Genomic DNA, 72089 nt, shown 5'->3' with positions numbered 1-72089 from the left:
TTTCTAATAAAACGGTGGTGGAAAGAAGCTAAGCCATGGAAGCTTCTGACATCGTGCAAGGTCCTCGATTGAGGCTACTCCAGGATTGCATCTATCTTTGTTTGATCTGTATGTACACTATCAGTAGAAACAATAAAGTCGAGGAAAGTCACCGATGTAGTAAAGAAAGATCACTTCTTGTTTACAAATAAGCACTCCGTTTTCATCTTTTCAAAGATAATATGAAGATGATCGAAGTGTGATGCCCATGTCGGATTGTAAATGAGGATGTTGTCAAAGTTTACAACTACAAACTTTCCCATAAAGGGCCACAAGATCCGATGCACAAATCTCATAAAGGTACTAGGCGCATTGGACAGTCCAAAAGGCATGAACATCCACTCATATAGCTCATACTACATCTTGAATGTCGTCTACCATTCATCACTAGGTCTTATTCTAATCTAGTGGTATCTATTGGAACCCCAAGGTTGTTTTGGTGTGAACAATAAGTTAAGTTAGATCCTGTGTATTTTTAACCTTGTGTCTAAGTGTGCAAGAGCTTAGGAGCACAGGTAGTCGAGCGGAAGACGCAGCTAGCGAGAAGGATGGCACGCGGTGCGTCCGAGGGATGAGGCGCTGCAGAAGAGTACACCAGCGGACGAGAAGGAAGCGTGCGATGGTTCCGAGGGACGAGAAGTCGGAGCGGAAGACTGCACGAAAAGCAAGAGGCACAGCTAGCTAGAAGGTCGGCACGGGGTGCGACCGAGGGACGAAGACTGCGGATGAGTACGCTGGCGGATGAGAAGGAAGCACGTGGCAATTCCGAGGGACGAGAATTCTGAGCGGAAGGCTGCTCGAGAAGACCGGAAGTTGGGTTCTGGTGAGCCCTATTCCGGATGGCAGAAATCACCCAAGCAAGCGGAAGACTCGATCTGAGGCGAACAGAGCAGGAGCAGAAGACCCGGGCTAAAAAAAGTCAACGGGATTGACTTTCCCAACGGGGGTGCCCGGAGCAGTCCGGGGCGCCCGGAACCCTTCCGGGCACCCGAAGTTGACTTTTTGACCAGATCACGTCAATCGCGATCTGAACGTTGGGGATAAAGTTTTATCCTCCTAGGGCGCCCGGAACCCCTTCAGGGTGCCTCAACCAAAGCTATAAATACAGCCTTGGTCCAGAAGCTTTTCAACAACTCAAGCAATTCACTTCCAACATTGGTACGCTCAGCTTCTAATTAGCTTCTTTATTTCTGCGCTTCATTGTTGTAAGAGGTTTCTCCGCCTGAAGGAGGTTTTAGTGCGATCATCTTCCTTGGATTAACAACCTTCCCGGTTGTAACCAAGTTAAATCAGGTCCCTCTTCTTTTTGTTATTTTCTATTTAGCTAATTTATGCAAGTGTTAGTCTAAGAAAGTTCGAGAAAGGTTTTGCGTTTAATTTTTCAGGCTATTCAACCCCTCTTATAGCCGGCCACCGCGATCCAACAAGTGGTATCAGAGCCAAGGCGCTTCAGGAGGACTAACCGCCAATCGAAGTAAAGATAATGGCTGGACCAAGTATCTACCCGCCAAAATTCGAAGGGGATTTCGCTACCTGGAAAAATCGAATGCAGGTTTTTTTTACAACAAATTTTGAGTTAATTTTAATAATGGAATTTGGTTTTGTAACGCCAGAGGGCAAAGAAAAATATCAATGGATGAAAAAGGAGCAGGCCGACTACGGATGAACGGAAAACCAGAATACCATCTGCTAAGTGTTCTTCTGCCACAAGAAGTCAACCGAATCGGCAACTACAACTCCGCGAAGAAACTTTGGGAGAAGTTCCTCGAGCTGCACGAAGGGGCGTCCAAAGCCAAGCTCGCTAGACAAGATCTACTTCGCAATCAGCTCACCAGCCTGCGACTTGGGGAAGACGAGACAGTTGCACATCTGCACTCGAGAATTAAAGAAATCGTCACCGGACTTTCGAATCTCGGAGAAAAGGTAAGTAATCGAGATTCAATCAGGTACGCGTTAAATTCTTTTCCAAGAAATTCAAAATGGGTATCACAAGTAGATGTCTTTTATATTTCAAAAGACTTAGAAAAAATTTCATTAGAAGAATTCTTTTCTACATTTGAAGTGCACGAATCAAGATGTGCAGGTACCAAGAATCCCAAGAACAACGTCGCCCTCAAAGCATCGAGAGACGAACCTAAGTCGGAGTCTTCTCTCGACGACGAGGAAATGGTAATGATGGTAAGACGGTTTAAGAATCTTTGTAAATCTAGGAAATCTAACCATCCATAGGGGAAAAAGAAAAGGACCATCCGCTGCTACCACTGTGATGAAGAAGGGCACGTCAAGGACAACTGCCCCAAGCTAAAGAACAAGGATAAGGATAAAGGTAAGAAGCCTGTCCAAAAGTTCAAGGCCCTAAAGGCGACGTGCACTACAACAAAAACTGCAAACGACAACACCCCTACGACAACGGTTTTAAGAGAAAGTGTTGCATATTTGCTCAAAGACAACGGTTTTGGCCAAAACCGTTGTCTTTGAACTCCCCATTAAATATAAAAGACAACGGTTTTGGCAAAACTGTTGTCATTGAGAAATTTTTTTTTAAAACGACAACACTTTTTACAACGGTTTTATAAACCGTTGTCTTTATCCGCGTTTTTAGCGGCTACGACAACAGTTTTGAAAAAAACCGTTGTAATTTAATTTGGTAATTTTCCCCCTCGCTGTTTTCCTTTCCCTCGCTGTTTTCTTTTCGGCGCCGTGTTTTCCTTCGCGCTCCCGACCCTAAGGGAAGTTTCTTTCCCTCTCCTCATCCAATCTCTTCACGCCTCCCCTAGATCTTCCTCCACGACGGTGCGCTCCTCTCGTTCCCTGGTGAGCAGGTTTCTGAGTTCGACGAGGCCCTTTGACCTTCCATTGCTGCTTCTTTCGCTCGTGGAACCTTTTGATCGGACGAGGTGTATTTCTTCGGCAAAGGTTGCACTCCTAGTCCGTCGATTCATAACCTAGGTCTTGTCTTCTTTGGATTTGTGCTAGAGCCATAGTCAAGGTAGATTCATAACCTAGGTCTTGTCTTCGTTCATAAATGTTGTCTCAAAATTAAAACCTACTTTTGATTCCACTAAGCTTGTATCTGCAAGCTCAACATTCTCTTTTCTTCTTATTTTTAGCCTTTTGATTTGTTTCATCATGCCATTTGGCTGCTCATATGTCAAAGTTTGTGGTGTTTGATCTCTGAAGGTGTTGGTTTTAAGCATCGATTTCTGTTTGTTATTCACTTGTATTGGTCGAAATAGTGTGTTCGGATAGGTTTTCTAGGTCTTGCACGGCTTGCCACTTGATGGACGGAGATGGAATTTGGGGGAACAGAAAATTGGTAGAAGGGAAATGAAGAAAGTCCTTCCTTTTTGTTTTGATTACTGATTGAAGTTTATAGTTGTTTCGCACATTGCCCGTTTGATTGTTCTTCCCATTTCCATGAGCTTCTTGGCTTTTTGTTCTGTTCCATGTGAACGGAGTTGGTTTCTTGTGGTAATTGCTCAATGCACTTTTAATTTTGTTTCCTTTGACTCTTTAGACATATGTTGACACTTTTGTATGTTAATGCTCATTTTTAGGTTTTTTTTCTTATCTACTGCAAGTTTATGTTTTTTACATCCTTTACAACTGCACATTGAATTATAGCTTGTTCTCTTATTGAATTTAATAATCTGAAGTTCATTATTTTTTCCTCATTATTTTAATAATTAATTAATGTCATCTTTATTATTTATGCTCATTTAATTTTCTGCCGAAATATTTTTTTAAAAAATTAGATTAGATCAAGACACATGTATTTTTTAACATAAACGCAAACATTAGATTAGATCAAGAGTTGAGATAATAACATGACCAAATAAGTTGAGAGGCATTGTAACAACTAGGGTGAGGGTTTGTTAGCCAATAATCTTTCCAATTGATCCTCTTGTATATATGTACACCCAAGATTTGTTAATATCACCATTTATTTATTAATTAGTTCTCACAAAATCACACAGCACATTTCTGTCCGGTTGGTTTATGTCGTGTATTACTCTATTACCTTGAATGTTTTATTATAGTATTTGGTACTTGAGATTGTGTTTTGAACTTGTTGTATGATGTATAGTTGTTTGAAGGTAGGTTTTGACGCATTTCGGGCTGATAGTTATAAAAAATGGACAAAGATTGGATGTCAAAGAATAGGTTATCACATGAATATGAGGTTGGGGTAGAGTCTTTCTTGCAATTTGCATTACAAAATGCTACTGATCCGAATGAAATACCTTGCCCATGTTCAAGATGTGGTAATCTGCAGAAGAGAAATGTTGACATTATAAGGGCACATTTGTGTTATAATGGTATAGATTTAACATACCATAAATGGATTTGGCATGGTGAAAAGACTGAATACAATAACTCAATGAAAGATGAACAGAAATCTTTTGGCGATGAACCTATTGATATGGTGCATGCTGCATTTGATAGTTATGCAGAGAATCCAAACCAATTTCATAAGCTACTTGAAGATGCTGATAAACCTTTATATCCGGGGTGTGCCAAATTTACAAAGTTATCTGCACTTGTGAAATTGTATAACTTGAAGGCAAAATATAGTTGGAGTGACAAAAGTTTCACAGATTTACTAAGTTTGTTTGGAGAAATGCTTCCTGATGATAATGAATTGCCTTCATCATTGTATGATGCAAAGAAAAGCTTATGTGCATTAGGGATGCATTATATGAAAATTCATGCTTGCCCTAATGATTGTATCTTATACCAGAAAGAGCATGAGAATTTGACTAATTGTCATATATGTGGGATATCTAGGTGGAAGTTGGGTAAAAAAGGTATGATAAATGGAGTTCCGGCAAAGGTCCTCTGGTACTTCCCGCCTATTCCAAGATTTCAAAGATTATTTCGGAACAAGGAGATATGTAAGGATTTAACTTGGCATGCTGATAAAAGAGTACTTGACGGTTACTTGCGTCATCCGGCTGATGCGCCCGCTTGGAAAGTAGTGGATCACAAGTGGCCAGATTTTGCTGCTGAACCTAGAAATCTTAGATTGGCCTTATCAGCAGACGGGATCAATCCCCATAGTTTGATGAGTTCTGCATATAGTTGTTGGCCAGTTGTGATGATCACTTACAACCTTCCTCCATGGTTGTGTATGAAGAGAAAATTTATGATGCTGACTTTGTTGATTTAGGTCCCAAACAACCGGGAAATGATATTGACATTTACTTAGCACCTTTGATCGATGACTTAAAAAGATTATGGGATATAGGTGTTGATGCATATGATGGATGTTGAGAAGAGAATTTCTTACTTAGGGTTGTCTTACTATGGACAATCAATGATTTTCCTGCATATGGGAACATGTCAGGTTGTGTTGTGAAAGGATATTGTGCATGTCCTATTTGTGGTGAAGAAACATATTCGACAAGGTTGAAGCATAGTAGAAAAATGAGTTATACAGGCCATAGAAGATTTCTTCCTACAAATCATCCTTATCGAAGGCAAAAAAAAGCATTTAATGGGAACGCAGAGCTTAACCTTGCACCGAAACCATTAACTGGGCATGAAATTTTGGATCGAGTTGAAAGAATTAATTATCGTTCGGGAAAAGCAAATGGGAAGGTTCAGTTAAAGCAAGGTGAAACTGTATCATGCTGGAAAAAGAAATCTATATTCTTTGAACTTGATTATTGGAAACATCTACATGTTCGGCATGTTCTTGATGTAATGCATATTGAAAAAAATGTATGTGAAAGTCTGATCGGTACTTTGCTTGACATTCCTGGAAAATCAAAGGATGGAGTAGCTGCAAGACTAGACCTTGTGGAGATGAATTTGAGGATTGATTTGGCACCAAAGATGGGGGAGAAGAGAACCTTTTTGCCAGCGGCTTGTTATACACTAAGTAAGGATGAGAAAAGAAAACTTTGCAAATCTTTGTTTGGAATAAAGGTCCCCATAGGATATTCATCCAATGTTAAAAATCTGGTGTCGATGAAAGACTTGAAACTTATTGGCCTTAAGTCACATGACTATCACACTTTGATGCAACAATTACTTTCAGTCGCCATCCGTGATGTCTTGCCTAAACATGTTAGAGATACTATCACTAGATTTTGTGGCTTCTTCAACGTGCTATGTAATAAAGTGATAGATGTCTCGAAGTTGAATGATTTGCAAAGAGAGATTGTGACAGTGTTGTGTTTGCTTGAAAAATATTTTCCCCCATCTTTTTTTGATATAATGATTCATTTAACCGTTCATCTTGTACGGGAGGTCAAATTGTGTGGACCGGTTTGGTATAGGCAAATGTACCCATTTGAAAGATTCATGAAGATCTTGAAAGGGTATGTGCGAAATCACAATCGTCCAAGGGTGTATAGCCGAATGTTATATTGTCAAGAGGTGTGGAATTTTGCTCGGATTACATGTCTAGTGTGCATACAATTGGGATCCCATCAAGGTATCAGCAAATACAACTTACTAGGCCTCTATCTAGCTCAATATTACACTCAACTTGTCATGATGAGTTGCATCAAGCACATCGTTATGTCTTGGAAAATGATGTTGACGTTGATCCTTATATCGAGTAATTCTCTTACTTATTTATATTTATTGCACTGTTCTTACGTTCTACTAATTAACTTATTACTATTCCATTAGTTAACTTATCCCTAATATGTTCATTAGGGAGCACATGGAATTTTTGAACTCAAGCTTTCCTCATAAAGCCAAACCCCAAAAGTGGCTACAAGATGAGCATAACCAGACGCTTATTGGGTGGTTACGTGATCGTGTGAGAGAATTTGGCAATTCCAGCTCTCAAATATCAGAAAGATTGAAGTGGATAGCGCGTGGACCTAGCAATCAAGTGTTGAAGTACTCTAGTTATTTGATTGATGGAGTTACGTATCATACAAAAGAGCGCGATGATACACGAGCTGTTCAAAACTCCGGAGTAAGCTTAGTTACACAGACAATGCAAGTTGCTAGTGCGAAGGACAAAAATCCAATTATGTCGGACATGACTTTCTATGGAGTTATTCAAGAAATTTGGGAACTCGATTATCACAATTTTCAAGTTCCGATGTTTAAATGTAATTGGGTTGAGAATAATACTAGTATTAAAGTTGATGACCTTGGTTTCACGTTGGTAAACCTCAACAGAATTGGATTTAAATCTGACTCTTTTATCTTAGGGAGTCAAGCAAAGCAGATATTCTACATTGAAGATCCTCAAGATCCTGCCTGGCATGTTGTACTTGCCACTCCTACTAGGGATCACATGGAATACATAAATGGTGATGAGTTGGAAAATGCTACAATCCACTATCCAAGTTTCACAGGAGAGTTTATATCAATGGAATCAATGGGCGTTGACGCCATAGATGAAAATGAACCATCATGCGTTCGTGAAGACTGTGATGGGACATGGATTGACAATAATTAAGTGTAATCTATTGTTTAACCTGTGTGTAAATTTTATTTGTTGATCTATTTTGTTAACATATTTATTCTTATTGTAATATAATTATCATTTGTCTTCATTCTCGCTTTATTTTCTCTATAATTTAAATGCCTAACAGGTTGCTGCCTTTTGCAGGAAATAGGGTTCTCATCAGAATTTGGATGTGGACAATATGGCCGCTAATGCAAAGAGATTACTGAGGATTCAGAAGGCTAAAGAAAGTTCTTCTTATTCTGCCACTAACAATAGTTGCGAGGGTCAATCTTCAATGAAATCTACAGAAACGGAGTCAACTAGAACATCGAGGGGGCGTACACGTTTGGATAGGCTTGTTAGGCTAAGGGTCCAAGGAATTAAAAAGGATGTTAGCTTCAATAAAATTGGACAGCCAGTTGGAGAATTTGCGGGTGAAATGCAAAGCTACATTGGCGTTCTCGTGCGAGAAAAGATCTCAATAACTTACAAATCATGGAAGCAGGTGCCAAATGATGTTAAAGAGTTAATATGGGAATCGGTGAATGTAAGTTAGAATGCTTTGAGAACTTAAATGAGCAGTAGGTTGTGGTTATGCTATATTTAACGTTCTTGTTAAATTTTTTATGTGTTTTTACAGCTGACGTACAATATTGACCCAACTTGGAGGAAAGGATGTTTAAATTCAGCAAATAATAAATGGCGTCAATATAAAGCTTTTCTCACTCAAAAGTTTGTTTTCAACAAGCTAGATAAACCTGATGAGTTGAAAGATCCCCCGATTGGCTATGGTATTTCACAAGAAGATTGGAGTTCCTTTGTAATAACTCGCATGTCTCCCGACTTCAGGGTAAGATTCATAATTGATTTTAATTTTTAGAAGATAGTCCTAATGGTCCTTAACTGATGTTCTACAATAGGATCTTTATTTAACATAGTGTGATTCATTTATTCGCTGTCAGTTTTAAAATTTCCAGTTCTCCACCTTCTGAAAAAACCCATACTAGGGGGTTTTTATCTTATGCAAATCTACTCGATGCTAGGGTTCATACTTTTACTCCTTTCTGAAATCTTTACTTTTGTGATAACATAAAGTCGAAGAAACAAGCAATATGTTTTTGATAATGGCTTAGATAACATTATCTCTCTTTTATTTGCTTTGTTTCTTAATAGAAGAGAGAAGTATTGTTATAACAATACTTCTACCAGATAACATTAATTGTTTCCTTGTGTAATTCTAAGGGTAAGGGTTCTCTAACTGTTTGTTTCGTTGAACCTTCCATAGATTGCTATTTTTCCTCTACACCACAGACAATTTGCATTAAAGTTCACATATATATATTTTGAATGTTTATAGTGAACTTAATTGATTTTAATTTTTAAGTAGAGAGTAAGTGATGAATAAAAGAATAGAAGAAGGCAGAACGTATACCCTCATCGGCTGTCCCGTAAAGGATATGCACGTTTCGCTGACGAAATTGTGAGTATGTTGAAGCTGGTGGTTTATTTTTGAATCTGATTTTATAGGAACAGGGCATGATTCATTTTTTTGTAGGCATCTGATTTATGTAATGATGATGATATAAATCGAGCTATTGTTTGGAAGAGAGGACGAGCCAATAAGGAGGGTGAATTTGAAGGCGATGATCTCAAAATTACAGCAAAAAAAATTGTATGTGATACATGAAAAATAACTATTTTTTATTGATTAATTTTGTTGTTAGTAACTATTTTGTTTGTCTGGGCATGTTAGGATGATTATGTTCAACAAAAAAAGGAGGGGAAGCTGCGGTTTGAAGGGGCTAGGAAAGATATCCTCACAAACGCACTAGATTCTGAAGAACATGCTGGGCGTGTTAGGGGGATTGGAGGTCATATTACTCCAACAATCTATTTTAATGTTTCCAAAATCTGGAATACTACTCTGCAGGATGGTGACTTAATCCTTCATCATCAAAAGGAGTTGTTAGATGCAAAGAAGCTAATCTCAGAACAAAGTGCACGGATAGTAGAACAAGATACACGCATACAGAAACTTGAAGAAATGTTCAAAAAGGGTGGATGCGACTTTGAGTTTGAGGAGAAAGGTAGTTGCTCGGTGAAGTTGCCTACCACGAGTGAGGATAAGATCAAACCAGAGAAGAGTAAAATTTTGAATGATGAGGACATGCAAGTTTTAAGCAAGATTGAGTTTTTGCAGGTATATATGTATTTAATTGTGGATACTTAATATTATTTTCAATAATGAGTCCATCAATGTGTGACATGATTGATTGTCTTCTAGGGTATGCCAGTTGCACTGTCACTGGAATCAAAGTCCAATATTGTGGCCTATGGTACAGTTATTCATGCCAGTGGGGATGGAAAATTACTTCATGGTGTCCCGTTACCCATGAATTGCATGCGCGTCTCGATTGATGAGGTTGTGGAGAATTCAGCAAGGTTGCCCTTTCCCATTCCAAATGAATGTGACACCATTGGTGGTGCAATTGGGACCCATGTTGCTTGGCCTGTACGTTGGGTAGTGATGAAAAATGAGGTAACTTTCTGACTCATTCGGCCACCACATTGTGAGTACAAATTTAATTCTTCAGTGGGAATTTTTGAGGAATCGTTTCAGCAACCACAAATTTTCAGCTTCTGATTTGGTTACATGTATGGTTTTATGATATTTTACTCATTTGCTTGGCATAGTTGTTTAGCTGGATTTTTCCAACCAAACCTTCTTAGATTTTGATTGAAGGTTGTACGTATTTGTTGGATACAATTTAGTAATACAAGATATATAAGAGCTAGCACACACATGTAATCTGTACATTGAGGTTACATGCATGAACAAGAACATTGATGGTTTTTGAATCCCAATTAAAGGGTTGTTCAGAAAGATGCTGAACATAAGAGATAAAACATTCTACTAACATATTTACATTTGCAATTTGTAGAAGCCTCAAAGGAAGAAAAGTGTTGCAAAAAGAAGTAATCCTGTCTTGCCATCAAATGTGCCACGGTCCTTACATTTATTGTACTGTTACTCTATGCGTGTTTTGGACAGCCCCGAAAAAACTATATCAATTGTTTTTTATCATGATTTCTTTGACCATGAGTATGAACTGCTAGTGAACATTGAAGACATCACACCTATTTATGAGTTGGAGCCAATATCTGCTAATTGTCTGGTTGCTTACATGTGGTAAGTTTTCACATCACTCATTTTTTTCATTTTATTTGTATTAACAGGCTAACATTTTTTTGCTTGAATGGAAGGTTTCTCTTCAAAAAGATGAAAAAAGAAAACAAGGTCGATAAGTTCAGATTTGTGGATCCACAAACACTTCCAGTAATGCCATATGTATCTAAACTTGACAAAAATGAAAAGACTGAATACTTGAATAACTAGGCAAGTGTGTTGGATGATAGGCTGAGTGGTGCAACAAAAAATCAGCTAGTTTTGGCACCTCGCAATGTTGGGTAAATAAATATTACAATTTCATTTTTAATAGATTTATTTCAACAATTCTGTTAAATTTATGCATTGACTATCTGTTTTGTGCATAGTTGTCATTGGATTTTGACTGTCATCAACCCTTATGTGGAGATGGTTTATTTGTTCGATTCACTTAATCATCGCAATCGTTATGAGGATTGGAAATATGTAGTGGATATGTGAGTACATATTTGTTTTTTAATTAAGCATTTAATTTAATTTTGAGGAATTTGTCAACTCTTGTTGTACAAAGGAGCTTGAAATTGTTCAATTCGAACAAGCAAAGGAAAGGGAAAAAGAAGCCTATGTGGGAAGTCGTAAAGGTTTGTATATTTTATAGACACACATATGTTTACTTGTGATTAATTTAAAACTATTTAATTGTGCATTATTCGTTGATAACTTTTTGTTAACATAGGGTCCTCGACAACCTGATGTTAAACAATGTGGGTTTTATGTGATGAAATTTATGAGAGAAATTATTGAAGGAAATGCTACCGGCGAGATGGATTCACTTAGCTCAATGGTAATATTTGACATATTCTCAATTTTCTCGATCAATCCCCATATTTGAATTTGCTTCTTCATTACTGATTTTTTTATTAAATTAATCTGGGTTTGTTAACAGTTCAAGAAAACAATTTACTCCAACGAAGAAATTGACGAAGTGCGATCCGAATGGGCGGATTGCGTACTAGACTATATTCATTACTAGGTATAAATTTCTAGACTTCAAAAGATGGTTGAACACTTTATTTGTGACTCCATGACTTATTGATTGTCATTCCTTACTGCCAATAATTCTGCATTTCTACCATGAGCAGAATTAGTTGACATTTTCCTTATTTATTGCCTCTCTTTGTGGTCCAAAATTAATATGGCTGGGTTGTGTGAGTAGCTTATTTAGTTGTTAAAACAATTGCTTCTTGTTTGTATTCTCCTTATGGTTTTCTTCTATATGCCATGACTTCATCTTGTTTTTCCTCCTATAATTTATTATTGTTTCTTATTTACAAGCGCGAATGACAATTATGATGCTTCATCAAGCACAACTATGTTAACTTATATGCATGTTAGTGATTCCTTGAGAATAATGAAATGAAGATCTTGTAAAGGCATTTCGTGTATGATCCATAGTATATTGATATACAAAACATCTATATACTGTAGTTTGATTTCTTAATAGTTTGCTCTATATACTTTTGCTTGGACGAGCAGTGTAAATTACCTATGCATTGCACGTGCTTTGCAGCTATTTTTCCAGTTAGATTTTCTTGTTTTGCTCTTTATACTGCAGTTGCAGTTAGATTTTCTCTTTGTATTGATGAAATAGGAATGAAAAAACTATTTTTCCCAGCTGGAATGTAGTGAATATTATAGCTCTTAATCTACACTTATTTGATTGACACTTTGGTTCTTTTAGGTGTCCTATGTAATTATTAAAGCTGTGCGTATGTGATTTCTATTTTGAGGAATTTGTGGAATTGTTTTACCTCTACAAACAATTCACCCTACCATAACTCATCATGATGATCCAATTCTTTTGGTTCAAGTTTTAATTGGATAGGCTTTGAACCCATGTTTTTTACTTTCACTTATGTTTTTGTGATGGGTCTGTTTATTGCAGATCAATTTGCAGCTCCTGGCAACTTGTGACTTGCAAAATGGAAAAGCATATTGTGCCTACCAGGTCTCAAAGGTAATGCAGTTTGGAAAATGGCACAGAAAATTACATGAATATTTTGTTTCAAGATGTTAATGGATGTAATGCGCTTTGCATGGATTCTATTGATCTTGCATGATAGTTCACTTAAATAATGTTAGCTGCATGTAGTGCTAATTATTTAGTAAACTATGCTAAGCTAGATATCACTGCTCCTAGAAACTTTGGCAGAAATCAACTCCTATGCCACAACAACAATATCTTAGTTCAGTTTCTAAAGGTAATAATACCTTTTCACTATATACATTCTCTGGTACATTTTATGCTGGTTTTAAACTTGCACTATGTTTCATGAAATCATGACCACTATTATAAAGGGTAACTTAAATTTACTCTTTAATAAGGTGCATGGTTTTGATAGTTAGAAACGATGTTTGCCTCACTACTGCATTGCTATGATGTGGAAGTTTAATTCATAATTATAGACACAAAATAATGGTTATATCACATTTGCATACATCTATGGTTGCCTCTTTTTATTGTATTAATATTCCTCCAAGGGCAATACATGTTCAAGAGACGTTCTCCTTCCTCTTTACTTAAGACAACCTTGTTGTGGATAGTTCTGATTTCCATTGCTACAAGCTCACTATCTTCCTTCTTCATTCTACTACCACTGTTAGGAGTAATATCTTATTAATGCAGATGATATTTAGTGATCACCAACCAATGCCAAAATCCACTGTCAGTTAAATCTAGGCGTATGAGTGATACTAATCTTTTTTAGTTGCTAGTTAAATACAATAATAACTTTTTGTAAAATTTTTAAGAGAGACATAGATGACATCTTGATAGGTTCCTAAGGCATCAGAACTTCCCTAGCAAAAGTCTGAGTTCTCTATTTTTACTTATTAGCATTGTTCATTTTCTCTTGCAGGTCTGCCAATTCGTGAGGCGGCTTGAGTTTTTTTGATGCAAGATGTGAGCTTTGTTAGATGTAGTTTGCCTTGCTATTTTGTAAATTAAAATCCATATGGAGAACAGCAAAGGGGAAACATGTGATTTAGTGTATATGGAGAGTAATAGAAAACATGTGTATTTTGATGAGTAACAACTCATTTTGTATATTTTTGTATATGTGGCTACAAGATGAATTATATATGGATGTTTATTTTGGATTTAATGTAGTAAATATTTAGTTTTGTATTGGTGGTTTGCTTATAGTAAAATAAGATTGGTTGTTTGGTATTAATGAACATTAAAGACAACAGTTAAAAATGTTGTAAAAACTAGGTAAACCACAACGAATTGTTTTTCTAAAAAGTGCTAAAAGACAACGGTTTTATCCGTTGTAAAATATATTAAAATTGTTGTTAAAAAAAACATAACATGTCAAATATTATCTACCACAACAGTGTATATCTGTTGTAAAACGTATCTACCACAACGGTTTATTTCTGTTGTTGAAATAATCTACCACAACGGCTTTAAAACGTTGTCGTATCCTTTGTAGCCAAATTTTGGGCATATAAACAACAACGGATAAAAACCGTTGTCAAATGTGTACAAAGACAACGGATTCAAAACCGTTGTCGTAGGGTAATACATTCTACAACACCCTCAGTTACAACGGTTTTTTTACCCTACGACAACGGATAATATCCGTTGTCGTTTGCAGTTTTTGTTGTAGTGGTGGGACGAGACGTCGTCCGAATTGGAAGTCGAGACGTTCTCCAGACTTGCATTAATGGCGAGTCATCAAGACGACAACTGCGAGTCAAGCTCTTCCGAAATTAGCATCGATGAAGGGGGAGCCACGTCGGAAGATAGCAGCAGTTCAAGGGGAGACACGGTCAACGAGATCGACAAGGTAAGTCAAATACGATCTCTTCCTCCCGATAAACTTTTTAAATTCGTTAAATTATTAACAAAAGATTGCTGCAAATTAGAAAGAGAAAATAAAATTTTAAAAGTAATACTAGCTAAATCTTGCCCTCTAGAAGATTTAGACAAATCAAAACTAGAAAATGAAAAATTGAAATCAGAAAATAATAATTTGAAAATGCAAATAGATAGTCTAAAAAATCATACATGCTCAAATAAAACATATTTTAGAAAATACAACAATTTAAATTGGTATTTTCGATATCATAAGGGACAGATTAGAAATATTTCAAAGAAAAATATCCCTAAGAAATTCCTAGTCATTCTAGTAGGCTGGAACCTATATTGGGTTCCAAAACCTTATCTGACTTGAACTTCAACTAATTATATTTCGAGCTTTCAGTGAGAAAATTAGACATTAAAATTTCTTTATGAGGCTTTGTCTAAGGAAGTGGTTGTTGCTCCAATAACCAAGAAGGTCTAGTGCCTCACCACGACCTGGAAGCCAAAATATTGAAATAAAATATTTAATTAACTTTCTGATAAAAATATTAAGATGAAAATTTAATAATGCTTTGAAATGTTTTTTAAACATTTTTTTAAAAAAACTTTAAATTTTTTTTACTTAAGATTTTTTTTACGTAAAACTTACTTAAAAGTTAAAAGTTTTTTTTTTAAATTAGAAATTTCTGATTAAAATGGTCACTTAGAAAAATTTTCAAAAATATTTTTGTAAAATTTCCTAAGTCAGGATTTTCTTTTTAAATTTTTTTACTTACCTAAAAATTTTACTTAGAAATTGTTTAACTTAGAATATTTTTTGCCTAAGTTAAAATATTCTTCTGAAAATTATAAATTGTTTATAAATTTTTTTTTTCAAAAATATTTTTTAAAAATTCTCTAACTTAAAGTTTATTCAACTTAGAATTTTTTAAGAAAGTTAGAAATTTTTTGTAACCCTTAGATTCTTTTTTCGAAACCCTATTCTTTTATGTAATCAAAGGGGGAGAAGGAAAAGGAAAAGTATAAGTTTGGGGGGAAGTAGATAATTTTTTTTATCATTTTGCACCTAATTGCAAAATTAGTTAGTTTATTATTATGTCTATTTTTACTCTAGCTTAACTTGGGTTGCTCACATCAAAATGGGGGAGATTGTTGGAACCCCAAGATTGTTTTGATGTAAACAACAAGTTAAGTTAGGTCCTGTGTGTTTTTAACCTTGTGTCTAAGTGTGCAGGAGCTTAAGAGCGCAGGTAGTCGAGCGGAAGACGCAGCTAGCGAGAAAGACGGCACGCGGTGCGTCCGAGGGACGAGCCGCTACGGAAGAGTACACCGGCGGAAGAGAAGGAAGTGTGCGGTGTTTCTGAGGGACGAGAAGTCGGAGCGAAAGACTGCTCGAGGAGCAAGAGATGCAGCTAGCGAGAAGGTCGGCACGAGGTGCGACCGAGGGACGAAGACTGCGGATGAGTACGCAGGTGGATGAGAAGGAAGCATGCGGCGATTCCGAGGGATGAGAAGCCGGAGCGGAAGCCTGCTCAAGAAGACCGGAAGTTGGGTTCGGGTGAGCCTTATTCCGGATGGCAGAAATCACCCAAGTGACTGGAAGACTCGATCTGAGGCAAACGGAGCCAGAACAGACGACCCGGGCTGAAAAAAGTCAACAGGGTTGACTTTCCCAGCCGGGGCGCCCAAAACTGTCCGGGGCGCTCGGAACAGTCTGAGGCGCCTCGGAGAGTCCCGGACCCCTCCGAGACACCCGAAACCCTTCCGAGCGCCCGATTTGACTTTTTGAACAGATCACGTCAATCGCGATCTGAACGTTGGGGATAAAGTTTTATCCCCCCAGGACACCCGGAACCCCTTCGGGGCGCCCCGACCAAGGCTATAAATACAGCCTTGGTCCAAAAGCTTTTCAACAACTCAAGCAATTCACTTCCAATACTTGTACGCTCAGTTTCTAGTTAGCTTCTTTATTTCTGCGCTTCATCGTTGTAAGAGGCTTCTCCGCCTGAATGAGTTTTTAGTGTGATCATCTTCCTTGGATTAACAACCTTCCCAGTTGTAACCAAGTCAAATCCGGTGCCTCTTCTTTTTGTTATTTCTGTTTAGCTAATTTATGCAAGTGTTAGTCTAAGAAAGTTCGAGAAAGGTTTTGCGTTTAATTTTTCAGGCTATTCAACCCTCCTTCTAGCCAGCTGTCGCGATCCAACATGTGGTATCAGAGCCAAGGCTTTTCAGGAGGACTAACCGCCAATCGAAGCAAAGATAATGATCGGACCAAGTATCTACTCGCCACAATTCGAAGGGGATTTTGCTACCTGGAAAAAGCGAATGTGGGTATTTTTTTACAACAGATTTTGAGTTAATTTTAATAATGGAATTTTGGTTTTGTAGCTTCAGAGGGCAAAGAAAAATATCAATGGATGAAAAAGGAGTAGGCCGACTACGTGGCGAACGGAAAAGCAGAATACCATCTGCTAAGCGTTCTTCCGCCATAAGAAGTCAACCGAATCGGCAACTACAACTCCACGAAGGAACTTTGGGAGAAGTTCCTCGAGCTGCACGAAGGGGCATCCGAAGCCAAGCTCGCTAGACGAGATCTACTTCGCAATCAGCTCACCAGCCTACGACTTGGGGAAGACGAGACAGTTGCACATCTGCACTCGAGAATTAAAGAAATCGTCACCGGATTTTCGAATCTCAGAGAAAAGGTAAGTAACCGAGATTCACTTAGGTACGTATTAAATTCTTTTACGAGAAATTCAAAATGGACGTCACTAGTAGATGTCTTTTATATTTCAAAAGACTTAGAAAAAATTTCATTAGAAGAATTCTTTTCTACATTTGAAGTGCACAAATCAAGATGTGCAGGTACCAAGAATCCCAAGAACAACGTCGCCCTCAAAGCATCGAGAGACGAACCTGAGTCGGAGTCTTCTCTCGATGATGAGGAAATGGTAATGACAGTAAGTTACATTCTACAACGGTTAATACATTCTACAACACCCTCAGTTACAACGGTTTTTTTACCCTACGACAACGGATAATATCCGTTGTCGTTTGCAGTTTTTGTTATAGTGGTGGGACGAGACGTCGTCCGAATTGGAAGTCGAGATGTTCTCCAGACTTGCATTAATGGCGAGTCATCAAGACGACAACTGCGAGTCAAGCTCTTCCGAAATGAGCATCGATGAAGGGGGAGCCACGTCGGAAGATAGCAGCAGTTCAAGGGGAGACACGGACAACGAGATCGACAAGGTAAGTCAAATACGATCTCTTCCTCCCGATAAACTTTTTAAATTCGTTAAATTATTAACACAAGATTATTGCAAATTAGAAAGAGAAAATAAAATTTTAAAAGTAATACTAGCTAAATCTTGCCCTCTAGAAGATTTAGACAAATCAAAACTAAAAAATGAAAAATTGAAATCAGAAAATAATAATTTGAAAATGCAAATAGATAGTCTAAAAAATCATGCATGCTCAAATAAAACATATTTAGAAAATACAACAATTTAAATTGGTATTTTCGATATCATAAGGGATAGATTAGAAATATTTCAAAGAAAAATGTCCCTAAGAAATTCCTAGTCATTCCAGTAGGCTGGAACCTATATTGGGTTCCAAAGTTCATTCTGACTTGAACTTGAACTAATTAGATTTCAAGCTTTCAGCGAGAAAATTAGACATTAAAATTTCTTTATGAGGCTTTGTCTAAGGAAGTGGTTGTTGCTCCAATAACCAAGAATGTCTAATGCCTCGCCACGACCTGGAAGTCAAAATATTGAAATAAAATGTTTAATTAACTTTATGATAAAAACATTAAGATGAAAGTTTAATAATGCTTTGAAATGTTTTTTAAACATTTTTTTAAAAAAAACTTTAAATTTTTTTTACTTAAGATTTTTTTTACATAAAACTTACTTAAAAGTTAAAAGTTTTTTTTAAAATTAGAAATTTCTGATTAAAATAGTCACTTAGAAAAAATTTTAAAAATATTTTTGCAAAATTTCCTAAGTCAGGATTTTCTTTTTAAATTTTTTTACTTACCTAAAAATTTTACTTAGAAATTGTTTAACTTAGAATATTTTTTGCCTAAGTTAAAATATTCTTATGAAAATTATAAATTGTTTCGAATTTTTTTTTTCAGAAATATTTTTTGAAAATTCTCTAACTTAGAGTTTATTCAACTTAGAATTTTTTAAGAAAGTTAGAAAAAAAATTTTAACCCTTAGATACTTTTTTCGGAACCCCATTCTTTTATGTAATCAAAGGGGAAGAAGAAAAAGGAAAAGTATAAGTTTAGGGGGAGATAGACAACTTTTTTTTATTATTTTGCACCTAATTGCAAAATTAGTTAGTTTATTATTATGTCTATTTTTACCCTATTTTAACTTGGGTTGCTCACATCAAAATGGGGGAGATTGTTGGAACCCCAAGATTGTTTTAATGTGAACAACAAGTTAAGTTAGGTCTTGTGTGTTTTTAACCTTGTGTCTAAGTGTGCAGGAGCTTAGGAGCACAGATAGTCGAGCGAAAGACGCAGCTAGCGAGAAGGACGGCATGCAGTGCGTCCGAGGGACGAGGCGCTGCGGAAGAGTACACCAGCGGACGAGAAGGAAGCGTGCGGTGGTTCCGAGGGACGAGAAGCCGGAGCGGAAGACTGCTCGAGGAGCAAGAGACGTTGCTAGCGAGAAGGTCTGCACAGGGTGCGATCGAGGGACAACTGCGGATGAGTACACTGGCGGATGAGAAGGAAGCACGTGGCAATTCCGAGAGACGAGAAGCCGGAGCGGAAGCCTGCTCAAGAAGACCGGAAGTTGGGTTCAGGTGAGCCCTATTCCGGATGGCAGAAATCACCCAAGCGAGCGGAAGACTCGGTCTGAGGTAAACGGAGCCAGAGTAGAAGACTAGGGTTGAAAAAGTCAGTGGGGTTGATTTTCCCAGCCGGGGCGCCCAGAACTGTCCGGGGCGCCCGGAACCCTTCCAGGCTCTCGGAGTTGACTTTTTGACCAGATCGCGTCAATCGCGATCTGAACATTGGGGATAAAGTTTTATCCCCCCAGGGCGCTCGGAACCCCTTCAGGGCATCCCGACCAACGCTATAAATACAGCCTTGGTCAAGAAGCTTTTCAACAACTCAAGCAATTCACTTCCAACACTTGTACGCTCAGTTTCTAGCTAGCTTCTTTATTTTTGCGCTTCATCGTTGTAAGAGACTTCTCCGCCTGAAAGAGTTTTTAGTGCGATCATCTTCCTTGGATTAACAACCTTCCCGGTTGTAACCAAGTCAAATCCGGTGCCTCTTCTTTTTGTTATTTTCTGTTTAGCTAATTTATGCAAGTGTTAGTCTAAGAAAGTTAGAGAAAGGTTTTGCGTTTAATTTTTCAGGTTATTCAACCCCCCTTCTTTCCGACCGCCGCGTTCCAACAGTATCCACTTTTAAGGTCAATTTCTTATAAGACTTTAGAACTGGATAGCTAATCAACATGTCATCCAAGCGGGGAATTGAAAACATGTACTTCACTGTAATCTTGTTGATGACTCTGCTATCAACACACATATCAACACACTTATGCCATGAGTCATCCTTCTTCAGTATTAGTAAGGCAGGAACTACACAAGGGCTTATGCTCTCTCAGATGTGTCCCTTTCCCTTTTCCAGCAACCCCACCACCTGATATTGTAATTCCTCTTCTTCCTTAGGGCTAAGGCGATAAGCTGGCCGATTAGGTAAACTGGACCTAGGAATAAGGTCAATCTAATATTGGATATCTCACATCGGCGGTAGCCCAAAAGAAAGATCTTCCGGCAACAGCTCATCAAAATCTGCTAGCAGCTGTTATACTTCGGTTGATAACTTTGTGTCTATGGTCGAAGCAATGCTTTGGCATGGTAGCAAAGCATATACAACTCCTTGCTCTACTTTATCTAAAAACCTAGATATAGAAAGTAGATTAGTATTTTTAGTATCAGAATTGGAGTAGTTCCTTCCTGCCGCACCGCCGACATAATTTTTTTTTTCTTTAACATTAAGGGTATAGGTATTCTTCCGCCCATCATAAATAACACTGTGATCATACTGTCAAAGTCTCCCCGACAATATATGACATGCATTTATGACTACCACATCACACCAAGCACTATCAAAATATTTGACAATTGAAAAAGAAATGAGATATCGTCGATCTACTATTACCTCGCTTTCTTTATTCAGCCAAGATAACTTATAGGGTTTAGAATGACAATATATCTTCAATTGTAATTTTTGGATAGCCTCTACAGATATTGCATTCTCACAACTACCGCGATTAATAATCATTTTGCAAACTTTATCCACAATGGTGTAAGTAGTATGAAAAATATTAGTTTTCAACTAATCATCCCCCGAATCACCCTTGAGAGTCAGCAGACTCTTACAAATGACTAAAGTCTCATGACCATTGTCATAAATCACTTTGTCAGATGCTTCATACATTGGATCGTCAATTGTTGTTGTATCTTCTATCACTTCTTCCTCGATCAACAAGTTTTCGCCCTTCTAATCAATAGAAGAGGGATTCCTACATTGGTGCGTCATATATCCTTGTTCACTACATTAATAACATCTGACAGGGGCTTTAGAGTAAATCTGTGATGACCACTGTGGCGGTTGCTGCAATGGCTGCTGTTGTGAAGGATGAGAATTTTAAAGGTGATCTGGCCGATTGTTCTGATCCCCTCTCCCTGCTAGTTTTCTATTTTATTTCTTTTCAACAACCAGTGCATACTGAAAGGCCTCTGACACCGTCGAGAGTGAATGAAGACTGAGGGCATCTTACAAGGCCAAGCACAGACCCCCTAAGTAACGTGCCACCTACTGTTCCTCCATCTCAGATAGGTTATTTCGGGCCACCAGCTGAAAAAACTCTTCTGTATATTCGTCGACCGATCTCGCTCCCTGTCTTAATGAGTGAAGTGGATAGAATAGAGTTTGGGTGTAGGTGAAGGGAAGGAAGTGTTCCTTTATATTTTCCTTCATATCTTCCCAAATAGTTTTAGGGTTTACCTTATTTGTCCCGAGAGCGTCGTATCTATTTCTACCATGCTGATGCTCGCCCTTTGAGTCTGATGGCAATTTACTTCATTTTCATCCGATCTGAAACTCGCTTATAATTGAAGATCTACTCTATTTCGTTGATCCAGTCAATGAAGTCCCCTACTTGCAATGAATCAGAAAATTTGGGCAGATCCTGAAATCCAAAGTCTCCAGCAGGTTCCTCTCATCCACGGCGTTCCTGAGGTGAGTCTCGCTGGTGATATGGGTTCTTAAAGGAAAACTTAGATCCACGATCTAAAATCTCATGATCTTTGAGATCTCGCACTGTCATACGTTGGGCTAAATATGCAATTTACCTCCGTAAATCCTTACCCATCATTATGTCCTGGATGCTACTACCACGGTGCTCAGCTTCCTCCACTGAAGCCTGCTTGTTGTTGTGACAGCGACTGCCTCCACAACAACCCCATCATTAGATCTATTGATAACCTTCATGTGCTCTGATACCAACTGACGCTGGACAGGATAGCGATTATTTTGTAGGCTAACACGAAGAGGAAAATTGAGGGGAAGACAAGAAGAGAAACCTCCAAGAAGGAAATTTTTTATTAAAACTTGAGGGTTAATCCCTCAATATCTAAACATGACTTTTATATAAATCGCAACCTAAGATTCAAATAAGAAAAGAAATTACAATTAATAGATCTTAATTCTAATCTTGTAATAAAAGGAAATAGACTTTTACTCGAAAAAGAAAGTGATTAACTTAACAATCTTAACTCAAATCAAGACGTGGATCAAGACAAATAGTCTCTAAAAATACCAGAAATATAAAAATTACCCTAAATGTCCAAAAAATAAAAATTACTAAAAATATTAAAAATGCCCTAAAAAGGATTTAAATGGAGGAATTTGGCGCTGAAAATTTGATGGTTACAGTTTCACGGATAACAAATGTAGGTTTTTGAATTTTGCACGTGTGACAACAAACAAAGCTTAATTCCGAATCATGAATCAAAAGTTATACCCGTTTAAAATTTAAAAGTTTATATTGAACTTCAATATGGGGTGGGCTTGTATCACTTTGCCTGTCTTCTTCTGGTCAGGGGTGAGGGATCCTCCCTACTCCCTACATGCTGCATGCTAGTACAAGTTTGTATTATTTTCCTAAATCAAACATTTTAAAGTGAATTTAATGTTTAATTTGATAACAGCTTATTTATATTATGATATCAAGGGATGAGATGACTAGTAAAATAATCACGACCGAGTAATTTTAACTGACTAGTTACAAATCAGGTCGGTTTTATTTAGGTTGAGCTTCTAGATGCTGAGTGTCTCCAAGTCGGGCTTCTACAAAATGGCTGTCTTCATATCGGGCTCCAAATGTCGAGTGGCCAAGAGATCATTTAAGTAAGGGTCAGAAAAGATTTAAGAAAAATGTTAAGTGGATAGCAAGTCAGAATTTGGTTCGGCCACTTCGACTTTAAGTCAAACTTTTAAAAGAAGGTGAAGAAAAACGAAGAAAAGTAAGGTGAGTAGAAAGCTATTAAATTGCTTGTTTTGATATTACAATTGGTTATCTTGAAAGAGAAAATGAATAATAATTCTATTTCTCGAAGGGTGCACCTTTTCTTTTCATTACCGAGAGATGTATGCATTTTGAATTTGAATCCTTTGTCCTTAAATTTTTTTTAACTCCGTATTTTTTTATCGATTGGGCAGATTCAGATTATATTTTAAGGATATTTTACATATTACGAAGATATTGTACACATTTTAAAGATGTCATGATACCTTGAGATGTAATCTGATCCATCCGATCGATAAAGGACACGGGGATAAAAAAATTTGAAGACAGAAGATTCGAATTGATGCACTTTTGATGATTAATACTTCAATAACCACTGAGTTAATTCTCAATTTGGATGGATAATATTTGGATATGACTCGGACTGATTTAACTTGAGGTATTCTTTGACGTTGATTTGGTTGGAGCTTAGTTTGATCTAATATGGACTCAACTTAAACTGATATGAACTCAGTCTAACTCGACCTGAGCTCAATAAATTTTAACCTGCTGAGTCAATTTAACTTGACCTAATTCCTATTGACTTTGACTTCTCGCTCAATTTGATTTTTGACTTACCATATATATCACATGGTGCTAACTTTCCTCACCATATCATATTTATTTAAATTTAATAAAAAAATGTAAATCATATTCATTATAAAAAAAGTCTCAAAATAAATAAATAAATTTATAATATTGAGTATACTAACCAATCAAATAAAATTAAAATAATTAAATGTAAAATAAATAAGGATCATATACCCACAAAGGTTCATGCCTCGACTATCCTTTATCCATTTAGATTTTTTTTTTTCTTTTGCTTTCTTAGTGGAGTCTAAACTTCATAGTTTAAATTTCTAGCTTTTCTTTTTGTTCACATGTCAATTTAATACACATGTTGATCTATGATCTTTGAACCCCAATCAACTTGCTAATGATGATATTTAGATTGATGTAGCAATTGCAGATTTTGTATGATGCTAAGTAAAATAATAATAATAAAAATAAACAGATAAAGAAAGATGTGAAAAGTGTTGTGTGAGGGTGATGAATTTGGCAAGAAAGTCTACTTCGCTAGTCAAAGTTTGGCAAAGTAGAATGCTTGCTTGTCCTCCTCCTTTAGGTTTAGGTTATTCGCCATTATCGTGTCTATGTGTCTATGATATCGACTCTTTCTCTCGAACACTAACACTAATATGCACGTGTATATAACAATAACTAAGAATGCGAACGAGAGTGTTATTGTTTCGATTCTTCAAAGGAAACTCATCTCATTTATTTATCTTTTTTTTAAAAGATTTAAGAGAGAGAGAATAATCATTTAGAAATTATTTTTAGAATTTAATCATTTTGTTATTTTGATTATGAGTTTTGGTAAATATCTTCACAACTTACGTGGCTTTGCAATGAGTCGACACTTGGACGGCTGCGACGGGCGCAGTTGTTCGCGCCAAAAGGAGCTACACTGCCATCACTGTCCATCCATCACTCGCACGAATCTCAAGACAGATTTCTTCGTAGATTCTGGTCGCGCCGAGATCCATACGTCCTCTGCCCATTGGCGGACCCAGATACGGTTACCCGCATCGCTTGCACTCCCGCATCGAAGTGGGGTTCATTGTTTCCTCCAATTACAAGGCGGGTAATCAAATTGGTTAAATTTAGTAATATGAAAACAGTCGAATGTCGTATTGGGGACTCTTTTTAATGCTTCGTTTCGCTTCGTTGCATCGCAGCTTGGTTGCTCATTCATTGCACGCCACTCCGGGCCGTTGGCCCTCCAATGATTGCAATCATTCTTGCGATTATTGCTCTTCTCTCGATTTATTCCGTGTAATCTCTGCTCTCGATGCCCGCTTCGCTTGCTCCTTGGAGGTATCCTTCGAGGCCGGAGAACTTGGAATGCTTAGCCCTTGAGGAGAGCAAAAGCACAATGCAGCAGAGAAGCAGACAGCGCTGCCGGGAGGTGTCACCGGCTGCGGCGGAGTTCGGCCTGCGTCGGGCCTCCGTGATCCCAGCTCCACCTGAAGGTGCTCTTCTTTTAATTATTCCTTTTTGGAGCTCCAATTTGTCGCCAAGTTTTTATCTTTCTTTAGGTTTTTGAGTTTCTCTGTGTCGGATCCCTCTGTGCATGGAAAACAAGTGAGCTTCTTTTTCGTCTCCTTTTGTAATCGAGGTGTTCTGCTTTTTGGCGTGCCACTTGAGGAAGAGCCTTGAAGAAATTTCATACTTATGCAAGAATTTCTTGTTTCATTTAGTTCTTCTTTTCCTAGATCGATTGTTATCTTACTTCCTGCTGTCTGTAATTTTTTGGTAAGGGATTGATTCTTTAGTTCCATTGTCGTTCTCGGCTTGAAGTACGAGTACATTATTCGTACGACATGTTTTGCCATTTCTTTTTGCTTGAAAAAAAAAAAAACACTTTTTTGGCACCCTAGTTTGGTACACTGAACTTCCGGTTGATGCCGTATTTGCTTTCCCAGCTTTGAAGGTCATTTTCTCAATCCCCGTCATCTCATTTGTCACTATGAATTTTTTAGATCTTTATTATATTTACTCTTTGCCCCTTGAATTCGATATTACGTTTACCCGTTTCAACTCTAGCAAGATCAGATTCCAATAGGATATTAATTAATGTTATCAGAAAGGAAGAAAAAATTTCTCAACTGCAAAGATATTAAGGATGCGTAAAGTTTAGAATCATCTCGCACATTTGTTAAATCGTCATATTTGTATGTCCCAGCAACTAAATTTACTCTAATTTCTGTCTGATTATGGTAGCTTTCTTAATATCTATAGTTGTACAGCCAAATTCTTCTCAATGTTCTTCTGAGAAAATGGATGAGAAAGGAGATCTTAGCTGCCACGGCCTACCTCAATGTTGAAACTAACCAACTCATTAACGTCAAAAGACCAGAATCATAGGTTATGCTCCCCCTAAAGGGCCCAATGTTAGAGTTAAGTTTTCCTAGACTGCATGAATTCTAGAACATGTATGAACTCGTATAAAGGAAAAGAAAACAACATGGATTTAGTTACATCGAATCTACAACAGAAAAATAAATACCAAAGGGTGGCGATGAAACTTGATTAATGTAGTGGAAGAGTCATCATTTCATAAAGCGTCCATCCATGAAATTGTGAATCCTGCGGAAGAGTAAGAAGAACAAGAGGGCTGGTCTTTTGGAGGAGTTAGGTTGACGACGGCCTAATCTCTTCACCAATGGGGAGCGAAGGGATATGTCAGAATACCTAATCCAACGACGGTCATGCCTATATGACCAAATCCGTTATCAACCTATTAATGATAACAGTTCAGTTAGCAGTTTCTACATATATAAACCTCCACATCCAATAACTCAAATCCTCCATATTAGTTAGATCACTTAACGGGTTTGATTTTCTTAATGACACAAATCCGCATGCTTACAAATAACTTGTAAGCCCACCAAATAGAGATTAAATCCAACACCCAAGGCTTGTTCATTTTTATTAAATTGTGGTGCCATATTGGACCTCGCTTAAATTCTTATTCTCATCAATACAAATCATTAGTAGTGTGGACAAGGTATCCTCCAATTTCATAGCATGATAATTTACTCCATATATTTCTTAATTCTACATTCATCATCACAGGTGGTATTTCCCCATTGCATAAATTGATTAAGTCTAAAAGTAGGTTCATATTAATACAACTTCGCTTCCCGCTAACTTGAAAAATGAACTGTGGTTTGAAATTCTTCAGTCCGTGTTATATATATATATATATATATGCAATTCTCCTTGTAGGAACTTTGCTGATTTTCTTTGTGATGAATATGGTGAATGTATGTCTCTCTAACTGAAAGTCTTACTTTTCCTCCTGTTAATATTTTTCAGACAAATTTTCCTATATCAGATTTAATTCCCTTTTGACTTTTGTGTTAAAGGTCAATAAATTTCTTATAAATTTTCAATTTCTAAAACCTCTGTAAATTTTGAAGAAATGTTGTTTGTTTTTATGTAAAGAGTGCTGAAATGCTATTGTCTCATAATAGGGAAATTGTACTCTGATACTTACATTTACTTTTTCATCATTATTTCAGGCTATGCAAGCCTGAAATTTACAGTATCATACAATTTGAATGATCATTTTAAGATATGTTCTCATTTCAGGTCATTATAGCTTCAAAAAACAGTTAAATGAGACGTGCACAGCAAGTGGTTTTGGTCGCAACATAAGTTTTTTAGCAGAAGAGCATTCTGTGAGTGATCTCTCATGTTTTTGTAATAAATCTCATTGCCAAGTTCATATGGTTTTTAAGAGGGGAAGATTCTTTGAGTTTGGATTTCCTCTTTATGTTCTTATATTCCAAAGTTGTGATGATCAATTTCATTCAGTTAATTTTTCCTGCACTGCCGAAATATGGCTTGCCATTGTATTGCTATTTTTAATCGAAGTCCTTCAGTACAACTCTGCACTAACATGATCTATTGCTTTTATGTTTTCAGTTTGATAATAGGATAAAGAAAAGCCCATCCAAGAAAACCAGTGAAGTTCTGATAAAGGATTTTATAGAGGAAGAGTTGTCGAAAGGGAAAGAAACTAAGCATTCTTCACCCAGTTTAATTGCTAAGCTGATGGGTCTTGATTCATGCCCCCCTCTTGTCAAACAAAAGAGGAATACAAATATCCCAGGCCTTTTCGGAAATTATGTGGATGCTGAGGACTTGTTGGAATGGAAACATAAGGACAGTCATGAGCTCAAAGAGGTTTTTGAGATAAGCAATGCAAACACAAGGAGGAAGCAAGCAAGTCACTCTGATATGATGGCAAAACATAGACAAAGAGCATATGAAGATTATGTGAGGAATGAGAGGGAGGACTTTATGGATGTAAGTGGGCAATCACCTATTGAATTGTTTCACAAATATAAAGAATTCAGTGGTACATTTGGAATTTCAGATTCAAGCAAGGATCTTTTTTGGGAACTTCTCCAAGATTCCAACTCTTTATTTGCAAAGCATCTTCAAGATCTGAAACATGCACCCTCATCTCATCGAAGTAAGATCGCAATACTAAAACCATCTGAATGTAGGACCGAGAATGGGAGGGATAAAGTTCAGTGTAGGTCATCCAAAAAAGGAAAAAGTAATGATAGGTTTGCTCATATGCATCAGGAAATCACAGGCTCTTCTAAGACACATGCAGCAAGACTTAGAAAATGCCATGTCGAGGAAGACACAGGCTCTGTTCCATATAATTTATTGGCGCTGCAGAGGGGCAGATCCCGATCCCGAACTGCTGTTCGTCCTGCTGACATTGTTATCTTGAAACCAACCCTTGAGAAAGCACAAAAGGTTGCAGAGGCTAGTTTTTTAACCCATGGTGACCTCTGGTTTAATTCCAAGAAAGACAGAAAACTTGCAGCATTGAGAACTCAGGATTTTCATGATCAGAAACATATAGATATTTTTCCCCATGAAAAGGATGGCATGGATCACAAAGTAAATTATTCAGAAGAAAACTACAGAAAGATCACACCAAAGATGAGGCACAACAGGAATAGACTTAGCAAATTAAATTTTAGCCCTCGAGTCACTGTGTACACTGGAGACAGGTACTCAACAATGATGCCAGACATAGCAAATTTCACCCACTCAGATTCAGTTCCTCAGTCCCCTGACCCCTTTGGGGAGTGGGGTAATAGATTCATCCCATCGTCGATGTATTCAACTAAATCTCGTGTGAGCATGGAGGATCTGAACCACCACTATTTTGAGAGACGGAATGTGACTCATCAGCTTCAGAACATGGGGCTTATTTCTCGACGCTCAAGCACACCTGGTGAAACTCTTGAACTATCTGAGGAAGAGACTGGAAAATTTACTGTGGATTTTTTAAATAGTAAAAACATATCAACGGAATACTTATCTAGAGATGAAATTCTTGATAGTTGGAGTTGTCAGTTTGGTACTAGCTGCGAGGATGCCCCAAGAGATGGGTGCTCCAGATTTTCTTCAAGACCCAATTCACATCTAGCTTCAGTTAGTGCGAAATTTGGTGACAGAAAAAGAGTTGGTGGTAGCACCACTATAATCAAAGATGTAGCAGATGTAAAATCCTATGTTTCTTTAGGCTTACTGTCAGCTAAGCAATCTGAGCACCAAAACTATAATTATCAACTAGCTGACTATGTCGCAGTGAAAAATATGGTACCTGAACGGGAGATTCATATTAACTCAGAGGGACTTAGAAAAAGAGTTCATGAGGAAGATCTTATCACCAAGACTGAGTTAAACACTGCAACTAAAGTTTTGACCACTTGGGAAGAGCAAGCGACGAAGTCTGCATTTCATGTTCCACCAGACAACGGATATGGTTATCATAAGGATATAGTACTTCAGGTGCTCTTCTGTTATTTTAGTTCTTTGGTAAAGTTTTCTATAGTAGATAATAGATATGATTGCTAAGAAACATTATAATTCTATAGCGATTGAAGATCTAGTCCTTTCACGTTATCAAATAGATCTGTAGCAAGCATGTTAGAGATATATATATATATAGACGTATGGGGAGTAATATCATGTATCTTGCCACTGGCACAGCCATCAGTTGATACTTGTGGGGTGTTATAGACTGACACGACCAAACAGCTCTCTCCTTTTGTATTCTTTTGGTTTCATCATCTTATCATTGTCTAATAAACCATCACTTATATATTCAACTAATTCAAGAAAAAGATTTATTGTTTGTTGTTTCATGCATGAATCAGTTTCATACATTTATGCTACTATAGCATATGTAAGAATATCAATTTCTAAAATGCAAATTCATCCCTCCAGGAAAAATCAAGTGACCATATTGCCAAATTACAACCTCTAAGCTTCAATGACCTTGAACAGCCTAGTCCAGTCTCTGTTCTAGAGACTCCGTATGAAGATGAAACTTACAGCTCAGGTTGCTTTGGAAGATTGAGTGCAGATCTTAAAGGCAAGCCACCAGAACTGCCATTGATTTTCTCCTCCTCAATTTTTTATATTGTTTATGCTTACTTTGGCTAAATTGCAGAGCTACGAATGCAACTTGAGCATCTAAAAATGGACTCGGCCGCTATATGTACAGAGGAGAGTCAGGTTCTCTTGCTAAGCGATGAATATTGCAAAGAAGATGATTGTGTGTTTCTACCTTTAGTAGATCTACATGAAGCAAGATTCAGAGATATTGATGATAGAGACTTCACATACCTACTTGACATACTTTTGGAGTCAGGAACCAAAAGTATTCACGACAATAAGCTCTTAAAAGAGCACTGCTTGTTCGGGTTTGCTCTAGACCAAAGTGTTTTTGTTGATCTCGAGAAGAAGTATGGTGGAATTTCTTCATGGTCAAGATCAGAGCGAAGATTGTTATTCGATCTTGTAAATTACAGTCTAGCAGATTTAGTTACCTCATACTTGGATGTCCACCCTGGGATGACTATATCAAAGCTACGTCTACCAACATATGACAGTGAAAGTCTTGTTGAAGCTGTGTGGCAAATGGTGGTGAAGCAAAGGAAAGAGCTACAATGCAGTCAGGAAAACAAGATCCTTGAGACAGCATGGTTGGGCTGGAGATATGATGTCGATGTGATCGCTATAGATATTGAGGAGATGCTAAATGCCTATCTTTTGCAGGAACTCGTCAGTGAGCTTCTATGACAGTTTGGTGGAGGCATCATTTTCTTCAAGCTACTTTGGTGGTAACAACCCATCCCAATTATCTCACCTCTCCAATTTAGCAACTAGCAGATGTTTAAGAGCTGATTTCTCGAAAATCTACAACAGTTTTTTGCCTCAAAATTCATGTGATGTACCTTCTAACCGAGAAATTTATGCAGTTATCATAATTAGACTTGACTAGAATATAAATATATAAACTTAGATTAATTAAGTGGCTTGCAATCTAATTAAGCAGCTCTTCTTGAAGGCACTAAATTTCAAAAATTTAAGTTTCTCAGTCTGTCAGATTATTTTTCATTTGATGCATGAGTGACATTACTAATCCTTCTTTATATGGATTCAAACCTCTGAAAGTGATTGTGTATTATTGATGTATTGAGACTTTGGCCAGAGGTAGAGAATGCTCTACGCTGTTGACAAAAAACTCTGTATTTTTCTTTGTTTGACTTGATCTTGTAATGAGGAAGAACACCCAAGTCATGTGGGAGATGAAGGTTCTACAATTAGTTTATACATATTTTCACGTGCATTCAAACTTCTGTGGCTCTGTGTGGATGTGCTCTTTGTAAGACTGATGACTTTGAGGTTGTTACTTGGGGAGTTGTATATTTGTGAATTCTTTCTTCAGTTGCAACTGATCTTGATTGGAAAAAAGAAGGTTTGACCTTTGAAGTCAAGAACAGGCCACTAGTGTCTAAGAATAAAGAAAAATATAAGAGAATTGTACATGACAATTCTAATTTTTTTTAAAATGGTCAACATTCTTCTTCCACCCCACTTGTATTTATGTATAATTGTCAATTTAAGTGTGCTTTCCTATAAACTAAGATGAATTGTTTTTTCATGTATACTTTAAATTTGAGAATTAAAATTCATAATAAACTTTGATAGTAATGATAATATCTTCCTTCTAGACAACTTATGTAAATCTGTAAATAATCTTTGATTCCTAGCAAATTAAAGTCCCATGTTTTTTTTTTCAAATAAATGTTACATAAAAGTTTAAACACTATATCATTTCAGCGACAAAGGTGATAACATTAACTTCGGGGAACTGTCCCATGCGATTTGGAGTATATCATTGTATTTGTATTTTGCAAAAGGAAAAAGATTGTCATATTATTAACTTTAAAAAATTAATTTTAAAAATATAAAGTATAAATCTTTAGGTAGCCAAGTTAAGAAATTATAAATCATAAATAGAAAAAAAAAATCAAATTTACTAAAAACTATAAACAAATAAATAGGTATAATCTAACATCCCCTGAAATTCACTATGTTACAGTTAGAAGCATTGAGAGTTTGTCAGACAAGAAACAAAAGTGCGAAGCGAAATGTGCTTTGGTAAATATATCAGCAATCTGTAGATTTGAAAGAACAAAAGGCAATGTGATGGTGTCAATTTGAAGATGATGACGAGTAATATGACAATCAATTTTAATATGTTTCATCTGCTCATGAAAAACTGAATTGCGTGTAATTTGAATAACACTCTTATTACCATAATATAACGGAGTAGGTTGATGAAGAGAGATACTCATATCCGCAAGCAATCAATGCAACCAAACTATCTCACAAGTAGTTGAGGGTATGACACGATATTCAGCTTCTATGAAAGATCTAGAAATAACATCTTGTTTCTTACTCTTCTAAAAAATAAGGGAATCGCCAAGAAAAACGTAAAAGCCAGTGGTACATTTGCGATTTGTAGGATCACCAGCCCAATCAACATCATAGTATGCACGTAACTCCAGAAATGAAGTAGAAGGAAACAAAAGGTTTTGAAATTGAGTGCCCCAAAGATACTTGAGAATACAAAGCACAACAGCCCAATGAATTGTAATTAGTGCAGTAATAAATTGACTAATCACATGAACAACATATATAATATCTAGACAAGTCACGATGAGATAAACTAAGCTTCCAACAATAGGTCTGTACAAATTAGGATCCGACAAAAGTGAGTCATCAAATGGAGAATATCGAGCATTAGTCCCAATAGGAGTATCAACGACTCTATTATCGTAAGACGAGTATGCTCAAACAAATCAGATATATATACTTTGATTGGGATAAAAGATAACTTTTCGAGGAATAAGAGACCTCAATGCCTAGAAAGTAGCGTAGTATACTGAAGTCTTTCATAGTAAAACAACAAGTCAACTTAGACTTTAAGGAAGCAATTTCATCAAAATCATCACTAGTAATAATCATGTCATCAACATATATAATGATAAAAGAATATGACCTGTACTCGTATATCTGACAAATAATGTTGAATCATGATTACTAGGATGAAAACCAAGCGAAGTAATCACTCTAGAGAATTTCTCAAACCAAGCACGAGATACTTGTTTGAGACCATAAAGCGCTTTATGAAGCCTGCAAACTTCACCAAGTTAGTGTGAAATACCAGGAGGAGATGTCATATAAACTTCTTCATGAAGATCACCATTTAGAAATGTATTCTTAACATCCATTTGAGATATTCTCCATCGACAAATAAAAACAACAACAATCAGAATATGAACAGTCATCATTTTTATAACAGGAGTAAATGTTTCCTTATAATCCATGCAATAATTTTGAGAATAACCTTTAATAACAAGATGAACTTTGTATCATTCGATAGATCTATCAGATTTAATTATGATCTTATATACCCAACGAGAACCAATGATATGTTTTTCTGATGACAATGCTACCAAATCTCATGTATAAGTTTGATATAAAGTAGTCAGCTCCTCAGCTATAGCACTCTGCCAAACTGAGTTACGAACAACTTCTTTATAGGATACAAACACAGAAAGACAATGAACATATATAACAAATGAAGCAAAAGAACAAGAATAACAAAAGTAAGCAAAATCTAGTAGTTTAGTAGACTTAGGAACATGAATGGATTAACAATGGTGGAGAGAAGGATTATCCATAACCTTAGGAGATGGTTGGGTAATGGAAGAAGGAAGAGCACGTGGAATGGATATCTCAAGAACCAAAGTACCAAATTTAGTTGAGCTACCAGTACTAGATGTAAGTGAAGCTTCCTCGGTGTCAGTATTAAAAGCATCAATGCAAAGCAGATTTGACTTCGTCATATTATGCGAACTAGCCAGAATAGAAAAAAAATAGAATATGCTCAAGAAACACAACATGATAAGATACATACAATTTTTGACTAACGGGATTAAAATAATGATATCTTTTCTGACTAACACTATAATCCAAAAGACATAGAGCAGACCGAGAGGCTAACTTATTACGCTCGATATATAGACGAAGGACGAAGCAAGTATAACCAAAAACACACAAAGGAATAGAGAAGAGCATGCCCATACAAGTTTTCAAAAGATGATAAGCCTAAATTATATGATATTGGAATTTTATTAATTATGTGAGCAGCGTTAAGGATTGCTTCCCCCCAAAAGGCACTAGGAACACTGATAGACAATAAAAATGAATGGGATGTTTTAACAAGATGTCTATGTTTCCGTTCAGTCATACTATTCTGTTCAGGAGTATCTATACACGAAGTTTAATGAATAATACCATCAGAAGCAAGTAAATGTGAAAAATGATTCAAAGTGTATTCACCCCTCAAAAAACAACGAAAACACCATATGACACTAGAATGTTGAGTTTCACAAAAACTCTAAAATTGTTGAAAATGGTAAGATAATCAGACTTGTATTTCATAAGATAGACCCAAAGTAACGAATGCAATCATCAATAAATGAAATATAATACCTTGACCCCTCCCCTTTTGCAGGAATATGAGAGGGTCCTCATATATTAGAATGGATAAGATCAAATAGAGCAAAATAAAAAGAAAAGACTTTTAAAAAATAATAAGGCAGAAAATTTGATCAGTTTACAATCACTATAATCAGAAATATCAAAACTTTTTAAAGGTTTTAAATACTCCTGTAGAAGTTAAAAACTACAAGCAAGACGCTGAAACATGACCTAAATGAGAGTGCCACAAATAAAAATAAAAAGATGAACAACTCAACCGAAAAGAAGATAAATCTACACTCAAAGCTAAAATTTTCGTTACTTTGAGTTGATCTAAAACATAGAGTCCTTCTTGCCTACAGTTTGTACCAATCAGCCTCTAAGATCGCGGATCCTGAACATAACAATTAAATAGAGAAAAAGAGACTATGTATCCAGACTCACATAATTAACTAGCAAATATAAGATTTAAAGTAAGACTCGGAATATAATAAACATCAGTAAGAGATAAACAAGATGTAACAATTGAACCAACACATACTAATGACATAGGAGTACCATCAGCAGTCACAACAGATATAGATAAATTGGGAGAAAAATAAACAAAAGATGATAAATTAGATGATATATGATGGGAGGAACTAGAGTCTAAAATCCACAAGGATGAAGATATACATGAAATACCAGATAATGACAAACCTATATGAGAGGAAGCTGACATGGCAGAGCGCTGTGAAGCAAGGAACTGTTGAAACTGCTCCAACATATACGGATCAATTTTCATAAAGCATATGCATGACCAGACATGATGACAGACGAATAATACTCAAAATAACCAAATTGTACGGATACACATCTGTACGATCCGTAAAAACTGGTGTCAGGACAACCCGTGGTCACATGAAGAATTTGAAATAGAAAAGGATGTTAGCGTAGAAATCTATAGCACAAGGTGTCGGTGCCGAAATTAACAGAAAATGATATTGGTGCCGAAATTGACAGCATAGGGCATCGGCATCAAAATCGGAAAAAAAGAGCGTTGGTGTCGAAATCAATAGAAAATGACGTCGATGCCAAAATTGATAGAAAAGGACGTCAACACCGGAATCGACAACAAAGGACGTCGGCACTGAAATCGATAGCAGCGGTGGGAGACAACAGCGACGACATGAAGCAATAACAAGGACGGTAGAAAAAATTAGGTCAGAGAAAGAGAACTGCTCTGATATCATGTAAAAATTAATAAGAGGAAAAAGCTACTCATATTATATATTAACTCTAAAAAATCAATCTTAGAAATATAGAGTATAAATCTTATATAGTTTAAGAAACTCTAAATACTAGAAAAGGAAAAAAGATTAAATTATTCTAAAAATAATAAATAAATATATATATATAAACAATCTAATCGTATTCATGCGTGCATATAACTAAGGGAGTAAAATATCAATTAAATTGAAATAATCAATAGGATTGATCAAAGTCATATGTTCAATTTGGTTAATTTAGATTTTTTTTATTATTATTTCAATTTATTCCGTTCGAATTTGATTTTAAAATTTAGAAATTGATTAAATCGAATTAGTATCACACGATTATTATGTTGTAAAGAGTTGATTGATGTACCTAAATCAATATCAATCAATTCTTAAATCTTAACTCAACTCTCAATTATCGATGGATGGATTGGGTTATCTAATATCAATCGACTAACAATAATAGCAATCAACTAATAAAGAAATGCTCCCTTAATTTGATAACGACAAAATAATTAATTTTATGTTTGTTCGATTTATTTAATTTTAATAATAAATTAAAGTTTGATTTGTTCAAAACAAATAATTTTTTATTCGATTTTGAATTATTGCTCAGTCTTACATACAACATTTGGATAATTGTCTATTTTTTAAACACTATATCATTTCAAGCGACAACCATCTCTTCAAGATCTCTGTAGGATTACCCTATGTGATTCGGGATATCTTTAGGATTGTTCTATATGATATTCAGGATCAACATGAAGGAGGTAAATCACGGACGGCTACTAGTCTTTGAAATAACAACTAGCACATAAGGAAAGATTTTACTGAGATTCGAACCCCAGACCTCATGATGATAATACCTTATGTGTTAATCATTAGATCGTCCTAAAAACACCAATTAATTGATATACTTGACTTGACTCTTAATTATCAATGGGTGGATTCAATTATCCAATATAAATCTAATAATATATAATAACAATCGAGTTTAGTTAATTTGGTAACTAGCAAAATTAACTGATTTTATATTTAATCGATATTAATAATAAAATTTGATTGATTCAATTTGTCAACAAAAAATTTATTATATTCTACTTTGAACTGATTTCTCATCTTATATGTAACATTTAGATAATTTATTCTTGCAAAGTTGTTAAGTAAATATATTCATACAAAAGAAGTTATTTAAGAGAAATGAGCACTCCATAAATTAGTAAATAGAGAGTATTTATTATTCTTAAAGATGATTTATAAGCAAAAAAAAAAAAAGATATTTTTGAGTAACTATCCATTTTTTTAATTCATTATTAAAATACAAGGACCACTTCCAACAAAAGTGATGTCCAATTGGCCGTGAACAAGTTTGAAGCATATCATGATCAATTGAATAATCTCAATTTTCCACAAAGAAAAAAAATACGTTGATGTATTACTTTTAGTAGTTTTTACCTGTAGAGCGTTCCCAAATAATCCAACTGTGAACAAGAAGGTATACCTTCACTAGTTAAGTCACATTTGACCTCATTTTCATTTATGCTCGATTCTTGACTTAGTCGATGAAAAAAAGATGAAAAATAATATTTTTCCATTTTTTTCATTATCTTTTAATACTATAATTTGTAGTTTTGTCGTCTATTTGTTTGTTTATTAACAACGCAAATATCGAAAGTTCTATAATAATTAAAATAATATATTGATGGAAGATAATTTATCAACTGCCCATTAAACAATAGATCAAAATTATTGATTTTATTTAGTTTATCAATTTAATATGAGAAAAATATTTATATTATCATTTTGCAAAAATAATATATTGATTGACGATAATTCACATTTTAAAAATATTTATATTAAAAAGCCTACTGACCATAATTTTTTATCATTTAAAATGTTAAAAACACTAAAAAAAATGTTTTTCTTAAAAGAATCTGTTTCAAAAGAAACAAAAGTAAAAAAAAAAAAATCTTAGAAATTAAACGTACAATCTCCTTTCCTTCTTCCATTTTCACACGTGGTGCGAATCATTAAATGCCCGTGACCGTTCGCACACCAAACTCGCCAATTAAACACAATCCAGCAAAATATAATTTTTTAAAACAATATTTTAAAAAAAAACATACCACTATATTTTCAATCTTAAAATATTTTTATCAGAGTAATTTTTATTTGAGTTGATTTTTTTTTTCAAAATAAAATGTTAGCATTAATATATATTACATCTTTAAAAAGGAGAGATTTAGTGAAAAAAAAATTGAATTATAAAAAATAGTTCTCATAATTTAGTAGACTTACGAATACGAGTGAATTAATGACAATAGATAAAAAGATCATCCGTAATATCAGAAGATGATTGGTAGTTGTGAATGAAGCTTCCTCAGCGTCAGTGTTAAAAGCATCAATGTAAAGCATATTTGACTTTATCATATTATGCGAATTAGTCAAAATAGAAAAAAATAAAATATGCTCAAGAACACACAACATAACAAAATACATATAATTTTTTACTAACAAAATCAAAATAACAATATCCTTTTTGACTAACACCATAATACAAAAGACACAAAGAGTAGACCGAGAGGCTAGCTTATTACGCTCGACATGTGGATGAAGGACGAAGCAAGTACGACAAAAAAGCATACAAAAAGGAATAGATATGAGTATGCCCATACAATTTTTCAAAAAAATGACAAGCCTGAATTATGTGAAATTAGAATTCTATTAATCATGTGAGCAGCATTAAGTATTGCTTCCCCCAAAAGGTACTAGGAACACTAGCAAATAATAAAAATAAATGGATTGTTTCAACAAGATGTCTATGTTTCCGTTTAGTTATATCATTCTGTTCAGGAATATCTATACACGAAGTTTGATAAATAGTACCACCAGTAGTAAGTAAATGTGAAAAATGATTCGAAATGTATGCACCCCAAATTATAACGAAAACACTTTATGATACTAGAATTTTAAATTTTCACAAAAAACTTTAAAGTTATTAAAAATGATAAAATAATCAGACATATGTTTCATAAAATAGAAACACAAGTAACGAGTGCAATCATCAATAAATAAAATATGATACCGTAACCCTCCCCCTGTAAGAATAGGAGAGGCTCCCCATACATCAGAATAAATAAGATCAAATGGAGCAAAAGAAAAAGAAAAGGCTTTTAGAAAATGGTAAAGTAGAAAATTTGACCAATTTACAACTACTACAATCAAAAATATTAAAAATTTTTAAAGGTCTTAATATTCCTGTAGAATATAAAAATTACAAATAAAATGCTGAAACATTGTCTAAATGAGAGTGTCACAAATAAAAATAAAAAGATGAACAACTTAGACAAAAAGAAGATAAATCCACACTCAAAGCTAAAACTTCTGGTACTTTAAGTTGATCTAAAATATAGAGTCCTCCTTGCTTATGGTTTATCCCAATCAGCCTATAAGATCGCGGGTCCTGAACATAACAATTAGATAGAAAAAGAGACTAGGTATTCAGACTCACATAATTGACTAGCAAAAATAAGATTTAAAGTAAGACTCGGAATATAATAAACATCAGTAAGAGATAAATAAGATGTAACAATTGAACTAATACCTAGACATAGGAGTATCATTAGTAGTCACAATAGATATAGATAAGCTGGGAGAAAAAGAAACAAAAATGATCAATTAGATGACATATGATGGAAGACGCTAGAGTCCAAAATCCACAAGGATAAAGATATACTTAAAATACTAGACGATGATAAACCTATATAAGAAGAAACTAACATGGCAGAGGGTTGTGAAGCAAGGAATTGTTGAAACTACTCCAACATATACTGATCAATTTTCATAAAGCATCTATTCGACAGACATGATGACAAAATGAATAATGCTCAAAACAACCAAACTGTACGAATACACATCTGTATGATCAGCAAAAATTAGTGTTAGGACAACCCATGGTCACATGAAGAATTTGAGATAGAAAAGGATGTTGACGTATAAAATCAACAGCACAAGGCGTCAGTGCTGAAACTAGCAAAAAAAGACATCGGTGCTGAAATTGGTAACATAGGGCGTCAGCACCAAAATCGGCAAAAAAGAGTATCAATGCCGAAATCAACAGAAACGGACATCGGCGCTAAAATCGATAGAAAAGGATGTAGACGCTGATATCGACAAAAAAGGACATCGATCGGCACTGAAGTCGGTAGTAACAGGAGGAGACAGCGACGACAACAGGAAATTAGAGCTGTCAAACGGGTCAACCCGTGGCGGACCGGGTTTGCCCGTGGTGGGCCAACCATTTGGCGAGGCGGGACAACCCGTCAACTTGGCGGGTTGGGAAATTTCTAAGCCAACCCAATTTAAGGCGGGTTGCGGGTTTATCGGGTCAACCCGCGTGCCCATCAATTTTTTTAAAAAAAAAATTAAAAAAATATTTCATATATTCAACGTTTTACTTCGGAAAGATTTTATCAATCAAATATATCCATAAACATGTATTTTAAATATAAATGGACATAAATGAATACTTATTTGGGATGAAAAGTACTATTTTTATTTCAAAATTATAATAAAGAAAGATAATAAATTGATATAAAACTTAGTTTACATGTGTTTCTCAATCCGCGAGTCAACACAAGCCCATCGCAGGCCAACCTACGTGGGTCGCGGGCCTAGGCGGGTCGGCCCGCAACGAGTTTGGGTTGATAAAATTCCAACCCAATCCACTTAATTATTAGACGAGGCAGATCAACCCGACAGATCCAATCCAAATTGACAGCTCTACAGGAAATAGTAACAAGGGCGACAGAAAAAATTAGGTTAGAGAAGGATAACCGATGATCTGATATCATGTAGAAATTAAGAAGAGGAAAAAATTAGTTATATTATTAACTCTAAAAAAATTAATTTTAGAAATATAAAATATAAATACTTATATAGTAAGTTAAAAAACTTTAAACATTAAATAAAAAAAGGAAAAAGATCCCATTATCCTAAATATAATAAACAAATAAATATATATAAACAATCTAACCGTATTCATGGGTGCACGTAACTAGCGGAGTAAAATATTAATTAAATCGAAATAATCAATAGAATTGATCAAAGTCAGAATTTCGATTCGGTCAATTTCGATTTTTTTTATTATTTTAATTTATTCAGATTTAATTTTAAAATTTAAAAATTTATTAAATTGATTAAATCGAATTAGTATCAATCGATTAATATGTTGTGAACAGTTATTGATGTACCTAAATAATTATCAATCAATTCTTAAATCTCGACTCAACTCTCAATTATCGATCCGTGGATTCGATTATCTAATATCAATCGGCTAATATATAATGCAATCAACTAATAAAGAAACGTTCCTTTAATTTAATAACCGACAAAGTAATTAATTTTATGTTTGTTCGATTTGTCTAATTTTAATAATAAATTAAAATTTGATTTGTTCAAAACAAATAATTTTTTTATTCGATTTTGAATTATTGCTCTGTCTTATATATAACATTTAGATAATTATCGATTTTTTAAACACTATATCATTTCAAGTGATGCTTCCGGATCTTTTTAGGATGTGCCCTATACGATGCCTACTATATCATTGCATTCATGTATGTATGTAAATAGGGGAGTAAAATATCAATTAAATCAAAATAATCAATACAAGTGATTGGAATTGATTAATTTAGATTTTTTTATTATTATTTTGGTTATTTGGATAATTTGATTTTAAAATTTAAAAATTGATTAAATCGAATTGATGTTACATAGTTAACTGATGTACCTAAATCAGTATCAATTGATTCTTATATCATTCTTAATTGTTAATTGGTGGATTCAATTATCCAATATCAATCAACTAATGTATAATAACAATGACTTATAAAGAAAATTTTAATTAATTTGGTAACTGACTAAATTAACTGATTTTATATTTATTTGATTTTAATAATAAATTTTCATTGATTCAATTTGTTAAGAAAAATAATTTATTTAATTCGAACTGATTTCTCATCTTATACGTAACATTTCTTGGATAATTTATTCTTGCAAAGTTAATTAAGATAAATGAGCACTCCATAAATTAGTAAATAAAGAGTATTTATTATTCTTAAAGATGATTTTATAAGCAAAAGAAAAAGATATTTTTGAGTAATAGCAATTTTTTATTCATTATTAAAATATAAGGACCACTTCCCACAAAAGTGATGTCCAATTGGCCGTGAACAAGTTTGAAGCATATCATTTCAATTGAATAATCTCAATTTTCCACAAAGAAAAAAAAAATACGTTGATGTATTACTTTTAGTGGTTTTGATACGCTGCCTGATTTTGTGCTCGACCTTGTGCTGAATGAGTCTGTAGAGCGTTCCGAAATAATCCAACCGTGAGTCGTGCACGAGAACTCTTACTTTTAGTGCTCTTATCTTAGTCTTTTTATCGTAGATATTAATTTAAAAAATTAAAGTCTAATTAATTGACTCGATTAAGTTGAACAAGAAGGTATACCTTCACTAGTTAGGTCACATTTGACCTCATTTTCATTTATGCTTGATTCTTGACTTAGTCGATGACAAAAAAAAATGAAAATAATATTTTTCATTTTTAATTATCTTTTAATACTATATTTTGTAGTTTTGTCGTCTATTTGTTTGTTTATTAACAACGCAGATATCGAAAGTTCTATAACAATTAAAATAATATATTGATGGAAGATAATTTATCAACTGTCCATTAAACAATAGATCAAAATTATTGATTTTATTTAGTTTATCAATTTAATATGAGAAAAATATTTATATTATCATTTTACAAAAATAATATATTGATTGATGATAATTCACATTTTAAAAATATTTATATTTTTTTGTTAATTAAAAAGTCTACTGACCATAATTTTTTTATCATTTAAAATGTTAAAAACACTAAAAAAAATATTTTTCTTAAAAACAATCGGTTTCAAAAGAAACAAAAGTAAAATAAAATTCTTAGAAATTAAACGTACAAGCTCCTTTCCTTCTTCCATTTTCACACGTGGTGCGGAATCATTAAATGCCCGCGGCCGGTTCACACACTAAACTCCCCAATTAAACACAATCCAGCAAAATATCATTCTTTAAAAGAAAAGTTTTTTAAAAAAACATACCAAATATTTTTATTAAAGTAATTTTTATTTGAGATGATTTTTTTTTTCAAAATAAAATGCTAACATTAATATATATTACATCTTTAAATAACATGTTATCTATTATATTAATATATATATATATTTTTTAAGACATATTCATATTTATATGAATGTTAATATTGATAATTTATTAATTTTACTATATATTCATTCATCTTTAATATACGGATATTACTATAACGTTTATTATGGATTCGTAATAATATTTGGTTATTATAAATCCACGTATTAGCACAGTTGCTCGAAAATTACGGTGCCACTTGTCCAAATTAATTGCTCGAAAATAACGGTGCCACTTGTCCAAAGTAAATATCTTTCTCTTAATGATTTTCTATCTTGCCACTTGTCTACTTTTTGTGTGTCAGTGGGATTCCTTCCCTTCCATTCCTACTCCTCTTCATTGGAGTGAAAGTTTTCATGCTATCACAAGTCAACGTCCAGTGGTCAAACTATCCAAACAACGTCGCCCACACATCTGGAAGCTTCTAAGCAACAACCAAACCAAATCAAATCCTCTCCACAGAATCAAAGATCTTTAGATCCCGAGGAAGACTTGGGAAATTTCCCTCCTTGTTGAACAGTCCAACAGTGGTGATTCATCCTGCTGCAGAATCTATAAATGCTGACTTTCTGTGCTGCTTGTAATTGAACGAAGCTTACAGAGCGATCGAGGAAGAGAGGCAAGCTAGCTAGCATGCCGAGGAAGGGGATGATGAGCCTCTTGCCTTCCTATTCCTTCGGTCGACATGGCCATAGCCACCACCATCGCGGTGGTCCGTCCCCGGTTGCGTCTCCTTGGTCTCTGCCGCTGGCTTCCTCGGACGCGTTGATGGCGGAGTACATGGCGGCGGAGGCTGTAGTGGCCAGGTGGCGCCCCGACGACAAGATTGCTTCACTGTTCGATGGTGATCGAGCGGAGGCGCGCGAGTTCCTCGCGGCCGTCCGCGTCGTCCACCGGACCATGCTGCACTTTGCCTCCGCAGGGAGCTCGCCGGAGGTGAAGTCGGCGTTGGTGAGCGGACAAACTGTGCTGCAGTCCGCCATGGGTCGCCTCGAGGAGGAGTTATATCGGATCCTCGCCGCCAACCGCGACCTCCTAGATCCCGAGTCCGTCTCTGCCCGCTCCTCCACCCAATCCATCGTCTCCGACGAGGCTGAGGAGGAGGAGGAGGTCCGAGCCGCCGGAGATTCCATTCGCGAGGTCGAGCACGAGGCGGCCGCAGCCATGGCGGACCTCCACGCCATTGCCGATACCATGATCTCCGTCGGGTACGGCAAGGAGTGCGCCCGGGTCTACAAGGTCCTCCGGAAGTCCATCGTCGACGAGGGCCTCTACCGCCTTGGGTTCGAGCCGCTCGCACCTAATTCTCACATCCACAAACTCGATTGGCCGCTGCTCGAGATAAAAATCCGATCTTGGCTCGCCGCCTCGCACGTGGCCGTCACCACTCTGTTCGCCGGAGAGAGGATACTCCTGGACCACGTTTTCTCCGGCTTCGATACCATAAGGGAAGCCGTGTTCGTAGACATCGCCGGAGAGGCGGCCAGGGAGTTCCTCCGTTTTCCGGATTTGGTCACGAAATCCAAACGGTCGACGGAGAAGATTTTCTTGATCCTGGAGCTCTACGAAGCCGTCTCCAAGCTACTGCCCGAGATCAACACGGTGTTCTCGTTCGTGTCCACGGCCGCCGTCCGGGACCAAGCACTAACCTCGCTCACCAAGCTCGCCGAGGTCGTCCGCGCCACGCTCGCCGATTTCGAGACGGCGGTCCAAAAAGAGCACTCCAAGGTGATCACTCCCGGCGGAGGGATTCCCCCGCTCACTCGTCGCGCGATGAATTACATTGCCGAGCTCTCCGACCACGATTTCACCCTCGCCGAGATCTACGAGGAGTTGCCCTTTCAAACGCCTAGCCTCCACCCGGATTTCTTTTTCGATGCCTCGGACTCTTCGGCGGCAGTGGAGACAAGGACGTCGTCGTTCGGGTCCTCCTTCTCCTTCTCCTCCTCATCCTCCGCCTCCTCCGACAGTAATCGATCCGGGATCGCTGGACGGTTGGCGTGGCTGATCCTGGTGCTCCTCTGCAAGCTCGACGGCAAGGCCGCAGCGTACCGGGACGCCGGCCAATCGTACCTCTTTTTGGCGAACAACCTCCAGTTCATCGTGAACACCGTCCGCCACTGCCGGCTGAGGGGGCTATTGGGCGAGGAGTGGGTGGCGCGGCACGCCGCGAAGGCGAGGCAGCACGCAGCGAGGTACGAGAGGATCGCGTGGGGGCAGGTGGCTGCGGAGGTACCAGCGGCGGAGGTCAGCGCCGAAGAGGCGCGGGAGCGGATGCGGGCATTCGTCGCAGCGGTGGAGGCTGCATGCGCCGCGCAGGCTGGGTGGGTGGTGACGGATGCAGGGATGAGAGAGGAGGTGAGGGAGGCAGTGCGCGTGATGGTGCTTCCGGCGTATCGGGGGTTCTACCAGCACTGGAGCGCGGCGCTAGAGGAGGGCGAGGCGGTGAGGTTCTCGCCGGAGGTCGTGCGGCAGCGGTTGGCTGAGCTCTTCTCTGGTTCGGACGAAACTGGTTCGGGTTCGAGTTATCACCTCGGTTCGGAGTCCCGCTCATCTCGGTCCAAATCATCCGGCTGAGCATCTGCTACTAAATTCCTTTTATCCGATTTACTGTAAACCTGCCGGAATAATCCTAAAATAAATTAAGCCATTAAAATATTTTTAAATTTAAACTTTAATTTAAATTTAATTTAAGTTTGGTTGATTTAGATGGTATCAAATTTTTAATTTAATTATTTGAAATTTTAGTTGATTGATAATTAAATTTAAAAAATCTAGATAATCTAAACTAATTTACTCATTTAATTTTTTTATTTAGTATTTTGTTTTATTAATAAACATAGTTCATGAATATTATATATAAATATTTTTCATAAATATTATTCATCAATATTAATTAGCTCAATACATATATATTTAAACTTATTTCTATAATTTTCTTTTGTCCCTATATGTATAATATATTTACTATACTTAATTTTTTAATTTGAGTTATTTAAATTTATTTATTTATTTAATATCAAAGAAAGATAAATAAGATTTTACAAAGTAAGAAATTTATTCATGAATATTCAATTTATTTATCATCCTAATTTTTCTATACAAAATGATTTAACCGATTTAATTGGCGTTTTAAAAATATTACCAAATCGAAATAAATTATTCAATTGATGATAAAATTCAAAAATATGAATTATACATTAAAAAACAAATATTAAAATCATCAAAAAATTTCATTGTCAAATATTAAATTTCCTATGTAACAAATCGTTAAAGTGATGTTTATTATGAGTGATGTATTATTTGTCTTCTGCTAGGTTTATGAATTTACTTATAAACCAAATGAATTTACATTTTGTTAGAACACTCCGGTAAGTTAAGGGGTGGTTAACTCTAATTATTTCGTCAATGATTTGTTGTAGTAGAAACTCGAAGTAAATGTTAACAAATTTGATTTTACTTAGTATTCACCCTCTTGAGATAACTAATTTAAGAGTCCACTCTCTTCACTCATAGTACACTATGAAATCCTCCTTCTAAGATGCAGAGAATTCTTGTACAAACTTCAACACGAGAATACAAGAGAAATACAATAAAAAATACAACGAGAAATCTTTGCTTTTGATCTCTTGTTGATGTAGATCGCCTCTTGATGCTTGGAAATACAATAATACTTTGCTCCAAGAACCTTCAAGACCTGGCAGAATAAATCAGAGAAAAAGAGTTGTGTTTGAATTGTCGTCATCACTTTTATATCTAGCGGATTAAGGCTCTCAATCTATTGGTCTTACCCTCAATTGATTGCCACATCAAATCTGAGCATATCTAGCCGTCCAAACCTCACAACGATTCTTTTCTTCGTCACTTAATAGATTAACCAATTGATTACGAGCCTTCTTAATTGACCGCTCAATCAATTATGAAGTCTTTTGTTCACTCGTGAGCTTTTCCAAATCGATCAAACAGCTTCAATCAATCACTTGATCGATTCAGAAGTTCTCTGTTCGTTTGCGAACAAGTTTAATTGATTAGCTAATCGATTAAGCCTCTTGCGATATCCTCAATCAATTGGGATTCTCCCAATTGATTCAACATAGTACAATGCACTGTTCTTCACAAAAACTAGTTTCTAATCGATCACTTGATCGATTGAGTTCAAGCCTGATCGATTTACCATGCTCTTCACGAAGAGATGTACTTAATCGATCAACTGATCAATTAGCATGGGTCTCAATCGATCACCTGATCGATTACTTAATCCTAACTTGCTTAACCCAAATTTAAGGTTCCCTTCCCCAATCTCCGATCAACCGTGATTTGTTAGGACTTCTCCACCAAGTATCCGATCAATCTTTTGACCCACTTGGCCTTTGCTAACTTTCCGTTGGACTTTCGATCACCAAGTATGGTTCTCGATCTACTTGGATTTTCCTCTTGCCTAACCGCAGTTAGGACTTTACCTTGCTAACGTGTGATTCTCCTTGATCCATTTGGACTTTGCTCGCCTAACCATAATTTGGACTTTCCTTGGCAACGTGCAGTCCTCCTTGATTCACTTGGATTTTTCTTATCAACGCGCGGTTCTTCCTGACCCATTTGAATTTTTTCCTTTGCCTAACTACAGTTAGGACTTTATTTGCCAACGTGTAATCCTCCTTGACATATTTGGACTTTCCTTTACCTTATCGACGTCGAGTTAGGACTTGCCTTGCCTTACCTTACCTTACCTCTGATTTAGAAATTTATTTTGCCTAACACCTAGTTAGAACTTTATCAGTCAAGTACTGGTCGTTCATGACCTACTTGACTTCTTTTAGGACTTTACCAGTTAAGTATTGGTCCTCCATGACCTACTTGGCTTTTCTCTTATATGTCTTACAACATATTGTAAACATGTAACATATTGTCCAAACATCGAAATTCAAGCTCGACTCCACTCGAGCTTAGTTAAATTGGTCAATTTTGACCCAAGAACAATTACGCTAACACTCTCCCAACACATTTAAATAAAATAATAAAATTAGTTATATAATTTATACCGAGAAGATTAGAAAATAATTAAAATTAATTCTTTAGATAAAATGTAACTCTAGAGTCGATGATCAAACTTGATGTTAAAATTTATTTATATTTATTTAATATACTCCAGGTTAATTAACTAAGTAAATTTGAACATACTCCTCAGTTTGTTAACGTCTATCGTCGATCGTCTATCGTCTATCGTCTATCGTCTATCGTCGATCGTCTATCGATAAAAATTGAACCTATCCTATAGTACCTCTATGATTTATTTCCCTACTGAATTACATAGGTCCTCGAGAGATTCTCTGGGTAATGGTTATCATCTTGGACCGTAATAAATAAAAATTGAAGTTCCTATAGGCATAGTCGAATTAGTTCTTGGATGATAGATTATCACGTGAGAATATATAGAGATCAAATCCTCTAGAATAATCCCATAGTGAACAATATTCCTTTAACCTAGAGAGATTGTCCGATTATCCTAATTTATTGCCTTCAACTTGCAGTGGGACCAATAGTGAAGCGGTATTTGGGGTGAGTAAATTAAATCACCTTTGCCATATGAATAAAAATTATCAAACCTCATGCTACAGTACTGTGGTAGAGGTCTAGTAATTCTCAAATACTTATGGTTTGATTCATAGCTACGATTATTGTAGAGATTTTTTTTTATTAGGATGAAAAATCTAGGACATTGATTGTTGGACGAGGAATTATTTGTGCTTTTGAATTTATCCTGAAAATTTTTTATAAAGTCGGATCAACTCTGGAGCACATATGCTACGCTCAACTACAGGTGATGTAAATTTATCGATAACATAAATTAATTTATAAAATTCACAACTAATCAAGCTCATAATATCAAAATGATCAATCTCAATTTTGAATAAACTCAAACTCAATTAAAAAACGATGAAGCTTGAATAATTATTTTAACCACTTCATTGCTCGATTACCAATACAAAAGTTGGATCGCTTGACTTGTTTAATTTGCAACCTTAAATGTATCTTAATTGTTTGTAAATTACAAAAAGTAGAGTTGACATCTGACTTGTTCATGTGTGCTAGCTTCGTTTGGAGGATATACAAAAGAATTACGCAACCTACGAATAATAATACATTCTTTTGATCTTTTCTGATGAACTCATTGTGATTATGCTCATTTAGATCCGTCGTTAAATTATATAATTAAAAATTAGGTAAAAATCCACTGAAATGGTAGCCTTAACCGTATGTGTTACTAGGAAAATCCGAAGGCCGTTCCCGTCCCCTTTCTATGAACACTTTCCCGATCGATCAAAACTTACAAGTTTCATCAATCGCTTCAACTCAATGTAAGTATTTATTTGATTTCGATGCTGACATATCAGACTTCAGGTCCTATCAAAAGGTAGCTTTTTAGAAGAGAAGAAAAGTTATAGCAAAATGATTTATATTATCATTTTACATTACTACTAAATAAAAATCTCTATACCATACTTCATTAATTATACATAAAAATCAAAAGAGCCTCATTTTGTTTTCACAATCATCAAAGGAGTTTTTTTTTAAAAAGAGCGCCCCACTAGCCGCTCATCAGTATTATTATCTCTAGTATATATTAAATATAGTATAATTTTGACATATTTAATAACATTCACATTATACTAGTAATAATATACATATGTAACTATTATAATATTATAGTAAATATAATTTCTTAGTTACAATAACATAAATTTATATTGTTTAACAATATTTATATTTATATTGTAGCATCTATAAAATCATAACTACTATAATAATAATAATAATTATGTTGTAGCAACTATCAACTATAACTTTTATAACTATCATAATAGTTATGAAACTACAATAAAAATTTATTTTATTCATACAATTGATTAATGGTAGAAGATAATAATATGAGACTAATATAATAGAGTGCAGTTGAGTAATTATATAGGATGGTATGAGATACCTTTTGATTAAAAAAAAAAATTGACCTTTTGACAATTAAAAAAAAAAATGAAGTGCTCTTTTAAATTTTACCCAAAAAAAATTATTTATTTTTAATTTAGATATCCAATTCTTTAAATATAAAATATTTACTATAATTCATTTAACTTTTCAACTTTTAATTATTTTAGTTCATCGAACTTCCAGCCGTGGATATATCATCTATCTCCTAATAAAACATACTTGTAAGCCGTAATCGTAGATCTTCAAGAAATTTCCTGGGATGTCTGACTTTTCAAATACAGAAGCGAGACCCATTTTCATTATACTAAAAATCCATTATCAAAGTCAATTTAGATTTTAGATGGTAAGAAAAGTGATTATATATGTTATATAACATCGTCAACTCAAATTGATTCAAGTTGCTAGGAGGTAGGAAGAATTTTGTTCTCCGAAAATATGCACCCACTGAAATTTGATACACTGCCCCTATTATAGTAAGTCTTTCATCCTCTAACCATGATTAAACATCCAGTGGAACCATTAATTTAGATTTTAGAGGTTCATAGGAAAGATGAAGTAGATGAATTTAAGAAAAAGATGATGATCAAGTCTTCTTTTTCCGAAGGTACGTAATTAAGTACTACAGACAGATTAAATAGAAGAAGAAGAAGAAGATGCTTCATGCATCTTCAAGCTCTCTCCACCACGTCGACGCTAGCAGTGCAGGAAAGGAGACGGCGGAAGATGAAGTAAAGCGTGGAGCACAACATCTTCTTCTTCTTCTTCTTTTTCTTTTTCTTCTTCTTCTTCTTCTCGCTGCAGATCTGGCCACTGGAGTGATGATCGCCATTAACGCAGCAGCTGCTCGCACTGTCTTCGCTCCTCTGTTGCAGGAAAGGAAACACAGCGGCTCTCTCTTTGACTCTCCCAAGGCAACGCAGGGTCTTCTCAGGAACGGTCTCCTTCCTGGAGAAGGTGTAGCTTCTCAGATATCTCTGCCGGCACGAGAAGCTGTCCACCGGCGCCGCCGCTGCCTCTTCTCTGCTCCACCTCCTGCTTACGCTGTAGTCATCCGCTAGATCTCCTCTTCTTCTACTGGTTACTGACTTCACAAACTCCGCGTCGGATTCCGGCCACTTGTAGAGGTTCACGTAGGTGGCTCTCACCGGCGCTCGAGCGACGTCGATGCAGCCGAGCGAGTTGCAGCCGGAGCTCATGTCTCACCTCTAAATTAGTACTCTAGGAGAGCTAGGATCACGTGGGAAAGCGTTGCTAGCTAGCTAGCTAGCGATCAGTGTTCAGATATGGAAAGTGGTTTTATAGCTCCATCAAGAGCGAAAGGGATGATGGGGCATGAGTGCCATGAGGGCCTCACTTTGAATTTCCTGCTGTACTTCATTGATGATGTCTACAATTCATCTGATTAACAGTGTAATTAATTAAACCAGCAACAGACATGGACAAGCCATTATGGTTGCCACTCAGGCACATGGCCATGGCAATCAATGCATGCACACAGTAGTTCTGTTCTGCAGAAGCCATTTCTGCTTCTGCAGGTCTAGAAGGTATATAGTTAATAATGGCAGGGATTTTCATATACAGAGGAGAGGTATTCATATTCAACATCATCATTAGAGACAGTAGTAATTTTGCAGCCTTCGTCCACACTGCAAGTAAAATGCATGGCATGCAGCACCAATGACCAACTGTTTACGAAAAGTTAGTCGAGCATGGGCTTCATTCTGGAATTGAATAAATTAGATGTCGTAGCAAATAATCCATGGCTGCTGAAAAGCCGATACGGTAGGTAGGTGCATATAGTCAGAGATGGTGTGATTTAATTATCGTATTTCGGTTAAAGTAGTTTACCTAGATTTAATTCCCGGCCTCTTAGAAGGTGAGAGATATGTGTTGGAAAAGTGAATGAAAAATAGATTAAAAAAAATTCTAATATGTTGGAGAGTTTAGTCTTACATTAGATTAGAAGTTATATATATATATATATATATCATGTAGTTATGAGCAGTACTGTAGCAGGACTTTTCATATGTAAGAAAAAAAAAACTAAATAGTACTGCTCATAATTACTTTTTAGATATGTAGCTATCTAAGGTATGAAAACTAAATATATGTATGTGTACTCTCATGGTATCAACATCACAAAAAGAGTCACTGTGAAAACATAAAAACTTAAGTACTAACCAACCAAGTAACCATTTGGGGTCTCTGATCAACCTGTGATATCTGCTTTGCCATTGCACATATTGTCGCCGAGGGGCTCTAGTCGCCAACAGTTCACCCTTGGTCTACTGTCGACATCTGTCATCTTAGCCCATACCAAACAGCATGTACTCCTACACACATTTGCCATACTCTAAATCTAGTTATATCAGCAATGCATGTCTCTAATAATCGTAGGAGGTTTGCTCAAGCTCCTCTGATCACATACGATGCATTTGCAAACATACCTTTGATCATCTCTGTAGTCTATAACATACCTCTGTAGCATACCATCATCTTTGTAGTCTATAGCATACCTCTGATCATCTGCGACTCCAGTCGCCAACAACTCACCCTTAGTCTACTGTCGACATCTATCATCTTAGTCTATACCAATCAGCATGTACTCCTCCACACATATGTCATACTCTAGATCAAGTTATATCAACAGTGCATCATCGCAGGAGGTCTGCTCAGGCTCCTCTGATCACATACGATGCATTTGCAAGCATACCTCTGATCATCTCTGTAGTCAACTCAAGCAACTTTGATCCCATCAACCTGCGTATCCCCTATCCAATCCACTTTTAGCAAGTTGCTATCGATAAATTAAAAATATCTTTACCGTGAGTCATTTTTTATAGACTAGATAAATTTTTCTGGTAAATCTATTCACACTCATAGGTTTTTTAGCAAAATCTCAGCCATCAACAGATTTGGAATGTCTTTACCATGAACAATTTGTTGTGAACTAGATAGATCATTTCAATAGATCTATTCTTCATCCTTACCTATACACCTCAAAACAAAACAAAATGTGTATACTCACTCCTCAAAATGTATGTGGTCTCACCTCACAAAACCAAAATATGAAACCCTTTTCTAAATGATAAAATGTTTATCTCACCTCACAAAACCAAAATGTGAGACCTGCTCTCTAAGACAAACGATATGTGGTCTCACCTCACAAAACCAAAATTAAATGTGAGACCCTCTCACTGAAAGTGTATGATCTCGACTCCATCTAAGCGGATGAGGTTCCACCCTAAGCTGATGTGGCTCCAATACAAGCTCTAGAAGAGTGCGCCTGATGCAACTCAAGACCAGAAGAAATCTCCAGGAAAGTGCTCCATCTAAGGTGATACAACTCCGGAAGATGCATCTAAACATTGAAGCAGGACTTTTCTCCCAAAGTTGAATAGCTCTGAAAGAACCCCCATAAGATGTAGGGGATCGGTGGCCGGCTAGAAGGGGGGTTGGATAGCTAGGTCATCCCCAATTCCCTTTCTTCTCTACAAGGTTAGTTTGCGCAAGTGGAAATGAAACTAAAACAATGAAAGCAATAAGTAAGAACACAAACACTAACAAAAAAAAATATGGAACCGCCACATTAGCGGCCCCCCTAGAGCCGGTCCCAACGATATGGAGGGAGGTAAATGCAGGTACACAGGTGGAAAGTGCATAGCGGAGACGTTAACCCCAGGCAGTGACACCCCGGGGATCGACCCCTGGACCTTTCAGCCACAGAACCATGCACTCCCCATCTGTGCTACGCCCTGGGGACAAGAACACAAACACTAACATGATTCCTTTACGTGGTTCGAAGATTACCTGCTCCTACTCCACGGCCTGTCCTTGAGGTGGACGAACCCTTAATACTTCGGTGGATTAGTCCTCAGCAATCTCCAGCTAGATCTTATTCCTTCTCGGTGGAGCAAACTTCTCACAAAGTTCTCTTCCTCTTACAAGGTGGAACTTAGGCTTAGGAGGAAGAGAAGGACATGGAAGCTTTGGGCAAAAACTTAGGAGTTATTTAACAAGCATGAGTAATCTCCTTCATGCCCCAAAGCTACCTATAAATAAGAGGAGAGAGTTGATCATCATATCAACTCATCTCGGCACCAGTCGACTGGTACTTCCATCAGTCGACGGTGCAACCATTGGACACGACCAACGACTACTTGATAGAATCAGGGTTTCTATCAACGGTCACCAACGGTCACTTACCAGTCGACTGGTAGAAGTACTAGTCGACTGGTCGCTGCTGGCTGAGCGAACAGAATGCTTCTTTTCCCTCCTAGTCGACTACATAGTCAACTGGACCACTCGACTGCAACTTCCATCAGTCGACTGGTCCCGATTATACACTCACATTCATCCTCTCCAGAGTTGCCCTTGAAACCCTCTTCCTCGGCCTTTGTCCCTCAGATGCACCCGAGCTCGCGGCTCCTCTCCGTGCTATCCTTTATGTTGCCTTGAAGTCCGCTTCCTTCGGCTTCACTTCGTTGCTTCTCGTTCGACGGTCCCTCGGATGTTTTCCACACCATCCTTCACCGACTCAAGGATCCGAGCCCTTGGATGAACTTCCCAAACTTGGCTGCACTAATTTCCTCATGTGTTTCACCAAGTCCTACAAGACTCAAATACATATCAAACACATATGAAAGACTAACTTAAACTCTTTGACACACACATCAAAACCATGATTGTACCGATCAAACTTAGGTCGATCGCACCAACAATCTTCCCCTTTTCGATGTGTGACAATATGTTTAAGTTAGACACAAATAATAATTTTGAAAATTACAAGTAATATGTAAATATAAAGCATAAAACCCAAGCTCCCCCTTAACATATGGTCTCAACCTTAATTTTCAAGTTTTACACCCAAGTAGGTTTCTAATTTAAATCTACCCATTTCTCCCCCTTTGACACCAGTAAAAAGATTGTACCAAATAATCATGCATATCATGGCATCAAATGTTGACTAACGAACCACAACCAACTTCTGAAAATGCTGTAAAACATGTACTAGTCGACTACAAACTGTTGCAGTTGACTACCACTTGCCAATCTAAATTTTAGCATTTTGAAGCCAACTTCAGAAATGCATAAAAAATTCTAGAAAATTAAAAAAATTATGAAAATTTTTAAAACATATTTCTTTTAAGGTCCTCTAACTAGGAAAAATATATTTTCATGAAAAGTCAATGTATTTTTGAAATTTTGACCAAAACTCAAAAACCTTGAAAACATACAATTGTGTATCAATTCGAAACCTAGTTTTGCAAGCATATATTTCAAAACAGCTATACCATAGTAAATAAAATATAGAAATATTTTCAAAACATTTAAAATATCTAACTATTGGTGGCAAAAAAAAAAGGCGAATACGCTCGCCCCCAGCGCCCCTGCCAACCCGTCCCAAAGCCAACACGGAGGAGCTAAATCACGGGCGGCTACTAGCCTTTGGAATAGTGACTAGCACATTAGGGAGACATTTACCTCGACTTTGCCAAGATTCGAACCCCAGACGGGCAAGATTTAAAATATCTAACTATGATCTATGGGCAAGATGTCCATTAATTAAACATTTATTTTCCCCATAGTTGGCCTATGATTACTAAAAATTTGATACATTTCATAATTCATCAAAATGTTATAAGCATAAGTGAATTATTAGTATTATCCTATTATCTCACATCTATGTTTAGAAAATAATGCAAGTCATTGTGAGATGAAATAAAGGTAACCTCTACTTAGCCCTTTTTATCATGAATTTCTATCAAGACAAAGTGCTCCCCATTTTGGTCTCAAGTCAACCATATATAAAAAAAATGGAATTATGACTTCCATGGTTGACTTGACCCAAAATACTCTAACCCTTGAGGATTGATTTTGGTACCCAATAAAGGTTCTTCTTAATTTGGTTTACCAAATACTCCTTGGGAATCCATTTTCTATTTATTGTCTTTGTCTTGGGTTGCCCCCTAGCAATTAGACAATGATAGACTTTTTTATTGTTGGATTCCTTATATCCTATACCCTTTTCGTTGAAACTTGCCCTTTGGCTCTCAATAATCTTGTTTAGGGTATTTGAGCCAATTTTAAATTTTCTAAGAGCTTTGGTGAGGTGTGCTAGCTTTTCCCTTAAAGTCTTATTTTCTTCTTCTAAGCATGAATCATTTGAATTTGTAGAAGAAATATACATATCATTGTCCTTAGTAGTCATGGATTCTAATTTTTCTTTAAGAATACAAATATCATGTTTTAAAGACTTATTTTTCCTTTTAGCCTTAAACAAATCATCATTTGTACTTTTAATCATTTTAATTAAAACATGGAGAGGAAGATTGTATACCTCACTTGCCTAGATGTCCGAATCCGATGTTTGTCCTCCCCCTTCACACGAGCTCCCTTCTTCATCTTCACTTGAGCTCCTTTCTTCTTCTTGTTCGGATGAGGTGGAAGCTACATCATCAATTCCCATTAGAGCAAAATGGGACACATGGTGCTCTTCTTCCTCCGATGATGATGGATCATCCCATGTTGCTTTTAGGTTTTTAACCTTCTTCGCTTTTTCTTCTGACTTCTTTTTCTCTTCCTTCTTCTTTTCTTCTTTCTTCTTCAAGAGAGGACATTCATTTCTCATATGTCCTTCTCCTTGGCAATTGTAACAAATGACGTTTCTTGTTCTACTCTTGCTTCTTGAATTTTTCCTAGCATGGGATTTGTTAGTAGAAAAAGTTTTAAAAGCTTTTCTCATATTCCTTACCATATATACCTCTTGATCACTATCCATTGAGGCACTTGACTCCTCGGAATCAGATGATGGTGGAGATGGAGATTTCTTCTTCTTCCCCTTTCCCTTGTTTGCCACAAGGGCTACTCCTCTTGATTTATAAGTTTCTCCATCTAGCCCTTCACCTCGTGTCTCATGAAGCTCTATAGTTGAAAAGAATTCATCTAGAGAGCTCTTCTCTAGATTCTTTGAAATATAGAATGAATCTGCAATGGAGCTCCAAGTTGTGGTTCTTGGGAAAGCATTGATGACTTTCATCAAGATATCTCGGTTTGCAAGTTTATCACCTACACTTGTTAGTCCATTCAAAATTTCTTTAATCCTAGCATGGAGTATTGATACCTTTTCTCCTTTTTCGAGTTTGAATTGTTGAGTTGAGTTCGGAGAAGATCCCTTCTTGCTAGTTTTGCTTCCGATGTCCCTTCATGAAACTCCACTAGCTTTTCCCATAGTTCCTTGACACTTGAGTAGTTTCCAACCCTTGTTACTTCTTGTTGGGGAAGGACATTTAGTAAATGATGTAAGGCCTTTGAGTTTGCTAGATGCTCTTCCCTTTGCTTCTTATTCCATCTTATTTTCTCTAATATCTAATTGTTTTAATCCATAAACATTTCGAAACTATTTTCCATGATTAGCATAATATCAAAACCAGTTTTAAAAAATACCTCCATTTTCTTTTTCCACCAAGAGAATTCTCCTTTGAATTTGGGTGGATGAAACTTGAGCTGGCCATTTTGATAAAGTGCTCTTCTTGGTGATTAGTCTTTTGAAGGGTGTCCTTGCTCTGATACCACTTGTAGGGAATCGGTGGCCGGCTAGAAGGGGGGTTGGATAGCTAGGTCACCCCAAATTCTCTCTTTTTTTTCTCTACAAGGTTAATTTGCGCAAGCAGAAATGAAACTAAAACAATGAAAGCAATAAGTAAGAACACAAAACACTAACACGATTCTTTTACATGGTTTGTAGATTGCTTTCTTCTACTCCACGGCGTGTCCTTGAGGTGGACGAACCCTTAATCCTTCAGTGGATTAGTCACCATCAATCTCCGGCTAGATCTTACTCCTTCTCGGCGGAGCAAACCTCTCACAAAGCTCTCTTCCTCTTACAAGGTGGAACTTAAGCTTAGGAGGAAGAGGACTTGGAAGCTTTGGGAAAGACTTATGAGTTATTCAACAAGCACGAGTAACCTCCTTCATGTCCCAAAGCTACCTATAAATAAGAGGAGAGAGTTGATCATCATATCAACTCATCTCGGCACAAGTCGACTGATACTTCTATCAGTCGACTGGTGCAACTGTTGGACACAGCCAACGGCTACTTGGCAGAATCAGGGTTTCTGCCAATGATCGCCAATGGTCACTTACCAGTCGACTGGTAAAAGTACCAGTCGAATGGTCGCTATTGGCTGAGCGAACAGAATGCTTCTGTTCACTCCTTATTACTTTGGCTTCCTTCTTCATTTACTTCAAATTGTGATATCTCCATTGCACGTGGAATGTCATCAACGCTAACAAGGTTCTCAACTAATGATTTCTCATATTGTGTAGAGATTAGGTCAATCATAACCTGTCAAATTATTAAAACACATGTTAAAAAAAGATTTTTAACCTAACTAAAGTCACAGTATTGAAAATTTACCTCTTCAGATGAGACTCGATCAAATAAATCCCTCACCTTACTAATATGTGAAGGAATATTCCTCCACTTATTTATTCTTGCTCATTCCATTTTGTATGGTTTTTAGATTGGAACATGCTCCAAAAACCATACCCGATTCACCATCACAAGTGTTAACTATTCATACATGCCCATAAAATATTATTAAATTTAACATCAATTATAAATTTACTGCCAAAAGACCAGCAAAGCCTTTTAGGTAAGGGAGGTTGGTGTTAGAATGTATTGTCCGAGTTGATGAAAATATGTCCCCAATCTTAGGTAATTATAAGTCATAAATTCATAGATGACTTCAACCCAATTGAATCTAGCAAGATTCTCAAAATCATTTACTATATCTATAAGACATAAAGGGACCTTATATGTACTAGAAGAAATAAGACACAAACAAATATATACAAAATATAAAATTTACAAAATAATAAAACATCTTCTTCTCCTTCAACGCGATTGACATAAAATTTAAGCAACTCCTCAATTCTTGATCAAGTAACTTCTTTTTATTTGAGAAGTATGTTAGAAAGAGGTCATCGGATGCTTTAGTTGAATTGATCGGAATCGAAGCTCCTCAGTCTGCAATACCAAATAGCAATGAAACGTCTCTTCTTGTGAAGGCAACCGGAACATCTGACCAAGTTAAATGATTAGTTGACTTCTACAAACAAATACATAAGTATTGGGCACACTATGGGCCTGATATGATCATATCAAGCCCACGTTAGGCCTGATATAGGATTGTATCAGTGCCATGTTGGTCCTAATATGATATCATATCAAGCTTACGTTAGGTCTGATTTGACATCGTATCAGGTCCACGTTGGGCCTGATATGAGATCATATCAGGCCCTCGTTTGCCATAAGACCCCACTATCAGTGCCATTAGCTGACTAAAATATTCACCTTTTCAAAATAATTTATTTTACTATACAATTACTTCGTGATTAAAATAAAAAATTATAAATTGTACTTGAGAATCTAAAGGTTTGAGTACTTGAATCCCAATTTTGAAATATATTGGTCAAAATATCACGGATATGTTGCATATCCTGCATGCCCAAAAAATACTAAAGGGTGACTGTTTGATCAACGTTATGTGTCGATCATGTAAAATAACAGATCCATGATGTCTTCCTTTCTTTGTGGATGCTTGAAAAAAAACTTTTAAGTGACCTAAGACATTGTTCCAATGCAGTTTCTGTCTAACATCAACTGAATTCTACAATTTAGAAAAATTAAAATTTTTTAATCATACTCATTGAGCTTTTCAAAATCACAGAGTTTCTAAGGTGATACCTTTACAGATAATTGAAGTAGAGAAGATGATACACCCGATCTACTTCTTTGCGCCATTATGAAAGGAGATTATTGACGGAAACTCTAAAATCCTTTACTGGAGCCTCGTGAACACTGTGGATTTTTAGGTTGAAATGCTTGATGCCGCTTGAGAGAGATACGAAGACACTTACGTAGGATTTCACTAGGGGGACGATTTCGCCACAAAATTGGAGCTGCAATTGGAGAGTTACGAAGAGCACCTAGGCATGCACGAGTTGATAGAGAGAGGGAGAAAAATGATCACACGATTATTTTTAAATCAAAATGATTCAAAATGTAGTTCTGATGGCTCAGAAATAACAACTGAAGAGGGGAGATTGGTGGGAGGGTTAAAATAAAAATTCCATATCACTTAATTATGTTTTTTGATAAATACATAATTATGATACGCCTTTTGATAATTTTTTTATTCTACTTACGTCTTTTGATAAATTATCGATAAAATTTCATCTAACTTCGTCCGCACATAGGGATGTAAACGAGCCGAATCGAGCCAAACAGTATTAGGCTCGAGCTCGGCTCGTTTAAGTTATATTCGGGCTCGAGCTCGGCTCGAGCTCGAATCGAGCTTTTATCATAAGGCTCGAGCTCGGCTCGTTTTAAAATTATCAAGCTCGCGAACAGTTCGAGCTCGGCTTATTATTAGCTCGATTATCAAAGTTAACGAGCCTAACTCGTTAAGCGACCTTGAGCTCGTTTTAAAGCTTGTTTTAGAGCTCATTTTTTGACTCATTTTAAAGCTCATTTTAAGGCTTGTTTTAGAGCTCGTTTTTTGACTCAATTTAAGGCTCGTTTTTTTGGCTCGCGAGCCTATAAACAAATATGTTCGCGAGCTCACGAGCCGAATATCCTTAAGCTCGAGCTCGACTCAATAAAACTGTCGAGCTCGAAATCGAGCTCGAGCTTGGCTTGATAAGATAAACGGATGAACTTGAATAAACTTTTTACCGAATCGAACTCCGAATAACTCGTAAACTGCTTGATTTATTTACATCCCTATCGACACATTCTCCACTGGAGTATGGACAAACTTGCTCGACAACTCATCTTTGTTTTTCTTGATAGCATTTGGCTACAGTTCTATTTGCTAGGTACAACTTGTGCTTGATTGGGAACGTGATTAAATCGTATTTTAAAAAAATTGATATCTAATGAAACTCTAAATATTATCGAAAGTGACGAATCTAGTTTTAAAAAATTTATATTTAAGATAAGACCATTGACAGTGCTCAACACACCTCCAAACCCGACAACCTTGCTTCCTGCTTGACACCTTAGCATGCCCGATTGCCTTGTCTTTCCACTCGGCACCTCACTGTCCAGCCTTCCAGCTTGGTTGTTCTACAACTCTATTCGGCCTCTCTGTAGCTTCCTGCCTCATCTCCTGGCTCTACGGTTCAGAAGCTCTTGGCCCAGCCTCTCGCTCGACAACTCCCTATCCAATTCTCCGGCTGATAATTCGGGCCACTCGACTCTCTTGGCTGTTCCCACTCGAATAGATTGGGCTACCACTTGGGCCACTCAGGTTACTAGATAGCTCAGCTCACTCGGACTATTCAAATCGCTTAAGCCACTCTGGCAGCTTAACGTTCACTGGCAGCTTGGTCTAACCAGTCCAACTCAACAAGAAGTGAAGTCCATCTCAATAGATTAGCTAAGTCTGAATTTAAATTTAATAATCTTAAATTCAATATTTTTGTATTTATCTTCTACAACAAATTTAAATATAGTAAGAATGTCCAAGTAACTGTGTCTTAAAGAGAGATTAGATCAAACGGATCGGATCAATTGGCCCCACATTCCTTAGAAGAGCAAACTAACATGCAGGCGATGAATTCACCAACGCGGCCAGGTCAAGATAGAGAGGAAGCTTGAAATCTTATTGAATTATGGATTGAGAGACAAACAAAGGGTTGCAGATGCCAATGCGATGGATCCACAACGGTTCAGGATCGATCAATCGATCGAAGGAGCTAGCTAGGTAGCTACCTCCTCTTGTTCCTGCTCCCGAGCAAGAGACTGATGTAGAAGAGGAACCGGAAGAGGAACCCCCACGCGACGGTGATCCAGAGGCAGTCCCACTTGGTGAGCTGCGTGATGCTCTGTTGCTGCAGGATTCCAGTGCCGGTGGTGATGCAGGTGCTCCCGGTTAAGTTCACCCCCAGGGACTGCCCCATCGACCGCAGCACGGTCAGCTTCGCCACCTCCGGCAGCGCCGCCAGCGGCGTGTTGTCGAACATCTGCACCCCTCGCACGAAGCACTTGTGCGGGTCGTCGAACTCGTTCTGCATCACCGCCTCGTAGGGGTACTTCACCAGCGACATGTAGTGGAACCAGAGCCAGTAGTCGTGGATCCTGTCCCGGTTGATGAAGAAGCCGCTGAAGAGCAAGAAGTAGGCGAGGAGGGCCACGACGACGGTGTAGCCCAGCAGGATGTGGGTTACCACGCCGGATAAGAAGGTTACGAACCCGCTTCCGGACCAGAAGGCGGCGAGCACGATGAGGACGAAGAAGACGAACCCCTGCATCCCGCCGGCGAGCCCCACGGCGAAGTAGGTCGTCAGTGCGAAGGCGACCGAGAGGAGCACCAGCGGCGGGAAGCCGACGATGGCGTTGGAGAGGACGTAGGAGGAGCGGCGGTAGGCGTTGTAGGCTGTCTCCCGCATGAAGATGCTGCGCTCTTGGAGGAAGACCGGCAGCGCGTCGGCGCAGGAGTAGAACATGGTGGACATGGCTATGGCGAAGAAGCCGAGCCGCTCCTGCACGCCCTTGGGGGAGTTGTCCAGCCGCCAGAAGATGGTGGCGAGGATGAAGCCGGTGAGGAGGATCGCCGCCAGTCGGATAGCGAACAGCTCGGGCATGCGCTTGGTGTTCGTCCACGAGCGCTTCGTCAGCACGCCCATCTCGATCCAGAACGGGTTCGCGTGCTTTTGCACCGACGAGGAGGAGGAGGTCGCCCCCTCGGTCGCCCCGGAGACGAGCTTCCCGCGCGAAATGCTGACACTGATAGCGTCTTTGAGGGACAGAGCCGCCGGCTTGGAGGCGGCCGGTTGGGCAGCCGCGCGGGATTTGTTGAATTGGACGAGGGCGGTGGCGCCGGCGGGGGTTCCCTCGAGTTCGCGGATAAGGTCGAGGGCGAACTCAGTGGGGTTCTCGCCGTCGGGGATGGAGTGGCCGAAGTCTGCAAAGAAGGAGTGGAGGCCGTCGGGGGCCCCGCTGTAGACGGTCTGGCCGCGGGAGAGGATGAGGAGGCGGTCTAGGAGACGGAGAATACGATAACTCGGCTGGTGCACCGACATAATGACGATGCTGCCGCTGTGGGCGATGCGCTGGAGCACCTTCACCACCATGAACGCGCTGGTGGAGTCGAGCCCCGACGTGGGCTCGTCGAGGAACAGAAGGATAGGATCGTGGATGATATCGATCCCGATGGACACGCGCCTCCGTTCCCCGCCGGACACCCCGCGGTGGATCTCGTCGCCGATGATGGTCTTGGCGGCGGCGCGGAGACCGAGCTGATCGATGAGCGCCTGTACTCTGCTTTTCTTCTTGGAAGCAGAGAGGGAGCGCGGGAGGCGGAACTCGGCGGAGAACATCAACGTCTCCTCCACGGTGAGCATCGGGTAGAGGAGATCGTCCTGCATCACGTACGCTGAGATGACCTTCAACAGCCGCCCCTCGAGCTTCTCGCCGTTGAGGGTGACGGAGCCCTGCAGGCTCTCGCGCGCGATGCGGTTCGCCAGAGCATCGATCAGCGTCGACTTCCCCGACCCGCTCGCCCCCAGCACCGCAAAAATCTCACCTTCCCGCGCCTCGCCGGAGATCGAGTTCAGAAGCGTCTTCGTCCGCCCCCGCTCCGCCGCCGTCTCCGGCGGGTCCAACGCCAACCGGTTCCTCCGTAACAAACTCATCCTCTCTCGCCGCTTCACGCTGTACGTCAGGTCCGTAAAAGCAAGCACAAAAGGCGGCGGCGGGGGAGAGCCCAACTGGTACTCCTCGAACGGATCCACCTCGATCACATGGCGGAGTCGGGAAACACTTCCGACCTCTCCGCCCTCTTCGCCACCGCCGCCGCCGCTATGAGCGTCGCCGACGCGCTTGAACAGCTGACCGAGAGTAACGGACCCACCGGCGACGTTACCTGGAGGGCTGGCGCCGGCGGGGGAGCCGTAGTGTATGAGAAGCCCGTCGCGGGCGACGTCCTCCGCCTCCGCCATCGGCGACGCGCGGCGGTCGAAGAAGGTTATCTTATCCACGAAGCGCGTCATCGATCGAGCTAGCCACCACCTCAATCAATCAACCTCGATCGATCCTCGGCTCACACAAAGCAGGAGAGATCGAAACTTGAACGGCATGACAATCCCATCACACAATCACACGAGATTTATAGAAGATCGTGCTGCTCATCTTTCATACGTAGAGTATATTAGAGGAAGAAGACAGACAATGGAGGAGTAGTTGGGGGTGTTTAGCTACATTTTACCGCCAATTGAGAAGGAGTGTTTGTATGGTGCAATTGGGGGAGGATCACGTCAAGACAAGTGGGGTGGAGGTTGAGACCACAAATGTTTTAGGGTATGGTAGTTAGGGTTTAGATGAGCCACCAAACAAGGAGAAGAAGAGAAATTAAGTGTAGGAGATGGCTTATCTATGCACACAATGGAATGTGGTGTAGTGAGCATGAAGCAATGGAGAAGTTCTAATATTCTATGCGATCTGCATTTGACTATATCATTAATTATATCATGGATTTATTGTTCACCTAATTCCATTCCTACCGGTCGATTAAAAAAAACTATTGTTTAAACATTATTTGCACTCGGTAACAATGCGTGTAGGGTTTCCTTTAACAATTTGAAAATGCCTCTAATTTAGTTTTTAGTTTTTCTAAAATGAGATTCAATGTTTGATTTTATGCCAAAGTGTTCTTTAAGATTTCTATTTCAATGTCAAAGTGCAATAAGGCCAAATGAAGAGTTGGGTTCGATGAATAACTCATTTTACCACTATTTGAAGAATAGATATTGTTAGTGCGATTATGTCTTAAGTGGTCGTATTTGACTTGACAAAGATTTTGAGTTAGATTTGTTTGTATGACTTATGTGTTCATTAAGTTTGTAATTAAAAACTTTGGTGGGAATACCTATTGGAGCTAGCAAAGTTTGACTTAAAGGATTAAGTCCATATGAATGGACTCAATCCGATTAAGTTCACATGAATAAGTTTAATTTTATAAGGTAGATTTATGCTTGATTAATGCCGCACATATAACTAATTATTATTAAAAAAATTAAATCTCAATTAAGTGATCTAATACTTATGGCATAAAGGGTTTGGATTATTAAATGTGAATTCAATGTGTAGATCCATTAATCCAGTTCATTAACATTAATGAATTGTTAATGAGAGATGAGCTTTATGATGGATAGTCCCCATAGGTTAGGTCGGGTATATAAAGTTAGAGACGAGGTTCATTTTAAGGCATGTTGAATCTGTTGGTGCAATTTGCACTAATGATCTAACTCAGGTTTTGATGAATGACAAGTGGATTAAAGTTAGAGTATTTGTGGTCTAATCGCTTTACCAAGTGTACACGAGTTGACGGGTCTGGAGGACCTAACACTAAGCTGAAATCCAGCTAGGTTCGTAGGACCCGATAGCTGATGCGAAGTCTAAATAGGTTAAGGAGTGACTCGATATCTGACAGGAAGTTTAGTTGGGTCCGCGAGACCAGACAACCGACCGAAGTTCAGTTGGGTTTACAGACTTGACAACTAGTGGAAAGACCTGGTGGGTTAAAGGTAGAAACAAAACATACAGCAGACCCAATTGGAGGAGAGACCCAACTGGCGAGACACCTGGTGGGCTGATGTTGTGTTTTTTAATCCATTAATCAAGTGTGCAAGACGAAAAGACTTGATAGGGACTATGTTAGGGTATGTCCGATGTGGTATGTGCTTAACACGTTTCACAAAACATACAGCAGAAACAAAAATATGATAATAAAACTATTTTATTACAACACACACCACACATGTAGAATACAATCACGCAGACATAATTGTAATACAACGAATTTAAGAATAATAATTATTGTAGGCATGCCTTACGGATGATGCGTAGGGAAAAGGGCATCAACTTTAGTGATGTCCACGAACTTCACCTCTATTCATATCCACATCGAGATCTTCAAGATAACTATGATGAGCAACAAGGTTCACCTCCGATTGGTACTAGTCAAGCGTGAAGGCGATGTGATCCAAGTGAAGGAAAAAAGAAACAAAAGCTTGAGGAAGAAAAACTTCTTCCTCTAGCTTTTGGTAGGCGGTGGCAGAGAGAGGGAGGCAAGGTTTCCAAAAATCTAAACTCACGAATAATGAATGGTTCTATTATTCTCTCCACCTTATATATATATATATATATAATCTTAGATGAGTTGGATAAAAAAAGTTCAAACCCAGCTCAAATTCCTTAACTAAAATTTGATCCATTAACCTCTTGGTTTGGTTCACAAACAAACCAACTTGGTTTAAACCAAAAAAATTTGGTTTATTACTAAACCAAATAGCTTAGGATTCTTCTATAAGAGATGTGGTCTATCCGTGCTTCCGTTCCGATAAAATATCTTTCATATTTGCCCTTTGTCACAACAAAAAAATTCAGGAATACCGACGGGTATATCGACGGAATCTATATTCAGTTGGAAATACTTTGAGTTTTTCGACAGAATTATACTTCCATCAGAAACTACCGACGGAAGTTGTATTCCGTCGGTGTCTTCTGATGAAATATAGTTTCTGTCGATAAATACTGACGGAATACTAATTCCGTCAAAAAACCTCGAATGTTTTTCGGTAGGGTTTACCAACGGAATATTAATTCCGTCGGTAAACTACATTTCCGATGGAATTATATTCCATTGGAAATGCCGCTTAAAACCTAACCCTAACCCTTCGCTTCTTTTCCACGCCTTTTTCCAATGCACGGCGGCTTCTCTCCATTTTCCCTAATTATTGGTAACCCACCTCTCCCTCCTTTCTCTCCTTGTTTCTGACGTAGGCAGCGGCAGCTCCGGCCACCAGCTGCTTGCTGGCGGCCGTGCTGGCCGCCTGTTGCCTGTTGGCGGTCGTGCCGACCTCCTATTGCCTGCTGGCTGCCACGTTGGCTGCTCGTTGCCTGCTGGCGGTTGTGCTGGCTATTGTCAGCCGATAGCAGCAGCTCCTGCTTTGAATTTGTCATTTTTTTTTTTGCTAAATTTGAGTTAAATTATTTTTATTTGGTTAACATATAGCATTTGCTGCTCTTCTCCGGTTGAACTACACATCTTCAGGTGTAATTTAGTAAATTATATTTTATGTTATTTAACATGGTTCAATTTAAATGTATGTTATGTTAGTATAGTAATCTATAACATAATATAGTCCTTTTGTTTGTTTTGTGTTAGTATGTTAATTTAAGCTAATTTCTAATTCTCAATTTATTAGTTTTAGGTGAAAATATCTATAAACAAAGCTTGGATGTACAATCAATTAGAAAATAGATTTGTTAGAGATGATTTTATTACTGAAGTTGAGGAGTTTGTAAACTTTGCTAAGAGTCATCCAGAATGTATAAATGATGCTGAGTTACTGTGTCTCTATAATCTTTCGAAATGTAGGAATAGAGCCTTCCGCGATGAGGATACCGTAAAAGTGCACATATGTAGAAATGGTTTTGTGCCAAATTACTATAATTGGTATTGTCACGGAGAATCTTATTTGTATGAATCAATTGGGTCTTCTGGTGGTTTATCATTTGCTACAACTTTTACTGCTCCTGAATTACCAACTTTTACTGCTCTTGAAACTACACTTTAGTTTTTTATTTATCATACATAGACCGTGGTAATATATTTATTCTATTTTGATATTATAATTTAGTTATTTCTAAAGATTTTATTACTATATATTTCAGGAGTCACGTTCGGCCCTATTTACTTATTGGTTTTTCATGTCATCATATGCTCATTTTTGTTCAGATATCATTTTATTACATATAAAATTCATTATACATATATGCAAAATGTTTATTTATACATTAAAATGATCATTTTGTATTGACTTTCTATAGGATTTTCTTTATTATTTTGTGTTGTATTATTTGGAGTACTTTATATTGTGGTATGTATTTTGTAAACTTAGATTTAGATATAGATATTTGCATATGTATTCTACATAATTGTTTAGTTTTGTTTGTTTTAGATGATTATAATTGTTTCTATTAGTATGGATGTTAGTTTATTTGTGCTTATATGGATTGTATGAAGAAGAATGAATTGTTAAGATGTATGGAATGAATTTTTATGTGTGAATTTTCTAAGTGTAATTGTTTGTGTATGATTGTTATATGACGTATGTGTCTGGATTATATTTAACCTGTTTGTATGTGTGGATTGGATTGTATGCCATCGTCTGTGATGGTTTTTGTATATTTAGAAATTGTATATAGGGAAGAGCGCGCATGTAAACATGATGAAGTTGTTAATTTTTTTTCATATCCCGATAGAATACCGACGGAAAACATATTCTGTCAGTGATTATCAAAAATAAATACTGATAGAAATAGTATTTTCTGTTGGTATTTCGATAGTTTGCCGACAAAAATTGAAATTATGTTGGTAATCACTGACAGAATCTCAATTTCCATCAGTGATTACTAAAAATAAATACCGATGGAAATGATATTTTCCATCGGTATTTTGATAGTTTACAGATGAAAATTGAGATTCTGTCAATGATTGCTAATGAAATCCTAATTTCTGTCGGTAATTACCGACGGAATATCATATTTTGTTAGTAAAACTGGATAGTTAAGGTTTGGTGTTTTTCGATGAAATTTGTGATTTCATCGGTAGTAAACTCGATTTCTGGTACAGTGTTTTCGGCAGCTATACCTAAGAATTAAAGTTCCGTCGATAAAATATTAACGACGGAATTAACTATTCCGTCAAAAACCCCATTTCCGACAAATCATCTCCCGACACTTATTTTTCTGTTGGTAATCTGTCGGTATATGCATATAACAATGGAATTCTAAAGGATTTTTTGTCGATAATCCTGGTTTTTTTTATAGTGTATATGATCCAACCAAACATCTTATCTCTAGATTTGAGAATCAAACTTTTATATACTCGTAGTGTGTGTGGCCAATAGATTCCTGATTTATCTTGGTCATCAATAATTAACTATTTAATTATAGATCAATCATGAGTGACACATAGTAGTTCATCATGATCCCCAATTAATCAAAAAATCACAGTTGATTCCAGAACTAGTTTTGAACCCTTCAGCAGCTACAGAGAGTCGTTTCTTGTTCCTTTCACTTGTTTTATACCCACTTGATTCACGACATAGTTTGTGTTTATCCCCACTAGACTGATTATGTCACACCTAGCCTAAGTAATACTTTCTCATTTTGTGGATTCAAATTACTTCTACATGTGTCTAAGAGTCTCATACTCTTAACATGTGATACTTTGCAAAGACTTTTAGTAATAATCCTAACAAGTGGTCATAGGGTATACGTCTCCTCGCAAAGAGCAGTGAACCTCTGTGGGCTATCCAAACACCTTCGGGTACTTCAACTTTTATCCAATCATGTCAGGTTCACATCTCCAAGGAGATGCTTTGCTTAAGATATCAAAATATAAGCTTCCATGATCAAGGTGACTTTAATACCTCAAGTTAAAGGAAACTTGCACTTGAGCTACAATAAGTAATTCATAGACATATCCATATATATATAGAGAACCATATGAAGCTTTACAACATGTCACTCCAATTAACAAGTTACCATAACTAGCATTCACATTTAACTCTTTACATCTCAATGTCTCTATCTAGTGAGTAGCAACTGCTTGGTTAGACCAATAAGTATAATCTATGCTAGTTTCACAAAATTAATAATATTTGAATACATCAATTCATTGATTAGGGAATGTTTCAATACGTTTATAATTGTACATGTAGAGACTCTCACTAGTTGTGATCCAATCATAAGTTCTCTCATGCTATGAATTGTATTATAGACATTTGGTAAATGAGTTTAAGACCATTCAAATACATAAGTAAAGTGCACTCAAATAGTGAATTTATATTTATCAAAATAAATAGTACAAATCATAAAGTAATTACCTTAGGACACCTCTCAAATATAACATATTCCCACTTAGCCTAATATCAATCACTACGGTGTCCTAAACCATAAGCATGGGTGTGACTCTCAAACTTACTTTATGGTAGAGCCTTTATCAAAGAATCAGCTAGGTTCTTTTAGTGAAAATTTTCTCGAGTTGTATTCCTTTCCTACTGATAATCTCCCTGATCAGATGATAGAGGCAAAACACATGTTTGGATCGCTGGTGAGAACTAGGTTACTTTGCTTACGCAATGGCTCCAATGTTGTCACAATAAACATGTAATGCTTCAATAATGATCGGAACCACTCCTAGTTCAGTGATGAACTTCTTGATCCAAATCACTTCCTTTGCTACTTTCGAAACTGTAATATATTCCTCCTCATAGGTAGAGTTTGTTATTGTATCTTGCTTGGAACTCTTCCAGCTAAGTGCACTTTCATTCAATGTGAATATGTATCCAGACTGGCACTTGTTATCATCCTTGTCTGTCTGGAAGCTGACATCCGTATACCCACGTGTAACCATATCACCATCTCTATATACCAAGAACATATCCTTAGTTCTTCTTAAGTATTTAAGGATTGTCTTGACAGTAACCCAATGATCTATTCCTGAATCTGATTAGTATCTGCTTGTGACACATAGTGTATGATACATTAGGCCTTGTACATAACATAAATACATGATAGATCCTATAACAGATACATAGAGAATCTTATTCATGCAAATCCTCTCATCTTCTATGCATGAGCACATAGATTTTGAAAAGTAAATTTCATGCCTCATGGGTATGAAACCTTTCTTGGATTCAAACATGTTAATCTATTTTAGCACTTTGTCTATATATGTAGATTGTGAAAGACCAAGCAACCTCTTCGACCTATCTCTATAGATCCTCATCCCAAGAATCTAAGTTGCTTCTCCCATATCTTTCATGGAGAACATCTTAGATAAGTAAACTTTAACTGACTGTAGAACTGGAACATCGTTTCCTATGAGTAATATATCATCAACATATAATATTAGAAATATGACTATACTTCCACTAATCTTTTCGTATAAATGCACAAGGTTCGTTAGAATTTTATGAAAAATCAAACTCTTTGATTACTTTATCAAAACATATATTCTAACTCCTACTGGATGCTTTCTTCAATCCATTCTTCAATCCATAAATAGACTGTTGAAGCTTGCATATTTTACTTTTATCAACAAATGTGAAATCCTCGGTTTGTATTAAATATACATCCTCGAGTAGGTTTCCATTAAGGAAAGTTATTTTCACATCCATCTATCATATCTCATAATCATAATGAGCTGATATGGCTAGAAGTATCCGAATGGATTTAAACATAGCTAATGGTGAGAAAGTTTCATCATAGTCAATTCCTTACCTTTGACGATAGCCCTTTGCCAATGGACAAGTGGCTTACAACTATGAAGCCGGAAATGGATTCCATATATGAAAATTGACATTACCATTCATGTTAGTTTTCTTATTGAAAATCCACTTGCACCCAATAGATGTAATGCCTTCAGGTGGGTCCACCAAGTTCCAAACTTAGTTTTCATACATGGAATCCATTTTCAACTTCATGGCTGTAAGCCACTTGTCCATTTCTGAACTTTTCAGAACTTCTTCATAATTAGTAGGTTCCTCATCCTCAATGAATAATACGCCATTCAATTCACTTATGAGAGATCCATATCTTTTATAAATATTGTGTGTTCTATGAGATTTACGAGGAAGTTGTGTAACTACAGGTTCAACCGATGCTTCATTATTATGAGTAATCAGTTGTGGTTCTTGACCAGACATCTCTTCAGTGTCTATTGGAGTCTCTTGAACTTTATCAAATTCAACCATACTTCGACTTATTTCCTGTAAGAGAAACTCTTTCTCTAGAAATGTTGCATGCCTTAAAACAAACACTTTTTGGTCTAAGGGATTATAAAATTGGTAACCCTTTGTTTCCTTAGGGTAACCAATAAATAGACACTTATCAAACTTAGCATCTAGCTTGTCTGACACAATTCTCTTCTCATAAGCATGACAACCCCATATCTTCAAATGAGATAGAT

The 72089-nt window shown here is 37.1% G+C and overlaps 4 protein-coding genes across 4 annotated transcripts; 2 read left to right on the top strand and 2 right to left on the bottom strand.

Annotated features, from left to right (window-relative positions):
• The first annotated feature begins 24840 nt into the window (after positions 1-24840).
• LOC122024320 lies at positions 24841-31056 on the top strand. The gene is made up of 5 exons (XM_042582925.1): positions 24841-25132; positions 27258-27346; positions 27594-29489; positions 29928-30075; positions 30154-31056. Exons 1-5 carry the CDS (start codon positions 24952-24954, stop codon positions 30783-30785), a joined length of 2946 nt encoding a protein of 981 aa, XP_042438859.1. The 5' UTR covers positions 24841-24951; the 3' UTR covers positions 30786-31056.
• Positions 31057-43686: 12630 nt separating this feature from the next.
• On the top strand, positions 43687-45697 carry LOC122022898 (exocyst complex component EXO70H1-like). The gene has a single exon (XM_042581009.1). The coding sequence runs from the start codon at positions 43687-43689 to the stop codon at positions 45628-45630; it is 1944 nt and encodes a 647-aa protein (XP_042436943.1). The 3' UTR covers positions 45631-45697.
• A 4794-nt stretch (positions 45698-50491) lies between these two features.
• Positions 50492-51306, bottom strand: LOC122025006. The gene has a single exon (XM_042583762.1). It carries the CDS (start codon positions 51231-51233, stop codon positions 50706-50708), a length of 528 nt encoding a protein of 175 aa, XP_042439696.1. The 5' UTR covers positions 51234-51306; the 3' UTR covers positions 50492-50705.
• Positions 51307-61691: 10385 nt separating this feature from the next.
• On the bottom strand, positions 61692-64209 carry LOC122025527 (ABC transporter G family member 5-like). The gene has a single exon (XM_042584341.1). It carries the CDS (start codon positions 64096-64098, stop codon positions 61816-61818), a length of 2283 nt encoding a protein of 760 aa, XP_042440275.1. The 5' UTR covers positions 64099-64209; the 3' UTR covers positions 61692-61815.
• Between the last annotated feature and the right edge of the window lie 7880 nt (positions 64210-72089).

This window comes from Zingiber officinale, chromosome 9B (genome assembly GCF_018446385.1).
Source record: "Zingiber officinale cultivar Zhangliang chromosome 9B, Zo_v1.1, whole genome shotgun sequence".
In the NCBI taxonomy this organism is placed as follows: Eukaryota; Viridiplantae; Streptophyta; class Magnoliopsida; order Zingiberales; family Zingiberaceae; genus Zingiber; species Zingiber officinale.
Note: the sequence above shows the minus strand (reverse complement) of the source record. Positions and strands in the feature narration are given on the sequence as shown.

Excerpts from the sequence above, each read along its gene's own strand:
- LOC122024320 (XM_042582925.1), top strand. The coding sequence starts at position 24,952 with ATGCCCGCTTCGCTTGCTCCTTGGAGGTATCCTTCGAGGCCGGAGAAC. Across the intron at positions 27,347-27,593 it reads TTTTAGCAGAAGAGCATTCT|TTTGATAATAGGATAAAGAA; the intron begins GTGAGTGATCTC and ends TTATGTTTTCAG. Across the intron at positions 30,076-30,153 it reads ATTGAGTGCAGATCTTAAAG|AGCTACGAATGCAACTTGAG; the intron begins GCAAGCCACCAG and ends GCTAAATTGCAG.
- LOC122025527 (XM_042584341.1), bottom strand. The coding sequence starts at position 64,098 with ATGACGCGCTTCGTGGATAAGATAACCTTCTTCGACCGCCGCGCGTCG.
- LOC122022898 (XM_042581009.1), top strand. The coding sequence starts at position 43,687 with ATGCCGAGGAAGGGGATGATGAGCCTCTTGCCTTCCTATTCCTTCGGT.
- LOC122025006 (XM_042583762.1), bottom strand. The coding sequence starts at position 51,233 with ATGAGCTCCGGCTGCAACTCGCTCGGCTGCATCGACGTCGCTCGAGCG.